Raw genomic sequence first — 60,948 nt, 5'->3', positions numbered from 1 at the left:
TTCCAAAATCACTCCAGTAGTTCTAGTGAATCAATACAAAATCATAAACTTTTTCTTTCCATTAATGTAGATTATAGCTAAAAGATTATACTCATTGGTCTAGTGGTTAGTACCCCTGACTGCGAATCCATGGGTCCCGGGTTCGATCCCCAGCTGAGACGAACATCGATGTGATGAGCATTTGGTGTTGTGCTTAGGTCTTGGGTGTTTAAATATGTATTTATATGTCTATCTATCTATAATATGTATGTATATCCGTTGCCTAGTACCCATAACACAAGCTTCACCAGCTTAGCATGGTACTAGGTCAATTGGTGTGAATTGTCTTTATAAAAAAAAAAAAAAAAAAACTATTAAGCTTATAGAATTAATGTTATTCATGAAGAAATCCATCATAATATAAATTGAAAATTTATTTTATTTACTTCGTGGGTAAAATAAAAGAGGCTGTTGAACCGCAAGAAATTCGTTTTATTTTCTTTTTATATTTATTTCAAGTTCAAAGGCTGATTCAACGTGAATAGTTTAAAATATTCTACGTAAAAGAAACATTCAAAATTTTTCTTCAGTGCCTTTTTAGTTATTTAATATTTAACCTATGTCATCATATATCAAGGATAAACGATAAAATAGTAGTTTGAGAAATTGTTTCATACTGAATTCATTTATTTTTGACTGTTTATATTTAATTACTTTTGTTAATATAAGTACATTATAATAACAATATTGGACATGCGTTATCCTAAAATTTTAATAGAAATAATTATCATAATCCTAGAAATAATAATGCGTTATATAAAGAACAAATTTCCAAAATGCGTGAGTTCCTCCTCATCAGATGCTATACTCGAATCTGGTGTACGTTCATGTACGTAGTGATAAGTAGCTTTGCCTGCAAATAATTCAGGGGCTTATTAAAAAGTTTGTAAACTATATCTATATTTATTCCAACAATTTGGCAACATTATAAGGCTTCGCATGAAAAGGAAATGCATTTTCAAGGATTCCCACAAAAAATTAATACGTTTATTTACTAGTCTTTTCGAGAGCTATGCTTGCTTTTGCTGACAAGAGAAGGGGGGGGGGGGGGGGGGAATAAATTGCAGTAAATCTGCTTACGTAATACTTGAACCCATATTTAAAATAGTTTAGGCATAAGACATTGCCTTGTAGTCCTAATTGCAGCTGCCAGAGAAAGAGAGAAGTAGCAAGAAAATATATAAGTTTTCATTTCTGGCAACTTAGATAATAAATAAAATATTTTTTTTGCAGAAATGTCCTTACTAGTTATCCAATTTGATGCAAGACGTTGTCTTCTCCAATCCACCATTGATTTCCAATGTGGTGTGGCCAGAATTGGAATAACCAGCTTAGCTGGTTTAACTGTACTCAGTGGTACATTGGTAGAAGTCACTTGTTCTTGAAGTAATGTAACCATAGGCTTTGTTACTGGAATAGCACTCGTTTTGGTTTTTCCTGTAAAATAATTTAATTAATGTGCACTTAATTCTTTATCCTGGAGGAATTTTACTTATGGAGAAAATATTGCTTCAAGCATAGAAGACTAATCAACAATAAATCCGTCTAAATGGGCTCTTTTAACTAAAGTACTCTTTGTCTGTGTCGGTCAAATTGTATTTACGATGGGAAATAAAAAAAATCTGTTTATTCATTTTAAGTACATATGAATTACAATGTGTAAGATTTGGGAACCCTTTTAAGTAAGCAATACCTGTGTCAGGGGTCCCAGCTCTTTCATAACAAACTTAAGTATAGAATCCTTAAAATATATCCCAATTATTTTATTTACTTTTCAACTGTTATCAACACGCCTGAGTACATGAGTGAGTGAGTAGGTGCAAATGTGTAAGTGGGTTAGTGAGTCAGTGAGTGAATGAAAAAAGTGTATAACTACATACTAGGTCTCAAAAGCATCTCTAAATCTTAGTTTTTCTAGAAAAGCGGTGCCGTTATCTAACGGCCGTAATGTAGCGTTGGGTGACCCATACGTTGTCTATAAATAACATCGGAGTAGGTTTCCTAGAGAACGTTGAGTGTCACCGTAACGTCAAATAGCGGTGCTATAATTTGCACGACGGTCGTCATAGCGGTGATAAACATTAGCTCAACGTTTCCGCGTGTAGCGGTGCCCATATTTAATTAAAACAATGAGTGGAAACGTGACTTGGACGAGCGAAAATGATTGTTTTTTTCATTATATTAAAAGATAAAGACGGCCGTTATTAACAACCGTAAAATGACGGATGTTAGTTAACGGCACCGCTTTTCTAGGAAACCTAAGCTTAACACTGCGCAAGGTATGCTCAGGAGCCAGTCCTTTAGTCGTATCTTTACATTGTTGACGGTGAGCGGGTAGATATGAAGCAGCCTATTTATTTTTTAATGGTGCAATTATACTAATATACTCGTAGTATTTTGTTTTATGTGTTAAACGTGGATACTACAGATAATTTGTTGCTCTATGATTATTGTTTGTATGATCAGGGCCTAGTGCCTTCAGCGTGCGACTCTCATTCCTGAGGTCGTAGGTTTGACTCCTGGTTCTGCACCAATGGACCAATGGACTGTCTATGTGCGCATATACACTCGCTCACCGTATTAAAAAAACAACGTTCAGAAACGGCATGCTTTTAATCGAAATAGTCGACGGCGGATGTCAGGCAGAAGGCTGATCACCTTTGTGCCATTCAGAAAAAATAAACGGTTACGAAACAGATACAGAAATATGAGTCCCAGACCTTAAAAGGTTGCAGTGCCACAGATTTCTATATATATAAAAAGAAAATGGTGTTCGTTTGAGGCTCTTTTACGCTTAAACCACTGATCGTATCGACATGAAACTACCACCATTCGATGCGAAATTTTTCCTAGATGGTTTATGGCTATTTATTTTAATTCCAACGTTCCTTCATTTTTTTATTTCTGTTTTACTTTTATGAAAATTTTTCCCGCTAATAAAAACAAAAGAGGCTTCCTAGAACCGCAAAACGTCAACATCTGTTAAAAACTCGATTTTCGAAATATTTCAATTTTCTTAGCGGGAAGTTAAAAAGAAGAATAATAAAAATATGAAAAAAAAATAAAATAATGAAACATAAAATTTATTTTAATTCCAGCAGTCCAGCAAAGCGGGCGCGAAACGGCTAGTTTCTGTATATAATTATTGTTTGTTACCGGGCGAAGGGGTATTTCACTGATAAAATTTTAATACCAGCCCTGCGATTCTGTAACTCACTGTTAATGCGTGAGTCCACTACGCAGTAACAGCGCTCCCTTCGTCACTGATGTAATTTTTGGAATCTCATGGTATTCTGTTAAGAAATTTTACATTACGTTTTGATAAGTGGAGGGAGGTAACCTAGTGAGTTGTTGTCTATTAATATCGTGACAATTGACTCATTTTATTTTATAAAAAGAGTTAATTGTCAAAATTTTCATCATACATAAACAAAATATTTTTAATAAAACAAAATAGAGAACAAAATGGTCGACGTTTGAAATAAAAGTAATAATATAAAAAAAAAGATAAACTGTGAAAATATCTCAAAAATGACTTATCTGATGGAAAATAATTAGCAAGAAGGGCCGCTTAAAGGTAAGTTTATTTATTAGTACATCTTAAGTTACGTATTTTGTTTATAGCATTAAGTGTTTATATTTCGTATTTAGCCGACAACTGACCAGCCGTGGTGTATATGAGCGACAGAAACTTAAAAATATTAATTATGTTTCAGCACGAAACAAGGGATACCTAACATCTGGATATATAGTACAAAATTTAAGAATATTATCTTAACAAAAAGATTATTATGTCACGCTAAAAGTGATTCTCTCAGCAAATGGTCTAAGGATTCAAACTAAACAGGATGGATAGGTATCTTAAATTTTCAAAATATTACTAAAGGTAAATGCAAATGTTTTCAATATTTTGTTGAGTAATTATAAAATAAAAGGGTACCTATCTATAAAGAAGAAAAATTTGTGTTTATATATTTATTCATTTAAGTGTAAGTGCAAGTGTTGGTACTTTTTAGATGCCACGAAACTACTATTGCAACCTTTTTAAGTGATTCAGAGGTCAAACACACAACAACAATATTACCTATGTTTTTACTAACACTCTTAAAAACTGAATTCTATTAAAACTATTTTAGAAATATAAGAACTATCATAGTAAATAAATAGGAATAAGCAGTGTCTAGAAAAATAGTTAACAAAGTTTGTTTGTTTGATGGCAAATTTGAAGTCAAATGTAATAGGTTAAATCGAAGCGACATTGTAAAGAATAATTAAATTGTTAGTTAAAAATGTCAAATATAAAAAATATTTTTAGGTTTTCTAACTTCAAATTCCATTCATGAAATATAAGAAGTATTAATTTTAATTGATCAAGTTGAATTTAATTTAATTGTTCAGATTTCAGAACACAAGTATAAATAATCATGTTAGGTATGTTGGATCAAATATATAAGCTTTCAATTGCTCAAATTCATACCATTTCAAGTGATCAACGTTAATTTTAAATGTTGGAAATGACATTGCCATAACTTATTTAATAAACATAGAAGCCATCAAAAGATAGTTAATATATTTTAGTTGTTATTATATTGTAGTCAGCACTACACTTTAGCACTAAACATACGCTTTATGGGTCTTGGATTTGTTTCATTAATAAATAATTGTATTTAAAGTACATACTTAGATTTGCTCAAGATTTTTTTTTATTCATAGTACTGAATCAATAACTGTGTGCGAAATTACTAAGCTTTGTTACCATAAAACTTTAAATAATATTTGGCTTAGTTATAATATTATCAAACATGTTTTTAAGATACTTTACTTAGAAATACAAAGATATCCCATAAAGTTTTTGTGTGTTTTATGCACGTTTTTTTATTATTTTCCTTAACTTTACAATAATTAAATTGTTATGCAATATTATTGTGTCAGTACAGTGACCTACCACATCTTCCTATTTACAATTTTAACACATAACTATTGTATTACAGCCATCAGCGGTAGTTGTCAAGAATGAGGAAGAAAATGACCAATTATTGAAATGTTAAGAAGAGATATTAAACCGAGACCACTAATCCATTTTGAATGCAGTTTGGACAACTATGATTTTTATATGAAAAATTGTATTACTTACCGTGTTTAAGATAATTGTGTACTTCATAATAATTTTTTTTGTATCTAATAATATTATATTAATAAAATGATTAATTAAATCTACCACTTATTTAATGACTGCCTATAGAAAACGTAGTAACCGAGTTAAATACATAGCTAAGCCGAAATGAAAAATATATAAGCCATGTTACTTTATAGGTGAATAAAAGAACAATATAATAACTTACACATTTAATTTAATGATTATAGTAAACTTTTAACACACTACAAAATAACTTTCAGTAAAACAAAAACTTAAGTATAATAAAATCTAATTAAAACCCAGCCTCACATAGAGCTAATCAATAACATCTACTTTATTTTGTAGATAAATATATTTATTTTAATATATTTTCTAATTAGTTTGTAAAAAGTAATAGTTATGAACGATAAATTTAAAAAAGCTTAATAAGTACTTAAACCATCATGTATGTAATGATGGTATTTCATACTTGTGTAAAGCAGAATAATGTTTTTATCCAAAACCTTAATGTTATATCAATATATTTTATAAAATTATAGGAACTGAAATTGTACTGTGTTATCATTTATTATAAATTGAAGGATAAGTAGTCGAAATTCAATAATTTGAAAATGTCTGCACTATTGTGTCTTTTTATATCCAGGGGCCTTGTCGTATGATATAAATGTAATATTCTTCTTCTTCAAAGGCAGAATGTATTTTTCTATCAGAAATTTTGAACATTTGGGGATCTCTGAAATTATTAGATTTATAATTTTAGTATAGTAGAAAAATACAAATATAGGTATAACAAAATTTACCTATCTTAACTTATTTATCGTTTTCTGTTCGACTTATCTCTGCTGGAGACAAGACATGATCAAGACTGCATCGAAAAATTGGTTCTAGGATCAAAATGATATTTTTAATGCTAAAATAATCAAAATGTTTACCTTAGATCATCTATTTACTAGACTCTTCGTTCATCTCAGCAGCATATGTTCTAGGTTTCGTCAATACCATATAATTTCTTGAGTATTGGAAAAAAGCGATAGTAACCAACGCCGAGAAACCAATTGGTCGTTTCGTGTCTACATTTTCTTCGCCATCTATAGATATTATATTAAGTATTTTTTAATGGTTTACATCATTTATTTCTTGAAATAGAGGTTTAAACTTTAAAAGTGGAAACGGACCTTCTGTAACAATAACAATGTTCAATTAATGTTTATATATATAATTTTTTTCGTAAAATAATGCTGTATTGATAAATATTATTTTATAAACTTACCCCAAGATACATATAGATTGTCCTATGTTAGAATATTTTCACATAAAACAAGTTTTAACTTCGCTAAAAATGGCTAACTCACTGGTAAATAACGATTTCAGCGAGGGAAGAGCAACTTTTAATTTGACGTACAAAATGTACATTTAAGTGAGATGAGATGTCAAATGGTATGTATCAGAATACCAAATACCAACAATTTTGGAGCGTAAGTGTAGCAGTGCCAAATTTTAGTTCCAAATGTGAACAATCTCATTTGAGCGGCGCTTTTGTCGCGGTTATTGTTTATCAGAATACCAAATTGTAACATGACACCGAAACGAACGATTTGACAGCAAAAATCAGCGCTGAGGGTGTGTGAAGCGAGTTACAGAATCGCAGGGCAGCTGCCAACCACCATACGCAAAGAAGTTAAATTATCGTTAATCATTAATTAATATTTAAAAAAATAATAACTCGATTAGATAAGGACTGATTCACCGATATAGTTCAGAGAATGCCATTTTAGTTTAAATTCATTTAGTTAGCTTTACTAAAACACCTTTTTACTAAAATTTTAAGCAAAATAGATTGTTAATTTTAAAAATCTATTGATCTATCTATAAATATTTGAGATGATGATCTATTTATGATTTCGGAATTCAAACTTAGGAAACAGTTCAAGTTACGTCGAATTAGCAGATTTTTAGATCCCACGAATTTCTAAAAGGTACTTCATGTACTTGTTATTACTTACATTACTTTTTATTTGACAGGTACATGTAGTTAATTAAATTTTAACGGAAACAGAACAACTCATAACTGTAATTCTAAAAACAAAAATTTAAAAAAATAATAGTTAAAAAAAACTAGAACACACGCTTTTAAAGCACATCAAACTAAAAAGTGAAAAATAATTCCTAATTTAGGCAGAAAATGGTAATGAACAAAAAATACTGGTATTATTGTGAAAAAGCGTGGGTTGCTCGATAGACGAAAAATATGGCACAGAACGCCATTTTCAGCCTAAATTAGGAATTCTTTTTACTTTTTAGTTTGATGTGCTTTAAAAGCGTGTGTTCTAGTTTTTTTTAACTATTATTTATTTTTTAGTTCATTTTTTTTAATTTTTTTCATTTTTTTTTCGGATTATTGCATTGACATCGATCTTTGACAGGTGCACAAAGTTTAAATCTGTCTGTTAAAAGTGGGTCAAAATCGAGTCCGAAGGAGTCGGTTACATACATACATACAGGTGAAGCTAATATAAAGCGTGTAATAACTTTCGGCCAACCCGATTTTGTATAATTGTACATTTTTGGGTTCTATACATGTTCATTGTTCAATCTTAAAATGCCAGCCTTTCTGTTAATTAAATACATAACAAACCCTTCTCATAAAAATATTTGTTATACCCTTTCACGGTTTCCACCTCATATGATACAAAATAAACAAAAGGTTTAATTAAAATTCTACAACCTTAAATGGGCCACTGAGGTTCTAAAATGGCAAGCTATATAATTAATTAGCCAATATATTATAATAATACTCTAGAGTCACGAAACAGTTACATTTTTAGATTGTTAAAAGATTTTCCCTTTTTACAAATTGGTAAAGATTATCGGAGGTCAATATTAAAGGTTTTGATATTTAAGAAATTTGTCAATTTCTTACGGGTGATTTTAAACCTTCAAAAATCCAAATTGTATATTATACTAGTAGACTCGGCCAAGCGTTGCTGTGGCTAAGATTTTTGTTATATTACATAGTAGTAAACTATTCAAGAGAAAAGGCAGGAGAACACCAATCCACCATACGTTTTTGGTGGTTATGCCATTAATTTGTAGCTTATGTACAACGTTGGTAATTATTTTGAAAAGGATCAATACCTAGGTACGAATAAAGAGCCTTTTCTAGCGATGGTATTTTAATAAAAGGACGCTTATTGTGACGTAACTATATAAGATAGAGACATGCTGTTGGGACATTTTTTAAAGATAGTGATGTGTCCTGAAAAATTTTAATGTATCATTTTGTGTGATTGAAGGAAGTTTTTTGTTTATTTTTTCACACCTTGGGTTAGATTATTCAAGTTTTAGAAAGCATCCCTAATTTTTTTTTAAATGAAACATATGCCTCTGCCTATGTCACTCGGTGAAAGAATTTTTGAAATCGGTCCAGTAGTTTCGGAACCTATTCATTTCAAACAAACAAAAAATCAAACCTTTCCTCATTATAATATTAGTATAGATTTAAAAAAACAGGGCGCTACCGCCCTTTAGCCTCAGATTTTTGTAACTCTTTCGTAATCACTGTTCTCTTAATAGGCACGTAGTTGTTCAGCCTTTCTTCAAAAAGTCCGTTTGTGCTTAGCCGTGATTAGAACGCACGACCTATCGTTGTGTATAACATTGTTTTGATGTGTGTGTGAATGAATTAAGTATCATGAAAATCATGTTCTCCGACAACTTACCAGTTCGTCCCAATCTTCGTATTCTCACTGGTCGTTTGATTGCTTTTATCATATTATTCCATGCATTGCTTACAGCATTCTGTAAAACATGTAAATTATAATTTAAATGAACTTATTTGACCCTTCAAGTCAAGATTTTTTTAATGAAAATGTTTTAATAATATAATTAACGAAGCAAATTAATGCATACAATCCAATCCTTGCTACAAGATTTTAATATCGAACAATAATAGTAAATAGTAAAGTAAAATATATCATTAAGGGGTCCCTTTAGGCAAGGTTCCGAAGATACTGGCAGTTCATTGAATTGCTAGACTAAATCTTTGTCCGAGGTAGCTGCCAGCTCTTCGGTCACTTGTGATATCGACCAACCTTTTTACTATTTCCTTAAAAAGCCTTATAGCGCTAGGACCTCACGGACCAAGGGTCTCGACACCGAATGGGACAAAATCATATTCAGAGCCTAGACCCCTGTATTTGTATGTGTGTATGATAATTATAAAATCATAGTTTGAACGTGATAATGATATTTTTCATATAATTCAAACAGCCAACATCTAACGTTATATTTAATGTACCGACTACCTTACCCCTATATCTGATGGTAAATTTGCTAAGAACTCTTGAATATCACACATCACTGTATCCGAAATTAATAACATTAATAAAAGTCTACACGTTGTTACACAATGAGAGCCCATTTCACAATCGTACGATGAGCAATAACATTGTAGGTACATTATTATTTTAAATATTTATATTTCAAAAGTATATTCTGCGAATTGGTTTTGTTTTAGAAATGCCCTTTTGCACTGAGTAATAATCAAATGAATATACAGGTTGGTCAAAAAGTCGTGGATCAAACGCAAATAGGGGATAGATGAGGTCATCAGCTGCAAAAAATTGTTCCACGTGAGGTCTCTAAGCTCAACCCCTGCTGAGTTATAATTTATTTTGCGTTTTTATAAGAAAATTAACTTTTCTTTACTAATTCTTATTAAAATTCAAAAATATCTACATCCTGTATCTTTTTCATAATATTCACTAGATTGGTACTGATGAGTAACCATAAGATGGTATTGCGTTAAACATACTATTTATAGTTGTTTATTGAGTGCATTGAAGATAATATTAAGTTATACGATATAATTTTTTTTTCAAATCATAACTTGTTTGTTTACTTCGGTGAAAAAAAATTACTCTACCGAAAAGTGACCCTGTATTACAAGTTTTGGCGCAATTAATAGGGATTCTGAAAAGGTATTTATTACACATGCCCATGAGTCGCTCTAATATCTTTCTGAGATACTCTCACGTCTAAGAGCTACATACGAATATAGCTTCATCCTATTTAATTCTGTCTTTGGAATTTTTAAATACACCATAATTTGTCAAAGTGCTTGTGCATATGCCATTCATGTATATACTCGAACAGTTCCGTGTTCCGTGTATCAAATTTTAATTACTGCGCCTATCAATATAAAATTATAGTTCCATACACATAATAGCGACCCGGTGGGGAGACACAATTGGGAAATGATACAGAGGAAGACCCCTCTTGCTAGGATGATATCATCAAAACGGCTGGCTCGAGCTGGATGCAGTTTGCCTGTGACACAGATACCTGGAGATCCTTGGAGGCGGCCTTCAAGCGGAGGTGTTCTTGCAAACTAATTAGAAATAAGATATTATATGGTACAGGTATTTTTTGTAGTGTCATTTAAAATAATAATAGGATTAAGTTTACTTTACTTTGATTTTGCGAGAAATAAAAGGCTTTTTTGTTTTTCTTATTTTACACATAATTTTAATTTTAACGGAACTTCAGCTACTTAACGGGATTAGCATTAACAATTATGTTAATATTGTTATTGCCATACAAGAAATATAACCTGATTGCTTTACAGAAGCACTTAATGCCAGACATTAGTGTGACATGATAAATATCTAGCCCGCTGTATTCGCGACATTGTTACTGATATAGAGCCACAACACACAGAAATATTTCGTATATTTAATAAAATAAATTATTATTAAATTCATACCTATATTTAGAAAAGCGTTTTCATAAATTGAACCAAACTTTCTACGTTCCAGGCAATGTGAGAAAGACGTACACAAGATTACAATTATTTAGTAAAATGAGGAATTTGCAATATTCTTTTATTCCCAAAGGTACTCTTTACTCTTTGTAAGCTGTTAATCGCATTTTAAGGTACATTTTAAGTGCCTAACGGGTGCAATATTGCGTACTCACTCCCAGAGTTCGAGCAACAGAATAAGTTTCCTACTTCCATCATAGGCCGGGATAAATCCCGGGATCATAGGAAAAAAACAAAACAGGGTTTTAAAAAATTATTATTATTAAAATCCCGTTATGATTCAAAAGGTCGTTATAATGCAATTTTCAAAAATGGAATTTTATGTCATGATGATTGTAGAACAATAATAGAAACCCGGTGGGGGTCTTCCCTGAGAGATGCGACCTCCAACTATTCAAAGTTAGATTGTACTCCTCCCTCATAGGCCGGCAACGCACCCACTAAAACTGGGTGTCCATGAGCTGCGATGAATGCCCTTTTTGGGCTCCCGTAGGCTCGTTTGCCCCCCTATTATATAAGAAAAATATATATGCAATGCAATTTATTTCACGTTTTTAATATGTATAATGTATATAATTTATGTTTCTTTAATAGATAACAAAACAACTTATATAGTATTGTCTTTAATTGATATAACTTTTATTCATTTAAATAAAACACTATTTTGACCGGATTGAAGTTATGTATGAAATAAAATAAATTAATCAAAATAAATTAATAATTAATTTATTTATTTATCAATCCGGTCAAAATAGTGTTTTATTTAAAACAACTTATAGCTCGTAGATCAGAAGTAACGTATTTACTATATTTTTAAACCTACATAGTATATTATAATAATAATCAAAATATATAATGATTTTTATTGTTTTTTATGTTTCTTTAATTATTTTCTATCTATAACTTTATTACTCTGTGCCGCTAGTTCTGAACATGCCAGCTTGACTAATGGCTTGTATAGGTAATATGTATGTTATTGTAAGTACTTTACGGCACAAGATCAGTAGATAATGTGTTTTTTACTATAAACATAATGGTTTCTTAAGACAAATCAATCCTTTCGACGGACTGGATTAGATTCAATGTTTTTTTTTGAAATAGAATATTTAATGTGACAAGCACTTATAGATAACAAACCGGAAGAGATAGAAAAAATTTAGTAATCGATATAAAAGTGTAGCATCTATGGATCACCTATCAGAATATTAAATAAAATACGTTTATAATATTTTAACCACTCATGGTTGGGGTAGTTTAGTTGTTTTTTCAGTATCCAAAAAGGGTTCAGGTTATACCTGGTTTGGTATGTAGCTAATCTTTTCTTTAGAAAAAAACGATTAAATAGAAATTTTGTTTTAAGTATTATATTTAATGTCATTATATATTTTCAATATCCGTGAAATAGACTATAATATTTACTCTATGGTACACTCCATCAAGAAGGATATGAGATTTAACACCTTACCTTTGCAATTATAAAAGTAAAAGTCACATCGCATCACCATAGATGACTGGCTAAAAGGATTGAGTTTCTGCTACATTACATCGGTGAAAAAACACAAAGTTTCCCTTCGCGAATAAAAGCTTTTTCGCTCAAGAGTATCCTTCAAAAGTGAGAGTCACCTCCCCACTAGTTAGGGGAAACTTGAAGTAAAGCGGAATACATACTGAGAACAAAGTAGCCACTAAGTTATATTGTAGAAAAATTCCAAAAGCGAGACTAGAAACAATTTATTTTCCTTATAACAACCAACATGAAAAGCAAAAATTTTCCCGGATCTAATGTTAGCCGTTACATATTAAGTAATGCCACGTAGCTCTGCCGGAAATGGGCCTTATCCCATGACTAGCACAATGCCGCTAGAAGCTCGTTCCGGCGGTCATTATAACCTCAACCTCTCGCCAAAGGGTTCTACCCAACTCACGCGCAACGGCGCACAATGTTGCCATTGTACAAAAGGTTCTTTTTTTTCTTTTTATAAATGGAAGTGACATTATTCCATTATATCATTTCCAGCATATTCCATTAAATTAATGAAATAAGTAACTCTGTGTCAATATTTCTGAATGTAACTAACATCATATTATTGTAGATATTAATAAGAGTATATATGTATAAAAAATCCTTATTTCTATAAACTCTGTAATCGATGGATACATGAAACATGACACATAAGAAACTCATTATGATAATTGCAAACTTTTTGAGCACTTAGCACGCTATGTCGTTTGAAAGGAATATCCTTGCAAGAGAGGTGCTTTAAGTAAATAAAGTTTTCTTTATTGGTTATATATTGTTGGTTCAGTTGCAATTGCTAAGTTTAATATAGGTTCTGAAATATTATGAAAAACGTTAAAAACATTATTTTATCTCGTATTTAGAAACGAACTAATGACATGACTAAAGGATAAAAAACCTTTTTAAACGGATTAAAGTTATGTATTATTATAAATTTACAATTATTTAACATAATTTTAAATTTATCCGATATTTCGCGTGCTTTACAGCGTGCGTGGTCAAGGTGACTGAAGACAAAAGGTATTGGATGTCAAAAAGTATCACAGCTGTAGAAAAAGTTGCATTATCTGTATTTATTTCCCCGGAGTTGATGTCGACTAAAAGATGGAGGGTTTTGGCAAAAATGGCTATAATGGGTAAATTAATAATAATACATAACTTTAATCCGGTTAAAAAGTTTTTGGAACGAAGTTCCTTATCGCGCGTTGTGAAAGGGGGCTAGACGGAAAAAATTCTTACGAAAAGTTGTCACGACACTTTTTTGCTATTTGCTATACACCGGTTCTCGTCCGATCACCGAAGTTAAGCAACGTCGGGCGAGGTCAGTACTTGGATGGTTGACCGCCTGTTAACACCTCGTGATGTTGGATTTTTTTTTCGTCGTAAGATTGGTGTCGAGAAAATCTATCATACTGTTATGATATCAATTAACATATAAATTAATCGAAAGGAATTTCGTTCCATCCGGGTGTCCCTTGACACCTCTAAAGTTTTTCTTTAAATGTGTTAAGGTTATGTTAATCAAAGACAATACTAAAAGCTGATTTTTTGGATTTTTTTCACATCCAAAAATTTTGTGGTTAAATTAAATAAATAATTTTGCTCCCAGTGCACCTCAATCCATAACTCAGCACTGCAACAACTTCAGAGAGTGTTGGTGACTTTTGAACTCACAAACGTCACCGCCCTGAGTGCTTGTACGCCATGTACTCAGTCTATTCGGAGTCTTGATTAAAAATACATCCTTGGCACTGTTATATAATAGATATTCAATACATAGGATGACGCCAGTTTTATGGAATTGTAGCTCTTGGAATGTTCGACAATTTGTGCATAAATACTACGCGTGCTTTTAAATGGACTACCCAGTCAATAGCCTAACGTTAACCAACATAAAAAGTAAATTGAAAAACTATTTTTTATCAGCCCTGCGATTCTGTAACTCACTTCACGAACTCACACAGCGGTTTTCGCATCGGCGGTCGCTCTCAAATCAGTCGTGAAGCAGTCATTTTATGATTTGGCATTCTGATAAACAATAAAGTTCTAGCCCCCACCTTTTCCTAAACAAGACTGCTATGATTATACAAAGCAGCGGTTTTCTGATGTAACATATTATCATCTATATATATAATAAAACTAAGTCGATAAAATGTGCGTGCCGATAAAACTTAAAAAGGAGTCCCGACACGATAAAGGGACTTATGTGGTGTGATAGCCCTTTATCCCCCCTCGAACAAGAAAGTTCCCGTTTTAATCTAAAGGGCATGTTTTTAAAGATATAAGGGACTTTCCGACCCTTCAACTTGGAAATTAAGTGCAGTGGCGCCATCTGTTATCGAATATGTGAACTTCGTTCAAGACAACTATGGAGACTATACACTCCAATAGTCATAGTGTATAGTCTCCATAGTTGTGAGCCATTGCAGCATGTGTAGTAGTGGCGCGAAATTTAAAATTCCAATTTCAATAAAATCTTAAATTTCATTTGTTACTATAATAAAGTTGTTAAATTTTGTGTATTTATACGTCATTATTTAACGAATATTTTGGAGTTAAAGCGACATAATTTTAGTTATCCAAATTAGTTCTCAAAATATTTAAAAATTTAGGTTTTTAAATTTCGCGCCTTTACTACATACGCTACCGCTACAGAAGCTAGAAAGTTCCCGTTTTAATCTAAAGGGCGTGGTTCTAAAGATATAAGGAACTTTCCAACCCTACAACTTGGAAATTAAGTATAGTGGCGCCATCTGTTATCGAATATTTGAACTTCATTCAGGACAACGATTGTTTGGGTTGCATTTCCAAAAGCGTTGCGAGCAATTGTAGCATGTGTAGTAGTGACACGAAGTTTAAAATTCCAATTTCAATAAAGTCTTAAATTTAATTTGTTGCTATAAAAAAGTTATTAAATTTTGTGTATTTATACGTCATTAGCTAACTTATATTTTGGAGTTAAAGCGAGTTTAGTTATCCAAATTAGTTCTCAAAATATTTAAAAATTTAGGTTTTTAAATTTCGCACCTTTACTACATACGCTACCGCTACAGATGCTAGAAAGTTCCCGTTTTAATCTAAAGGGCGTGTTTCTAAAGATATAAGGAACAAGAATTGCGAAAAAACTCTGAAATAATGGGAGGAGCTCTACTCATACTCTCAGGAGATTTTCGACAAACACTTCCAGTTATTCCCAAGTCAACATCAGCAGACGAGAACAATGCATGTTTGAAAAAATCACATCTCTGGCCACAAGTACAAATACTGCAATTAACAAAAAACATGAGAGTTGAATTATCAAGAGATGAAACAACAGCACAATTTGCTAAAATACTTTTACAAATCGGCGAAGGTCCTACTGACCAAACGACCGGCCTCATTGAACTTAATAGTGATTTCTGTAATATAGCCACTACTGAAGACGAACTAATCGACAAAATTTATCCAAATATTATTCAGAACTATACTAATGCAGAGTGGTTATTTCAAAGAGTAATTTTGGCCACTAAAAATAATATTGTTGACGATATCAATTTTAATATTCTAAAGAAAATACCTGGTGAAGAGAAAATATATGAATCGATCGACACGATGGTATCCATTGAAGAAAGTGTCAACTTCCCCACTGAATTTCTAAACTCTTTACAAGTACCAGCCATTACACTGCCTTCGTCTGAAAATTGGAACTCCAATCATACTACTCAGAAATCTCAACTCCCCAAAATTATGTAATGGAACTAGAATGATCGTAAAACAGCTATCGAATAATATCATTGAAGCTGAACTTATTTCTGGAAAGACCAAAGGACAGACAGTATTTATACCTACAATACCTCTGATCTCTTCTGAATTGCCATTTCAATTTAAAAGACTGCAGTTTCCAATAAAATTAGCCTTTAGTTTTACAATTAACAAAGCGCAAGGACAAACTTTAAAATATTGTGGCATTAACCTCAAAGAATCCTGCTTCTCTCACGGTCAGCTATATGTAGCTTGCTCAAGAGTAGGAAATCCGAAAAATGTATGTATATATACTCCGGACAATAAAATGAAAAATGTTGTTTATAAACAAGTATTGTAAATAATGAGAAAACGTTTTCAATAAACTTTTTTTTTACTTTTACTACTTTTATTTTTTTATTTCGACTCTACCACGTCATCTCATATCAACTCCCGGGCGAAGCCGGGTTTTTTAGCTAGTCTAATATATAAAATTCTCGTGTCACAGTTTTCGTTGCCATACTCCTCCGAAACGGCTTGACCGATTTTGATGAAATTTTTTGTGCTTATCCGGGATCTATTAGAATCGGCCAACATCTATTTTTCATCCCCCTAAATGTTAGGGGTAGTCCACCCCTAAATTTATTTTTTTATTTTTTAGACAAAATTTTTAGTTTTAATTTTTTTATGATACAGCATTAAAAAATACATACAACCACTAATTTTCACCCCTCTACGATCAACCCCTATTTTTATTGTAAATGATATACATGGCAAAACGACGTTTGCCCGGTCAGCTAGTTTTACTATATTATTCTGTAAAATAAATAAATAAGAAAAATTACGCATTCTTTAAAGTAACTTTTAATGACTCGAGACTGATTCCCTTTTATGAATTAGAGGTCATGTCTATTTATGTAAGATTAAATTTTAACATAGTGTGAACATAATACAAATGAATAGTATTTAACTGTTTGGTTAGATCAAGCCTAATTGTATTTTTGTAAGTGGTTTTTATTGTTAAGTGTAACAAAAGATCGCCGAAGATGCCGTTTTCTAGATCTAAATCTAGACTAGATCGATGCGCTATTATTATTAAAGCTATTAAAGCGCTGGAATCTACACATATAGGTTTATAGGCATAAGGAAAAATACATAACTAATTCTATTTATCTTCATTTTATAATTATTTTATACTATTTTAAAGTTGCGATCATCAATAGTCGTTATCGTATTGCCGTCCTACTCGTGGTGGCGATGTTCTGTCTTCTGCAAATAATATAAATATATATATATAAATCATTTTCTACGAGAAAATTACTTTTATTTCCACAATATCTACATATCATAAAGAGAGTCTATCAGCTTAAATTGTATATATATTGTCATATATGCGTTATAATTTACTAATTCTTCGTCCAGCTCTGTTATTATAAATTTGTTAACCGAGCTGTTTACTATATTTACATTACATCGTTTTAGTATACACATGTGACAAATAAGGCTTGAAATCGATTTTTTTATAAAATTCAAACCCAATAATCAGCTAATCCTTACACTACAACCCTAGGTCGATGGTTTATGTATGTTTATGTATGTTTCGTGCAGGTAATTAGTCTTCTTTGCGTGACATCCGCCAAAATGTTTTGGGTCTAAGGCATTTCGATTTCCTCACAATTTTCCTCCGCGGTATGAGCGAGTGTTCAATGAAAGAAACAGTCCATAGGCCAACGTTAAAATAAAAAATAAGTTTATAATAACGTGCTTGTAAAACTAAAAATAATGAAGAGTAGATAAACATACCATAATATTGAGTTCGTAGCGGTGAGCGTAGTAGCTTTTCCAGTGCGGTTACGTCCTGTGGTTGCCTTTAATATCGGAGCAAATAACGTTTTTAATTAAACACATATAAAATACATTTATGTTGGATTAAATCTGTGGCTTTATTTGATTATTGCACAATAACACTGTAACTTTAAACCAAAACGAATACAAATTAATTGAATAGTTTGGCAATGGTAATGGACAAATGAGAGCCAATAATGTCTAATAGTAACATATAATTTCTATAATTAAAATAAATAGTATAAGTTTATCTAAGTGTTTATATACGTATATTCTTAATAGTATTCAATTGTCTCACTGACCTGATATATCTATATATATAAAAATGAAACCCGTTTTCCGTTGTCACGACATAACATGAAAACGGCTTGACCGATTTGGCCAATTTTTTTTTATAATATTCTTTGAAGTACGAGGATGGTTCTTACGGAGAGAAAAAATAAAAAAATTCAGTGAAAAAGTCTAAAAACAACACTTTTCTATATTCCCATACATAATATTTGTAATAATACTTAAAAGTCAATTTGAACTTTAATGCCATATCATAAAGTTCAAGTGTTAGTGGAGGGATTCCGGGAAGGTAATTTTTTATTTTTTTGACATAATATATTTGTTGTCTTATCAACTTTATTTTTCTTATCTTAGCTAGACCGGTGTCCCGAAAAGCAGAATAAGTATTTAAAAAAAAATAATGAATTGACTGTTAGGCGGTACGATGTTCGCCAGGCCAGCTAGTATAAAATAATATTTTCTTCTGTTTTGTAAAAAACAATAATTTTATTTAATCATATTGGTAACTATTCACACTAATGAACGTCAATATTTAAAAAAAGGAAGATCTAAATTTACATTTCCTACCAATTCCCAAATTAAGGGCGTGGAGCGGGCGAGAAAAACTGTCACGAAACTCTGGCTGAGTTAGCTTTAATCGGTTTAAAGTTTTAGTGTACAAGAAAATTATCAACTGCAATAATAAAGTAACAAGCGCATCAGCGGGGAAAATAGAAGCATTTCATTTATGGCGAGAACAAAACACAGAATTCTAATGACGTAAATAATAACATGAGACTTTTATCTTAGAGCTAAACAAAAATACTTACTCATCTACTGATACAATAACTAGAGGTGAACTTCGGGTGAGATCTTCAAAGTCGGTATTATCATTAGTTCTATCTTCATCAGTCCTCGTTAGGTACTGGATCAATTTACTAATATCGTCTGATTTGGCTTCTTCATCATCAAAACTTACATTATCATCTCGACTCAATCGATCTAGATTAGTATCGATTTTTTTAAAATCATTTCGATCTTTTGAATAAATTCTATTGGAAAAAGTGTGTAGTTTATTCAAAGGTTTTACTTTTTCATTCGCGGACAGTAGCTGTATTAATCTATCAAGGCTTTTTAAATTTACTTTTTTATGAATTTTGGATATTTTTTCCATAAAATCATCTTTTCTTGTACCATCTGGGTCATAGTAGTGGATATCGACATCACGGTTTTCATTTGATTTTCTTATTTCATACACTTGGATCCTCGGTTGGGGATAGGCTTCAGTTTCTATTGATATTGTGGCTAAAAGAAAATGATGGAAAAATTATTTATTATGATAAATATTTCTACACATAGCTAATGTGTCCATTTCTGTAACTGAATAATAATACATATTTTAATATATACATGTTTATTTATTTACTTAGCCACACCAATAAGACCAACACATAAGAATAAAAAATAAATTATTTGCAAAAAGTACAAGGTGCGGCCGTCATGTGTGACTAACACAAGTTAATACTGTAATGTAACAATCTTATACAAACTAAAAATGACAGAAATTTCTTATGACAATCCTAATAAAATGCCCGTAGTCGCATGGGCGTAAAAGGCCTCATACTTGTGTATCTGATCTGTTTTATGTCCATTTGTGTTTCCTAATAGGTCAGTAGGTGCCTTCTGTGCTTAACACACGCCGCCGACATTAGGATCTAAGTCTGGTTCCTCACGATGCTTTCATTCAGTCAAAGAGTCCATTAGTGAAAAGCCGGGGTTCGAATTTACGACCACAAGGAAGAGAGTCGCACGCTAGCTTGCGACTTGGCTTGGCTTGGCTACTCCTACTTCAATAGGCGATCATAGAAAATATATTATATTTTAAAAATAAAATTCATAAAACTTACATAAGAGTAACACAATTAATCGTTTCATACTGGCCTCGTCCGTTCAAAGGCTGATATTAAAAAGGTAGATCGAATTTAATTTTCTTTATGGTTTTTTTACGACTAGAACCGGCGTTTATCTCTTTTCGCTTCGCTTAGCCATAAATTTGATATTCTATGTTTTATGAACTTTATGTAAAAATCTGTAATTGCTAAGGTTTCGATATTGCTATTGGTTTATTAAATAGAGTATATTGATTACAAATATATCCGGGTATAATGTAAATAAGTGGGTGATTTTTCTTCTCAAATCGAATTGCGGTCGAATATTGAAAAAAATCACATTTGTGCAGACAAGTTGAACTATATTCTATCAGCCCTGCGATTCTGTAACTCACTTCACGAACTCACACAGCGGTTTTCGCATCGGCGGTCTCTCTCAAATCAGTCGTGAAGCAGTAATTTTATGATTTGGCATTCTGATAAACAATAAAGTACAAGCTCCCACCTTTTCCGAATGCCAAATCATAAAGTGACTGCTTCACGAATGATTTGAGAGCGACCGCCGATGCGAAAACCGCTGTATGAGTTCGTGAAGTGAGTTACAGAATCGCAGGGCTGATCTCTTCCACAAACACAAAAATTTTCGAAGAATCGAGATAGGTCTGGAAGATTGAAATTTTGAAAGGAATAACGAATATATTACCAGACAGAAAGAAGCATAAGTTTCTATGCAATATTTTGAAATATTTAATCCCTCCTTTAGAATTCTCAAGACGGTAAAATATGGTTTACACGAGAAATCCCTTAGTTTAAAGCTAGTATAAATTTCAATATTCTCCTCTTTTCCATTGGGGGATTCTACCTACTTTCCTTTCATATGCATAACTCCTTAATGTTTGAGATATATTACATTTTTTGAGAGCCTATAAATATTAAAAATGTATGAAGATTGTACGAAGAATTAGTATTGTGTCGCAATTTAATTAGGAAATATGTTTGAGTTTGAGTATTCATGAGTTTAATAGAATCAAACTTTATAAAAATCATAGTACAATTCAAAGAACAAATACAAAATTACTCGGCCCAACTGATAACTTTATCTAAGCGATTAAGGCAACTAAAATATTATATTAATGAAACATTTATTGATGACTATTAAAATTAACAATTTAAATATTAAAATATAATTTTATTTAGTTAAAAGATTTCATAATAAATTCGCATTTCAATTTAAATTATCGCTTGTTTAATGGTTTTCCTTTTTTTTATTTATAAAAATAAATAAATCAGTGGCGCTACAACCTCTTTAGGTCTGGGCCTCAGATTTCTGAATCTGTTTCATGATCATTTTTAAATCTAATAGGCAAGAATGTGATCAGCCTCCAGTGACACACGCCGTCGACTTTTTAGGTCTAAGACATGTCGGTTTCCTCACGAAGTCTTCCTTCACCGTTCGAGCTAATGTTAAATGCGCACATAGAAAGAAAGTCCATTGGTGCACAGCCGGGGATGGAACCTACGACCTCAGTGATGAGAGTTGCACGCTGAGGCCAACACTGCTCGACCTTACCGACCGACCATTACCTTTTATTTATTTATAAGTAAATAAAGAAAGGTAATAATAATGTATTATATATATTATATGTATGAATATGTTATACGACTTTTAAAACATTCTTGGAAATATAGTAAAAAGAGCATTAAATCGTTTCCCGAAAAATTCAATATCAATATATTTGCTTTGTATTCATGTTTATTCTGCGAATTAATCTCTCCCTTGTAAATAATCCTTTAAATTAAGCAAACACACCCTACAAACATTATATTGTTGGGAACGAACACTGAACATACGTATAAGTTTATTTAGGACTCAGCCAATAAAACTTGATCTGATTTACTTGAAATTTTCACTTTATCGAAAAAAACTGGATATTGACGAACGAAATCGAATTAAACGAACGGTTAAACACCAATCTTGTATCAACCAAATGATTATACCCTTAATTAACGTTTTTTTCTGCCCTTAAATTGTATTTAAGAATGTACTTTTGAAAAGTAAAAAAAGGAAAAATCATTTAATCATATAAGTAACATAATTTACACTTATGACTCGTCAGTAAAGAAATACATATTAATGCTTCTAATTTTACATTTACTGCCAGTTCTCAAATCAAGGGCGTAGAACGGGAGAGAAGAACTGGCAATAAACTCTCCGCCACTCTTTTTAATCGCCATTTTTTTACACCACGTTTGTAAGCTGCAGCCATTTCACCATGTTCCACATGACATATCAAGTAATTAATCATAATAACATAAATTAAAAACAAAGATTTGTCCTCTATCAGCAGGAGGCATGGTGAAATAGGAGCACGCACTTACATTCTCGTGGGAACAACACGCAAACACATAGTCGAAATAACCAACATCACCGCATACACGAATTCAAGTTCGACCAGTCACCACAAGTAGCACCCGTTCACGAGCATGACGCATGGCCAGCCATCAGCCCCCTCGCCATATTTTAGGGAGAGAGACCTCCCGACGCATGATTATACAATAGTGGAAAAATATTTGTAATATAGGTTTTAGCGCTTATGTATGAATTAAATGGACCAAGCTCTGCTATACTGACTGGTATGGTGCCTATGAACGTGACCTGAAAAAGTATTTGCATTTCCTATAAAAATATTTTGATATGAATATCATCAATCCTTTTCACAAAACACGCTATGGGTTAAATAACAATAAAACAGTAAGAAAAGGTACGACTAATTTAAAAATTAATAATCTTTATTTATTTTCTTACAAAAACTTCGTAAATTACAATTAACAAGTGACAGTTATATATTATTACTAGCTGACCGGGCAAACGTCGTTTTGCCATGTATATCATGTATAATAAAAATAGGGGTTGATCGTAGAGGGGTGAAAGTTAGGGGTTGTATGTATTTTTTAATGTTGTATCATAAAAAAATTAAAATTAAAAATTTTGTCTAAAAAATAAAATAAAAATTTTAGGGGTGGACTACCCCTAACATTTAGGGGGATGAAAAATAGATGTTGGCCTATTCTCATAGATACCGAATAAGCACAAAAAATTTCATCAAAATCGGTCAAGCCGTTTCGGAGGAGTATGGCAACGAAAACTGTGACACGAGAATTTTATATATTAGATAAATAAATAATTGTCATTCTTATATTTAGAGGATATGCTAATGTGTGTGTGTCTGTGTTTGTATTATTACTTAATTGTTAATCTAATAAACCCTACACTATTATACTACAAATTATTACCTAACATTTAACATAAATTATACATAAGTAAAGAAAAATACTAAAACCGGCGATTGAATTTTCTAATAAAAACTGTTCCTAACTGGGAATTATTTTATGTCTTTTTAGAAACAAAAAAATGAACTTGGTTGTCATTCATTTAAAGATGCATTCAGACATTTGAGTTTCATAGCGTTAGTATGAGGTCCGATTTCTTTGCTCTAATTTTTTTTTTTATTAAGTGTTAACAAATAAGTAAGTGATACGAAGCTCACCAGGTCATCTCGTACTATACACTAATAATACGAGCGTAAAAACTCATGTATGTCATCCTTTATACTATTGTTCAGTATAGATAAGATTACGGCGTTGAACGTATGTCAGTACGTTACAGACGTGTGCTCGACATGCTAATGCCTAATCAAGCTGATATGTAGATCCCGGGGCTTTGAAACTGGCATTTCATCGGCAAATTGAATAAAACTTTTTTTATTACAATATTTGCGAAGATTGACATTGACATGATGAAATGTCAAGTCAATCTTCAATAAATCTTTCAAGAAAGGAGCGTGCCAATTCTTAAAAGGCCGTCAACGCACTCTCGAGCCCCCGGGGGTTTTTTGTGTCGATGGGAGGCGGATTCATTGAACATCAGATGAGCCTTCTGTATATACTATATAGCTGTCTATATAACTGTATAAGTGTGGTGTGACGAATATGTTCAATGATCAAGATTGCTGATAAACACTCGAAACATCTCAATGTACTTGTAAATTTAAAGATCATTGCTTGTTTATAAAATTATTTTAACTCATCTTCTCATTTGTAAGGTTCAGAGTCTGAACTTAGCGCTAAGCATGACTTCCGTATGTCAAATATATATTTCTATATAAGTAACTCAGTGTATTCACCGTTTATACAGTTGTCAAAAAGTGATAAAGGAAATCTTGAAAGAAACTTTATTCGCTATTTTAGTACCCCACCTAAGTCAGTTGAGTACATCACTGAATGCACTAAATGGTATCTATGAAGCCAAATGCAGCGTGACATTACGTACGAATATATAAGATATTACATAGGATTTAACCAAGCACGAGACTATTTTTTGTTAACAAGATAACTTGAACATTGTGCCGAATTCTCACACCTTTTTGACTAATTTTTGTTAGCAAAATAACTTGAACATTGTGCCGAATTCTCACACCTTTTTGACTAATTTTCGTTAGCAAAATAACTTGAACATTCTGCCGAATTCTCACACCTTTTTGACTAATTTTTGTTAGCAAACAAACTTGAACATTCTGCCGAATTCTCACACCTTTTTGACTAATTTTTGTTAGCAAAATAACTTGAACATTCTGCCGAATTCTCACACCTTTTTGACTAATTTTTGTTAGCAAAATAACTTGAACATTGTGCCGAATTCTCACACCGTTTTGACTAATTTTCGTTAGCAAAATAACTTGAACATTCTGCCGAATTCTCACACCTTTTTGACTAATTTTTGTTAGCAAAATAACTTGAACATTGTGCCGAATTCTCACACCTTTTTGACTAATTTTTGTTAGCAAAATAACTTGAACATTATGCCGAATTCTCACACCTTTTTGACTAATTTTCGTTAGCAAAATAACTGGAACATTCTGCCAAATTCTCACACCTTTTTGACTAATTTTTGTTAGCAAAATAACTTGAACATTGTGCCGAATTCTCACACCTTTTTGACTAATTTTCGTTAGCAAAATAACTTGAACATTGTGCCGAATTCTCACACCTTTTTGACTAATTTTTGTTAGCAAAATAACTTGAACATTGTGGCGAATTCTCACACCTTTTTGACTAATTTTTGTTAGCAAAATAACTTGAATATTCTGCCGAATTCTCACACCTTTTTGACTACATCGAAAAGTCAAAGAATGTAGGCAAAATCAGCAAAATAGGGCATCGGTACATCAAATGAGCCAAGATGAGCCAAATGAGAGTCAAGAGATTCTAGCACCTACGACTTGCTCCTATATATGGGGACACAAGTAAATACAGTTTATAAAACCACTGCAAATTCACACACTTAAAGACAACAGTTAATGTATTTAAAGAGAAAATACATTTATTTATTTTACATAAACGGGTTGTTGCAGTTGAGTAAAAAATCATTTTAATATTCCTAGAATAATAACAGTGATCGTATCAAAGATGTGTAAACTGCTGTCTGTAGCAATCCAAGAATAGATATCAGAATCAATAAGACCCTAGAGTAATGAAAACAGTTGGGTAAAGTGACTGTTGAATTTGCTCGACGCGTGGATTGTCACGTAGGTATATATTGTGAAGTTGTGATTTGGATTAAATTTCTGATCTTATTTACATTCGGAAGTTTGTGAGATTAATTTTGAATTGACTTTTTTAGGAGTGATACTATAATGTATATGAATTATGTATTAAAAATTATACCCATAAAAATGTGTTAATTAAGCTGTTATGTGTACCCTTAGTTATACTAAGTAGTTTTATGTATCAAATTGTGCATACTCGGCGTAATGAAAACCGTGAAATACTTTTCTATAAGTTACTTAAAAGATGTAATTTAGACTTGTAAGAAACAAAACGTGCGCAGCATTGCGCTGACACATAATTGTAACCACATTGTAAGTTTTGTTTCATTTAAATTCGTTTATAGAATATGTTTTTGAGACCTATAGCGACAACTAATATAATTAAGAGTACGGTGCGTTATAATCATCAATTAATACTTGGGGAGCGTTCAAGTATTAAGTAACGAATTTTTTGAGATTATTGACCCGCACCCACCCATGTAACTCGTCGTAACATCTGTACCCAAGTGCAGTACTGTACCCAAGTATAGTAAAACGTTTTGTGACCTTCTGGTGACTCTTTAGTTACTATTATGTGGTGTACGTCGACAAAAATATTAACAATAACGCGTAATTTAATCCCCGCCCCGCATCGTAACGTTGTACAAAAGGAACCCTCCCCCCTCCCAAAATACGTTACGTAATACTTGAACGCTCCCTTGTCCACTAAGCAAAGGATATTTTCACATACTCTAAAATGTCGCCACTGTTTAAAACAGCCTGCTAGAGTGTCGTGTAGTTGGACGCGACCAAACAAGGCCATTCCGTATCAAATATTCACACAGCCGAGTGAGATTCTATGTCGTTGTCGTTCAACAACTCTAATTGTGCGACAGGCACTTTACGGTGGTATTTATAGTTATATATGTCCTGTCCTTTTATATTTATGGTGGCTTGAAATTGAAAGACGAGAATAGCTTAACCGCTATTGTTTATAAAGTCTTACTTTTTGACGCTATACTATAAAGTATTACTTAAATTTATAGAAAATATTTTTATGACGCAATTAAATGGCAAAGCATTAATTAATTTTTGAAGAGTTTTTTTGAAGGTATTGAGATATTCTTTAAAAAAAGCAAAAATCGTAAAATGTTATATATATACTTCTAGTTAAAAGTCACCCAATTTTATTAGCAAAAACAGCAAAACAAATAAAAACAGAAAATCATATACCGTGTCGGCAAAAGTATTTACTTTATCCAAACGGTATTAGCCTTGTCAAACTTGAGCCCGTGTGGGCAAATTCAATATGGAACCGATAGCCAAAGCTGGCGCAAATCCCGGTAACAAATAGACGAGCCGAGATCACCGGGCTGCTTATTCAATTAGTTTACTACGGGTGTGTAGTTCCCGTTTGTACCGTTCACTAACCTAGATATAGTTAATATAATGCACCATAGTTCAATGGCGCAACTCTTAGAAAGAGACACATGTCTCAATGTCTAATATTGTGTTAATAGGGGATTTGCTTTCTGATCCATGAAAAAGCAGAACACTACTGATACTGGAAGGCTAATTTAAAGGAGTATAAATTTTGTTTTGGTACACGGGGCAAACGCGCAGGAGGCTCATCTGATGTCATACGGCCGCCCATGGACACTCTCAATGCCAGAGGGTTTGTAAGTGCATTACCAGCCATTTAAGAACTATTACGCACTTTTCTTGAAGCGGTCAGCTGGTTACACATAGTAGGCAAAAACTACCTTAAAAACGCTCTGTGTTGGAATGACGGATGTCAAGGTTGGCCTATGATGAAACTCAACTGCAGGTATTAATCCTAAAAACTTCTCTAAGCACTCTCCATGGAAAATGCGGTTGAAGATGCAGAGTGACCCCACATCTCTACGCAACGCTGAGGGATAAAGCCACTCGGAAAGGGGTTGGTCGTCGACGATTTGAACCGCTCTTCATTGAATACGGTCAAGTTAAAGGAGCTGGTGCTGGTGCTCCCGCCCAGAGGTGAAACAGAATTCCATGTGGAGCCAAATTTGCGCTTCATACAGTTGCAAGCGATGGCCCGGAGTGAAGTACCGACTTGCCTTGCTGAGACAATGAGACTAATTTAGTCTTTCCCTCCAAATGACCGCGAAACTGAAAGTCGTTCGATATATACACAGTTACACTGTTTTAAACAGTGTCGACATTCGACGAAACTTTAGAGTATTTGAAAATATCCTTCATTTAGTGTACAAGTATTAATTTTGTGACACCGACCCCATCATATGATACTCCATATAATTTAACAGCTGAAAAAAGAAAAGTAAACAATTGAAATTGGTCTTATTGTTGTGTTTTTATACTGAGGTATTTCGATGTGCAGTAAAATAAATAGCAGCTGCAAAAGTACCATGGTACATAACCAATAACGAAGTTCACGAACACCTAAAAATGGCAACTATCAAAGAGGAAATCTGGAGACTGGCAGCTAAATACGAAGAGCAGTTAAGCTGTAACCCGAATGAACTTGCTCGCCAACTCACCATTATACAGTATGTGAGTCGACTAAAACATCACCATATTCTAGAGCTAGAAGACCGGCAGTAGCTCTAGACTGAAGATGAGTAGATGCTTCCAATTGGAAGTCACTCCACATGACAGCACCACAGAAAAAATTCGCTCATAGCCTTAGGGCTGATTGCAAATAACCGCAGAAAAACAAAACCTTCTTCTCCGGCTGCGCAGACACATTTGACGTTTATCTTAACGTGACCCTAGCTTTATACAGCTATATAGCTTTAAACGTATTCGTAAATAAATGTGTACCCACACAACGGAAGAAGATTTCAAAATCTTTTCATGCCTAGTATATTTGAAATACTTATTGGAACCTAGTCTGTACTCAAGTGTAGAGTACACAAAACAGAATACAACATTTGTGTCTAACAATTGATTAATAGCGCGTATTAAAAATCTTCAACAAGCGTGTAATAATTTTTAAATAAAAATCGTTATTAATTAATGAACCAAACATTGCCATGGTTCCATGAATCGCACACAAATAGAACAGAGGGTTGTGCAGTTCACTGGCTTCCATCAAATCAGTTCACGCTGAATGCTCTAACATATTATCTAGATCTCAATCTCACAAAAGATAAAAAATATTGCCAGTGGTATTTTTATTGTATAAGAAAAATTATTTCGCAAGTTCTATTTAACCTAAGCGTCTATTATTTTCGGTCGGTACTTTTAACACGGAGAATATCCAAATTTAATATAAATAATATATTTTTGTTCACGTCTTTTTTTTAAAAAAGACAGTGGCGCAACAACCTATTTTTTTAGGTCTGGGCCTCAGATTTCTGTATCTGTTTTATGATCATTTGTAAATCTAATAGGCAATAGTGCCTGACTAACTGACGCCGTCGACTTTTTGGGTCTAAAACAAGCCGGTGTCATTACAATGTTTTCCTTCACCGTTCGAGCAAATGTTAAATGCGCACATAGAAAGAAAGTCCATTGGTGCACAGCCGGGGATCGAACCTTCGACCTTAGGGATGAGAATCACACGCTGAAGCCTCTAGGCCAACACTGCTCAACTCAGGTCTTTGTTTTAATCAAAACAAAAACCAGCGTGTATTTGGAACAAAGCCGGAACCAGTCATTCAAATCCGCGTAGTAAATAAATGTTTATGGTGTCCATTTATATATAGATGTAGTGATATTTTCTAAGTAACCAAATTATTGCTTTAGATTTTAGTTTATTTAATTTTTGTTATAGTTACATGTTATTTTGAGTTTTTTTAGTTAGTTAATTATGCATTTCTTGTACTTTACTCTCTGTAGGTGTTTCTTTTTTTATGTTCCATATTAGGGTTGCCTGAAAGAAATCGCGTGTAGTAACTTATGTAACCTGCTATTTTTGTTTTTTTATATGTATGATTTTGTATATTATGATAACGCAGTGTAAATAAATAAATAAAAATTATTGCGAACACAAAGAAGATTGAAGTTAGGACATAAAACAAAGGTGCACTAACTAGCGCCTAGGGGAAAAGACCTCAGCTTGTATTGTTAGTTTATTTGTTCACAGTTTAGGAACCGGATAACAATGCCATCATTTAGAAACACATGTTAACAGCGGTTACTTATTAATTACCTAGCACGTAATAAATGAAAAATATAAATTCCAATTTAAATTAGGATTTCGTATATAGTGAAACTGATAATAATCTGAGGTAAGATTTGACCATTTTGAATATTGTGTTCTTGGTAGATTATATTACTATTTTTGTCTCCTATGATATATTTATCTCCTATTTAAATGCTTTTAATTAAAATAATGAGTTTGTATGGATAGTAATATTATTGTATATTTATTGTTATTATTATAAACCTTAACATTAATATATTGAATTTATAAACAATATTTTAAAAAATCATTTCTTAGCTTAATGAAGAAAATTTATTTTCAGTTACAGATGCTTTGTATAGTCCTTCGTTTCAGCGAGTTTATTTGAGATTAAAACTCTATTAGTTCAATAAAATTCATGAAAATAGTTTTGCCAGGGTTTGATAGTTAAAATAGTTTATGTTCTGAATTTGCACTTAAATTACTTATTATTAAATTAGGCTAGTTGATGTCTCATTAAAGAGATTATTCTTAATACCACAGTCGGTGTTTAATTCTTGAGGTGATAATGAGGTTTAGTATTTACATGAACTAATAAATAAATATTCCGTCCATCTTTCAATAGAAAAAATCGGGAGTGAAGCAATGCAGTGAATGATAAACATAAAAGTCAGTTTTAACAAGGATACAAGCAATCTCATCGTATGCGAATCGGACATTGTAAAATCAATCAACCGTTCTAGGATTTCAGTTCGTTAGCCGTAATGAAATCAGACGCCGTGACCGGGATACGAGCCTTTTGTATGTAGAAACAACTGAAATTAAACTAACCAATTTTGCTCAATTTAATTGGATAAAAACAGGGATAATATAATTGGATAAATTAAACCGTACAAGGCCTTAAATTAAAGATTTTAATATGATGTCTGTAATTCTATATAAAAAAAATGTTGTGCTCACTCTCTCTGCTGGCTCTACGAGAAACTTCTTTTCTGAAGAAGCTTCTTTCTCTTAACAACTGAAATTAAACTAACCAATTTTGATCAATTTAATTGGATAAAAACAGGGATAATATAATTGGATAAATTAAACCGTACAAGGCCTTAAATTAAAGATTTTAATATGATGTCTGTAATTCTATATAAAAAAAATGTTGTGCTCACTCTCTCTGCTGGCTCTACGAGAAACTTCATTTCCTGTCCTGTGCCACCTTCCGCCAATTGCTGGCTTTTAGCTGCAGTAGGTCCTCCACTCTCCATTCGTTCTCATACTCCTCCGAAACTGCTCGACCGATTCTTATCCAATTTTTATGCATATTCAGTAAGTCTGAGAATCGAAAAAAATTTTTTTATTATTTTTTAGACAATTTTTTTTGTATTTATTTCTTTATGATACAGCATACAAAAATACATACCACCCCTAATTATCACCCCTCTACGATAAACCCCTATTTTTATTATACTCGTAGTAGATAGTTATTTTTATTGAACTAAAAAAATGTTTCCTAGAAATAATATACATGCCAAAACGTCGTTTGCCGGGTGAGCTAGTCTTCTTTTATGATTCAACGCTTTTTGATATAATTCAACAATTTATATCATTTTATATTAAACTAGCTGGCCTGGCGAACATCGTACCGCCTAACAGTCGATTCTTTATATTTTTTAATACTTATTCTGCCATTCGGAACACCGGTCTAGCTAGTAAGATAAAAAAAAGAAAGTTGATAATACAACAAATACATTATGTCAAAAAATAAAAATTTACCTTCCCGGAACCCCTCCACTAACACTTGAACTTTATGAAATGGTATTAAAGTTCAAATTGCCTTTAAATATTATTACGAATATTTTGTATGGGAATATAGAAAAGTGTTGTTTTTAGACTTTTTCACACAATTTTTTTAACGACAGCGGCGACATTTGACAACGGAAAACGGGTTTCATTTTTATATATATAGACTAGCTGACCCGGCTAACTTCGTTCCGCCTTAATAATAATATCGTTGTTACTTTAGTTAAACTTATTTTAGGATTTCATTAAGGTGATAACTTTTTTTGCAAATAGAGAAATGTTTTATTGCTTGCCATTGCAAAAGAAGAATGGCAGTTTTACACATTAGGCCTCTTCTCTCTATCGCCAATATTGCGATACTGCATGTTAAAGCACTTTCTGCTTTACAACATTTTTTGATGAGGTAACACAAGTTTTCGATCAAGATCAAAGCCTGGTTATGCATCTCCTCATTTACTTCAAGTTCGGGTTTTCTTGAAGTGACACGAATTCGACGTAAAATGATGCGTAGTTTTGTCAACAAATGTCACCACATGCCGTGTGCATTCGTAAAATTAATTAATTTATTTATTGTTATTCGATAACTTATCCGATATTTTATTACTTATTCTGCTATTCGGAGTGGAGAAAAATCCATCAAAAAAGACATAACTAACATCGGTCCAGCCGATCTCGAGTTATAAGTGTTGTAACAAACACGACTTTCTTTTATATATATAGATAATATAGTTATGATTCCACAAGCTTGGTATATATATTCAGACAACATAATATTTGGCTTTGACTGCGAAAATCAATCCTGTTGACGCAAATGTCGAGTGTCAACAGTCTCAGATGTATGTCTCCTGGTGTATGATATGATGTGAACTAACGAACCGAAAACTCCAGACGGCCACTGGAAGCTTGAATTTAACAATTATTTGTTTTACAATTATAGAAAACAGGTAATGCCTTTGGGTATAACAATTTTCTATCTTTTAAAAGCTAACCAGGAAGTGTTGGTTTTTTTATTATACCAACGATAATTACACTTTATTACTTATACTTATTATTAGTCGTTTTTAGACAGTTTGCCCATTTCTTGATTTCTTGAGCTAGGCGCAGGAGTTAATAAATAATGTGTTAATGGGACACAATTACGTTGAAATAAGAAGTCTGCTCAATGCGCAAGGACGATGAGAAACTAGTCGTGGTTGGAAAGACAAGGCAAAACGTAGCCGTTCACCAACCACATGGAACCAGTAAAAGACTCTCCTTCAACAAAATTTAGGACAGGTGCTGGACAGAAACCGCTGGAAACAGATAATCCGCTCCAGATGTTTTCTTGCTGACCACGATGATCAGACATTAGCTACCGACTTAAGAGAGAGAGATCTTCTGATATTTTTTTTAGGTCATGAACTTTTCTAGTAAATTTAAATTATATAATTTTAATTTAAATAATTGTTTGTTTGACACGTGACGTTGTTAACATAAAAATAACAAATAAAAAAAGATTTCTTAATCGAGCAAAGTTCCAACTCCTGTGAAGACATGAAAAAGTGTTTATTAATACTGAATCTTTTTGTACGATTTATTTTCCTAACTAAACCTATTCAGATAAACGATTCATAGTAATTCCATATAAAGCATATTATATTCTCCAAAGACTTCCACAATTTATAAGAAACGGCTACAAGAAATTTGACATTCCCATACTTTTTTGGTTTCTAGATTAAGCGAGCTGATAGATCGTAGCTATTATTTTTCCTTATGAACTGTATAAAGCCATTACGAGGAAGTGGAAGTAATGTATCTGAGGAAGCCGAGAGATATATTGAGACATTATGATTGTGACTGCAATCTGGCGATGAGGTTTTGATTATTGTTCGAGATTTGTATCAAAAAGGCAATACAAAAATATATATTTGTTTTATTAGTAATTAAGAGTAAGACCCCAATTTTGTTACAGTTAATTTTTTTTATGTTTGTGCTTTGTAAAATATCAAAGGCACAAAATGTACTTAATTTTTTCTACGCCATTGACACTTTATCGACTTCAAATAGGCATTTTTTAATTCCTGTCTATATTTCACACAATTTAAATACGCCGGTTTTAATGTTTAAAATACGAGGGATATATCAGCATTATTTAACTAGCAGCAACCTTTGTAATACGCTATTAGTAACACAATTCTGATTGGGTCTTTGTTACAATACATTCAACTGAACTTGTACAAAATAAGATGAAGTCAGTCTCGAGTACTATCCGAACAACGGAACATTTACTGCTGATAGTTAATTTGGGACTGTGTAAGTTATACACTTATCCCCTTATTCATAAGTCTTTGTAGATACATTTATTAAACAGTATACTATTATTACACTGTAATAACTATACTTTGTTTAATATGTTATTTATTTACAGAATATTACGCTTAAAATTATATGCTGACCTAAAAACATAAAAAAATTATTTACGTAATTAGAAAGTAATTGATTCAGTTGGATCAAATTAATTGTTCACTAAATATTTTAAATGTATAGAATGTTCATGCCTCTACTATGTTGGAAAATTTAATGAGACTGACTTGAAAAGTAGGGTCATAACTTTATTACTTCAATGTAACATACATTTAAACAAAATTGTTTTCTTAGCTGAGTAGCGAAGAAATCGAACACGGGTAGTCCTATACTTAATTTTATATAAAATTATATAAAAGTAAATCTCGATTATAATCGTCCTTTCATTGTAAGTTATTTCAGATTCAAAGTTCTGATTTTGTGCTACATTTGTCTTCAGTGTATCAAAAGTATTGGATTTGATATAGGGAAGTCAGAATTACTAAGTACTAGTCCTACACAATCAGTCGTAATCAGTCAATTTAACTTGTCTTGTATTACTTGTGGTCAAGAGTAAGTAGAGTCGTAGTGGTAGTAGAGTCGTAGTGGCAGTAGAGTCGTAGGGGTAGTTGAATGGTAGTGGTAATAGATTCGTAGGGGTAGTAGAGTTGTACTGGTAGTAGAGTCGTTGGGGTTGTAAAGTCGTAGGGGTAATAGAGTCGTAGTGGTAGTAGAGTCGTAGTGGTTGTAGAGTCGTAGTGGTAGTAGAATCGTAGTGGTAGTAGAGTCGTAGGTGTAGAAGAGTCGCAAGGTTAGTAGAGTCGTAGGGTCAGTAGAGTCGTAGGTGTAGAAGAGTCGCAAGGGTAGTAGAGTCGTAGAGGTAGTAGAGTCGTAAGGGTAGTAGAGTCGTAAGGGTAGTAGAGTCGTAGGGGTAGTAAAGCATTAGGAGGTTACCGGCTATTCTAACGTTTCCAAGATCTTGTTTTCATTATATATGAGTATAGCTTGTAACTTAGGACACACAGTAAAGGCAGATAACTAAGCTAGAACACCTACATTGCTCACGCCGCTGTGCGGTGTAATGTACAACACTACACCAATTAACATGGAAATGCCTGCCTTATCGTGCGAGATACCAACTTACAATACCCTCTCATGTATAGAAATGCAATTTAACTAACATCTGTATATATATTATTGATGTGTTTATGTTCAATTTATCGTAAAACGAATATACTGTAATAAATAGCGGTATTAATGTAAGGCAAAAGTCCTTAAAATTATTATTGTGAAATCACGATTACAACTAGGTACTAGTTACAACTAGGTAACTTTTACGTCTACCTTCATTTATTAATAGTAGTAATCGTAATCGGAGGTCGACGCACGATGAAATTATTAGTTAGTAAATAATTTGTTAGTTTAGGACATATGTATTGTTTACTTTAAAAAATTACCTAAATAAAGAAACTTAACACTAACCCGAATGATACACAACAATTTCTCTCCAAATGTCCCATCAGTCTTCGAAAATGGCCCCCAATTTCCCAATACTACCTTGAAGCACGCATAACCCTCACCAAACACACAATTTGAACCTTACACACTGCGTAATAATGCTTAGTGTTCTGAGTAAAAAATTACAACATCCCAAATAACGTCCAGTAGGTGTCACGGCCGGTAATCAATCTTGAACAGGATGAAACCCATTTCAACGTTTATTTATGTATGTATGGCCCACGAATGAAAACGATAGGAATTGTCATTGTGAATCGACAATTGGCACGGAAGTTATCTGTGGTAATTCGATATTCAATTTATGAGTGTGAATTATGGAATCGAATTTCTTTTGTTTTTTAATATTTCGTTTGTTTATTAGTGAAAAAATATTTTGTTTTTTTAGCTATTCGATAATTGAATTTCTATAATTTAAAAATCAATAGTCTCTTAAAACAATAATGTTAAAAATAATTTTCAAAAATGTTCGAGTTTTAACGTATTACACGTGCACGCTGTAGGCGCACAGAATTGTGTTGTAATCGCATGTAGGCAGTTAACGTTTTAAATTTATTTTGTTTTTTAAATGTATGTGTCACCGTAAAATTGTAAACACCGTTAGATTGTAATCTATCTCGCGAGATTGTGAACTATCGAAAGATTTTGCATGAAAAATATAAAATATTCTAGAACTATATTTGCGTCGTACTCTTGACTCACGCAAAAACAAAAACAGGTAAGAGTAACATAAAAGTAAAATTAAAGATAAAACGATGGAGCGAGCCATTTTTTTATTGTCATTTGTCAACCAGAAAGACGTATCCCGTTTCGTGTCTGGGATTCGATATGAAATGCTATTAACCAATTATAAACAAGTGAAACATTTCGACTTAGGGGCCTCATAGCCTAGCGGTCTTATTAAGTGGCAGCTAGGTGAGGGGTACCGGGATCGATTCCCGGTTCGAGGGCAAGTTTTAATTTAATTTAAATTTGTTCTCGGCCTTTGGGAGGGTTGTGCGGTACCGGGCGAGTGCCTAAACCGTACATGGAGGACATGGTCGAATTTCTAAGACAAAAAGCACGAATTATAAAAATCTCATACTTGACGCCGGCTAATGCACAAACCGTGCCAGAGCCATTAAAAAAAAATTGTTTTACAGCTCTATTCGATAATTAAATTTCTATAACTTAAAAAAAAATTTGTCTCGAAACAATTGTTAAAAATATCTATTTTAAATGTTCGAGTTTTAACGTAATACACACGTGCACGCTGTAGGTTCACAGAATTGTGTTGTATTCGCATGTAGGCAGTTAACGTTTTAAATTTGTTTAGTTTTTAAATGTATGCATGAATAATATAACATATTCTAGCACTATATTTGTGTCGTACTCTTGACTTACGCAAATACAAAACCAGGTAAGAGTAACATAAAAGTAAAATTAAAGATAAAATAATGGAGTGTGTCAATTTTTGATTGTCATTTGTCAATCAGAAAGACGTATCCTGTTGCGTGTCTGGGATTGGATATGAAATGCTATTAACCAATTATAAACAAATGAAAATTTCGCCTTTCTTTCGTTTCATTTGAAAGATCTCAAGACAATAACTGAAGTAGATATCATTCGTGCATATTCTCCATACACTTTTCAATCAAGCTTTGTTTCGTCATGTCAAGGGAAAACCGTTTATGATATCAATTATATTCTAGAAACTATTAATCTATGGAAAAAGTCGATATTGTAAACAAATCGAAAAAGGTCCTTGTAAATCGTGGACAGAATGAGGGTGGGAAGTGAAATGGGCCGTGGCTGGGTCAGTCCCAAACAAATCACCAGAGTTTGTATTAAATGCTCTTATATCGGTGCTTATATCTTAAGTGTTTACGATGTAACCTTTAGATTTAATCCTATTAATATTTAAACTTTCAATTGAATTTATTCGATAAATGTTATTCATCTTAATATATATAAATTACGTGTCACGTTGTTTGTCCGCTATGGACTCCCAAACTACCGAACCGATATCAATCAAATTTGCACACCGTGTGCAGTTTGATCTAACTTAAAAGATAGGATAGCTTACATCTCAATTTATACCCGCAATATTATTTATGCAAAATATTTGTTTTTTATTTAATAGACACAAGTCTAACAGATGGCGCTGTGTTGAAAGTACCAACGTTTCACATAAGCTACAATTTAATTGCATAACCACCATAAAGCATGGTGGTCCCCATGACTGGTGTTCTCCTACCGTTTCCCTTGAATAGTTTACTACTTTGTAATATAACAAAAACCTTAGCCACAGCAACGCTTGGCTGGTCTACTAGTAAACAAATAAATACTCAATTGTCTCTACTCGTCACAGATATAGTAATCTTATGAAGAGGAAAAGTTCGTATTTTTGTTGGTAGCCAAAGAAGATTACGCCCACAACCACCAAAAGAAAATAACTAAAAACTTCCAAAAGTATCTTCATCCTAAATTGGATTCTTAAGTGAATTGAAACGAAAACCAATAAAAATAACTTACTTATTTTATAGGTTAACAACTTCTTATTATTGAATTGTTTTTCTTTCATAGAATTGAAAACAACTAAATAAAATACAAAACATTGAATTTCAATAGTTACAGTGAATAATTTAAGTTAAACAAAATTAAGGAATCTTGTCACAGAAATATAGGCTTTCATGATATTTATATATTTTCGCAATAATATAAAATTATATTTGTCTCTGCTATTGAAGTAGATTTTCTACTTAAATTTATTTTATTTTTATGTTTGCACAATTCACACCAATTGACCTAGTCCCATGCTAAGCTGGTGAAGCTTGTGTTATGGGTTCTGGGCAACGGATATACATACATATTATAGATAAATAGACATATAAATACATATTTAAACACCCAAGACCTAAGCACAACACCAAATGCTCATCACATCGATGTTTGTCTCAGCCGGGGATCGAACCTGGGATTCATGGATTCGCAGTCAGGGGTACTAACCACTAGACCAATGAGCCGTCAAAATTAGTGTATTTTAGTGGTGTTAATTATTGCTTTATTATATTATATTGTTAACTTTGCTAAATTAGAAATGGAATTTTACTAAAAGTATGATAAGCCGTAACCTTATTATTTTCACAGTACATTCTTCGTTATAAGCAATGAGATGCTCCGTCACATGAAGATCTTTGACACTTGGAAATCATTGTATCATGTAAAAATCTCGAACCACCTTAGTAAATCCTGGCCGAGTTGGGTACTGTTCTAATCAGTATGTAATCTTCTATTAGTAATATTAAACAAAGTCTTAAACCATTTTCTACTTTACTATCAATAAAGGCAACTTTTATAGTTCTGAATATTTCCATGATGGAAAATATTTCACAAGCTAATAAATTAACAAAAAAGGTTCACTAAATAGAGATACATTTTATTTGCGTTACAGATGCAAGTCAAGAGCCTCGATGGAAAGTCCCAATTAAAAATGCAGCCTCCAATTCATTTGATATTTCATGTGTGATCTGAAAATCCCGTCAAAACAGAACTTCAATTTCTCGAGGGTAGATCATTAAAAATTTGACTGAACGAACAAAACACGCATTTATTTCCGCGAGTTTTCCTACGGAAAAATTTAATGTTTGCATGAGTTTTGTAAGCGCTGTTTATTTACAGATTTGTTTTGTTTACGCTTTAAATCTGAATGTAAAGCGGGAAGTTTTTCAAAGCAAATAGTCAGGTATCTGCTAAAATATTTGTGCATAATTAAATAAAATTAATGAAAACCTATTATTTTTTTTATAATGACGATGGCGTTTTGTTTTAGTTAAGTTAAATCCAAAGGATATTGAAAAATTTACAAAACTAATAATTTCAATAACGAATGCGAATGTAATAAAATAAATTAAATTTAAAACTAAAATAACTGCCTATAGTTTTTAACTTTGCACCTATCACCCTTCTTGGGAATTGGAGTCACGTGTGAGGTTTTCCAATGACGTATTAAAACATACTATACTTACTTAAAAATATAACCTTTAAAACAGTCTGAGCATAGTAATATTATTTACGGTATACATATGTTAGGAGTTCTGTAACTTTGCTAAGTTCAGCATCGAATCCAGACTAAGAACTCCCCAAATGTTCCCTTGTTTTCCATTTTACAATTTAGCAAGAATTTAGTAACATTCTTCACAAGGGATTTTCAATTTTATTCACTTAGCATTTAAGTTCAAGATGACTTGTATACATTTTCGATACATAATTCACTATGTTGTAAAATGTTAATTGTTTTCTCAATAAATCACGCTAAGTTCGGACTGTGTTGAAGTGAAATAGTGCTATTGTTTCTTTAAAACATTGTTTTACAATGCCTTACGGGATTGGATATGGCTTCTTGAACAGAATAGTGCTTGATCTAACGAAATATCTACATATATTTTTTGTTCATGGTTCTGTTTTTAAGCACTAATAGCTTATAGATAAAACGTGTTTTATCACTAAGGTTGCGGGTTCGAATCCCAGCCATGCACTGATAATTATTGATTTCTGTGTGTCCAATTAACAATTACTTGCAACGGAAAACATCGTTAGGAAATAATGTGAAACTATTCAATATTCATGGTAAAAGCTGGTTACATCTAAGTGTTATGTAGTTTGTTTTTCCCTTAATATAAAGGAATAGATTAATCTAAACATTTTACATAGTTTTCGTCTGTTAATTGTTATAAATAATAATAAAGTTTGTCAATTAATCAAGCGGCACGTTTAAACGCATTTAATATTCTAAACGCCAACTTATAAATCACCTAACTTAACCTAAAGAAGTGATGCTACATAACTCTCCTTCAATTTCATAGACCAAAGCTCTTTAGCCTTGGAGCTTTGACTATCATGTCCCTGTGACGTCACTTAAACGCATAAGAAAAGCGGCTTAAATCCCCGACACGATTGCATTTGCATAGAAATAATCTGGAACAAGCCTACGAAGGCTCTACAAACATATTTATGCTCCCACATGCACTAGTAGCGTTTTCCAACTGATTTAGTTCACCGCGTTGCCTATAAAATTCAACCTTCCTTGCTGGTAAGGATGAGTATAAGAGAGTGATTCATTGCCATGTGGTGTTCATATTTTATTTGATTTATAAAAAATCGTAACTTTCTAGACTCTCTTTAATCAGCAGCTCATGTCTGAGCGTTGTGGTCAGCAACGAAGCATCTAGAGCAAACTATCTGTTTCAGCGGATTCTATCCAGCGCCTCTCTTATAACAGTGTACAGTTTTGAGGACGATGAGTCTTTCACTTGATCGATCCATCTGGTTGGTGAACGGCCCCATGATAAGGCCTTGTGTTACCAACCACAATCAGTTTCTCCAAGTTCTCATCACCTCTGCGCATTTAATTTATTTAACATTACAATAACATTTTTCACAACTAGTGCGATTCAATTAATTATATAAAAAATGTATTAATTACCGGTTTCGGCACCGAAGTACGAGGCTAATCTTGCTAATTGAGGTGTCAGAAGATTGAGCTTAGCTAAGAAAATCTGATCGACGTGAGAATGAAAGGTATTTTCAGAGGTTTTATGAATTTTAACAATTATTTTATGATTTTTTCCTAAATATAACACGTCGTAGTTATTTGGATGCATAATTTATTTACTTTTTTCGAGAAACTAAATATTTATTTAATTGTCTTTTTACATTAAAGATTAATTTTTGAAAGGATTTTGATTGAAATGTGACTTGCTGAATTTTTATAAGTTCGTTTGCGTGTAGGCGTGCCAACTGCATGTATGTACTAACCCTAAAACGAAAGCTCACTTCCAAACGATTTGAGTGGAGTCGAACGTGTTCGCGTGGTTACGTCTACGTCTGTGCTTGACTTTAATGAACTGTGAATGTACAGGTTTTGTATTTATTGAATAAATACAATATTTGAATATTGAAAAATTCTATATCCTACTAATATTTTGTAAGCATGGATGGACCATTGTTACTCTTTTACGAAAAACTACTGAATGGATTTGAATGAAACTTTACAATAATATAGCTTATACATCAGAATAACACATTGGATAAAACTTATAAAGATATTGTGTGAATTGCCCAAAATATCACGTAAGTAGGAAAAAATCTACCATATGCAAACTATACTGGCGTGTGCTGCCAAAACCGCTAGACATATGTAATGTATGATGGAAATGTTTATCTTAAATAGTCATTATCTCTAGTAGTTTTTTTTACGCTACGCTAATATAATCTACCACCAGCTAGTAAACGATGTTTAAAAGTTTAAAATGAAATTCCATATGTAAGTTGTTCACTGCATTTAATAAATCATACATGAACATTACGTTTAAGTTTTTTTTTTTAAAGACAATTCACACCAATTGACCTAGTCGCATGCTAAGCTGGAGAAGCTTGTGTTATGGGTACTAGGCAACGGATATACATACATATTATAGATAGATAGACATATAAATACATATTTAAACACCCAAGACCTAAGCACAACACCAAATGCTCATCACATCGATGTTCGTCTCAGCCGGGGATCGAACCCGGGACTCATGGATTCGCAGTCAGGGGTAGTAACCACTAGACCAATGAGTCGTCTCATTGGTCAAAGTAAAAGAATAGTTTTTTAAATTTATTTCTTAATTCTTTAGGAAAATTGAAATGTGTTGAAATTATACAGAAAATAGTTATTTTTTTAATAAAATCATAATTGAACGATACACAATCTTATTTTGGTAGAACCAGTAAATAAGTATTGAAACGCCTTTTTCGCTATTTAAAAGTGCCATTCTCAAAATCAAACTTAGACAATCGCAGACCCGATTTCGTCAAATGAGTTGACGTAAAAAATGCCATCTGATTTCAGATCGAACCCATTTCTTCAGATGAATGTGAACATTGGAAAGCGGGTATCAAGAATCGAGATAGGTCTTGATCGATTTAGGTTAAGTGCCTGGGATGTTTTGCTCTCATTGGATCTACGATAATTACAGTAGTTGATAAAAGAATAATAAAATTAGCTAACTGTTTGATGTGTTTTATTATATTTCATTAAGTTAAACACATTCTTTATGAAACTATATTTTTTTCTAACACACACATATTATATATTCACAATATTCTTAACCTGCCCTGCGATTCTGTAACTCACTTTTCGAAGTCACACAACGGTTTTCACATCGGCGGTCGCTCTCAAATCAGTCGTGAAGCAGTCATTTTATGATTTGGCATTCTGATAAACAATAAACTACAAGGTCCCACCTTTTCAGAATGCCAAATCATAAAATGACTGCTTCACGACTGATTTGAGAGCGACCGCCGATGCGAAAACCGCTGTGTGAGTTCGAAAAGTGAGTTACAGAATCGCAGGGCTGTACTACTAGTCATAACAATTAAAAATTGATAAATAGAAAATTAAAACAAATTTTAAAAGTTTAATCCCAGTAGCAGTGTAACTTTAATACTGACAGTATTTCCTCGCAGTATTGCGATTCTTATTCGTGGAGCGAGGAAAGCACCAGCTCTGTGGTCACCGGTACTACCTACCAGGCGCCAACTTAAATTAATCCTTTATTATTTTAATTCGTATTTAAGTTACTGGATATAAAAAAACTGATTTTTATTACTTTTAATATTTACTTCAATTTATAAATAATAATAAACATTATTGCTAACAAAATATATTTCAAATTTGTGCCACTGTGTTGTGGGTTACATACATTACAGCTCTTCCGGGATACACGGAACGTGTTTCAAATAAAATAAATATAATTTACGTAAAAAAATTTCAGAAAAAGTAGTCTTAATGTTATATCTAATTAATCTAAAAATCGTGTAAGAACTTAAGTATGTGTGAGTGTATGAGTATATGAATGGGTGTGAATGTGTGAGTGTGTGGCTTGTAGATGTTCTAAGGGTATGCTGAATCTGGTTAAGCTTTTGGAACCTCAAAGCGCAATGTACATCAATTATGTATCAACAACAAACAGGCTTACATTAGTATTGCCTCAAAGCCTTTGTTTTGCATCAATATAATATTACGAGCGTCCAATAATTTATATCCTAAATCGTTTTCGATAGCTCTGGACTTGCGCCAGAAACTATAGAAATCTTTTTTCCTATTACCATTTTGCCATAATCATAACTTTCCTATTATTAGACCAAACACTTTTTGGAATGGAAAAATAACAAATAAACTTAGTCATATTTTTTCTGGGTTATGGGTATGTCTCGAGTAAGGTTGTTGATATTTCGTTAAAGTCAAAGTTACTATTATTTCTATTTTATTATTATTATTATTATTCTTTAGTTACTATTTGGTAAATCCGAGGCCTATTCTTTTTTTGAAAGAATTTAAAATTAAACTTAGTACTAATTATAATGACTTATAATTAATAATTATCAAATAAGTGTGTTGGTAAGTAATGGCATTTTAATAAAGAAATAGCTAAAAATAAAATTTTGTTAATAAATAAAAGATAATATATTTTTTACAATCCTTTTTCCCTAACAACGTAAACTTAAAATAATAGTTACTGGAAGTACTCAGACCTACTTTAAATTGATGTCTACTTATTAAGTATTTCAAATGTTTTGACAATGACATTTACGAATCACAGAGTGACAGAAACAGAGAGGTTGTATTATTAAGAGAAAATCCATCATAACTGTTGACTCAACTTTAATTTTGTTTAGGTTCTGCAGCGGTATTCATAAGTTACTCAGTCATCAATAGAATTACATATTTATAACTAGCTGGCCTGGCGAACATCGTACCGCCTAACAGTCGATTCTTTATTTTTTTAATACTTATTCTGCTATTCGAGACACCGGTATAGCTAGTAAGATAAAAAAAAGAAAGTTGATAATACAACAAATATATTATGTCAAAAAATAAAAATTTACCTTCCCGGAACCCCTCCACTAACACTTGAACTTTATGATATGGTATTAAAGTTCAAATTGCCTTTAAATATTATTACGAATATTTTGTATCGGAATATAGAAAAGTGTTGTTTTTAGACTTTTTCACTCAATTTTTTTAATTTTTCCGTAAGAACCATCTTCGTACTTCAAGGAATATTATAAAAAAAGAATCAGACAAATCGGTCAAGCCGCTTTCATGTTATGTCGTGACAACGGAAAACGGGTTTCTTTTTTATATATATAGATATAAAATGCACATTATTATTAATATAGTATAAAGTTCATTGCGAATTAGTTAATTCTTGATTTGAGAAAGAATAGTTCCTCAGCTAAAAATCAATAGAGTTAAAGATTTTTAGCTGCCTATTTCAATTCAGTGCAACGAAACAACTATTTCACCATTAAGATGATGATGTTAATTTATCCCCAATGGGAAGGGCATAGGACTTTAGTCCATACCGCCAGGTCTTGTTCTTGGTAATAATTGGAGAAATTTGGTAGTTTTAAAGGCCGAAGCCACGTCTTCAGTACGCCATATTGGCTGATCAATTTTTCACCATTGACAATTTACATTTTGGAATAGGCACAGCGTACGTTACGTATTCATCGTGTTTCCAGAGTATCTGCATAGATAAATTCTTTATGCAGATGATAAACGTCAAATTTATAGGTCAATTACAAGCCATTCACAAAAAACCTCACCCGAAAAATAGGTTTTGCAATTTAAATTTTAAGTCTGGATAGCACTCGGCAATAAAATATGCCACGAATTATGTTACTGTATAAATTTTCCCTTTGTTTTTTACGGTACTCCTGGGTCCTTCATAAAAAATTTCCTTGATAGAAATTTATATTTGGAACCCTATTTCGTAAGTGGAACTTCTGAATCTTGTTTGTTAAATCAAGTTCACTGTAAATTGGCCTCGATACACGTATTTAGTGCAGCTTAGTAAAAATAGTAGTTAGTAAAAATATTTTAGTACTTCTTTACTCTTATAAATAATTCTTAATAATCATTTATACTGTATTTATGTAGTAATTTAGGTAGTATAAGATTATATACCGTTACGCCTAGGCTAAATGTATATAACTAAATGTATGTTTTATGCGTGCCTTGTCCTTATAATAGCCACGGCTAAACAAATTTTATATTATTTTTAATAGTTCTGCCCTGCGATTCTGTAACTCACTTTTCGAACTCACACAGCGGTTTTCGCATCGGCGGTCGCTCTGAAATCAGTAGTGAAGCAGTCATTTTATGATTTGGCATTCTGATAAACAATAAACTACAAGCTCCCACCTTTTCAGAATGCCAAATCATATAATGACTGCTTCACGACTGATTTCAGAGCGACCGCCGATGCGAAAACCGCTGTGTGAGTTCGAAAAGTGAGTTACAGAATCGCAGGGCTGGGCTTATGTGTGATTTCAGTAGAGGTACTAAAATAGAGTTTTTACATTTGCTAAAACTTCCATTAAAATTCAATACAAGTGGAATTTACAGCCAACTTTAGAATTTAAAAAGTTTTAATGTAACTGACGCTTTTAATGTTTACACCAATAGACAACAGTTGGACCATGTTACATAGACAAAAGCTAATTCTGTAAAGTCAAAGAGAAGGTCACAGGCTAGTGATTCAATATTCGATTTCTCCGGAGAGCGGTAGTACATACAATGAGTACATGGACCTATTTGTTAGGCCCTTCCCCTATCGAGGGGCTATCCCTCAGGGTCCCTATCGTTAGCCCAACATGCTCCTACTGATTTTGTGTATGTTAATATTCATCAGTTTGTCCCTTGAAAGAAAAAGGGTGCAATTGAGATAAATGAAGGCGACTGAAAAATGAAGGAACATATTACTTATTCTAAGTTGTATGAATATTTTTTGTAGCCATTTCACAATTTTACACTAAAACTAGTGGACCCAACAGACGTCCTGCATGATATTTCAAGCGATATTAAACAAAGCATGAAAGTACAGACTGCAGTGCCATCTGCCGGGCTGTTTTGTGAATCTAAACCATCCACGGCTCCACCCAAACGTATACAAAAAAAAACATTCATATCGGTTTAGCCGTTTAAGAGGAGTTCAGTGACATACACACTCACAGAAGAATTATATATATAAAGATATGCATATTATGACTTTAAAACATAAGCACAGTTGTGTACATCTTTGCGATCTTGAAGACTGAAACTAAAATAACTTGGCATGCAACTCTCCTCCCTCAAGTCTTAGTTTCGATCCCCAGTGCACCAATGGAGTTTATGTCTAACATTTGCTCATACGCCGAAGGAAAACATCGTTAATCCGGCATGAGTTTAACGCAAAAAGTCATCGACGTGTGCACAGAGGGCTGATCCCACTTGCCTATTTAAAAAAAATATCACTAAACAGAAGCCCAGGCTTTAGTATCGCTAAAGTACTATTATCCTTTGTTTCATGTTTAAGTAATTTTTTTTAATTCCCCCCTTATAAAATATACGGATATAAACGGAAGGTTATAAATAAAACTATTCGCTCTTTAAATATGAATCATAGACAATATCACACTACACTGATATAGATTCAAGCATTTCTGAAATCAGTTCAATACAGATAATAAACATCTTTATACGTTAAATCCATAAACTACAAACAAAGTGAAGATTGCAAAATCAATAACATATTCAAGGGAGATGGACATCAAACATTAACGACGTCATTTAGACGTGGAGGCACTCGTGATGGCCCATAGGAGATAGTGGGTGCGCCCCTAATGGGAAAATTATACACTTTCCACTTTTCATAAGCCTCACGCTCGGTTTTTTGGCAGAAATATTGCCAAGATGTAAATCAGAAGGTATTTTGCTACATGAATCTTATTTTTCGTTATCTGAGCCTATGTGAATATTATGTTTCGCTCGCATTATCTTGAATCACATACAACCTTTAAAATACGCTCCTTTATATAGCAAATTTAAATTTTAAAAAGCTATCTACAGCTTCATACATAAGGTGATACATTAAGTTGTTAACTTAATTATTTTCTTAACGATTTTTTAGCCTATGTCACAATGCGTCGCTATTCCTATTTATATCGGTTTATTGCCAGTTTTTCTCTTCTACGCTCTTGATTTGAGAACTGGCAGTAAATGGAAAAATTAGAAGCATTTCATGTATATTTCTTTTTTGACGTTCATAAGTGTACCTATATGAAATGATTTTTGACTTTGACTATATCGGGACAACCTCAACACGCACACATTTTAGTTTCATTATAAATAGACAAATTTTGAGCAATATTTAAAAAGCGCAGGCGATGGTTTTATATAAAATAATATGTAACTTGTATTCCAATTAGATTTATAAAAAATATGTTGTTTAATTTATAAGATTCCAGTTTCAGTGTTTAAATAGACATAATCTTACCTCATAAATGAGCGGAATTAAGTATGAAATATTAATGCACCCGGAATAAGACGATATTCCAATTACGTTAATCTATTAAAAGTCATTTATTATTCACCCCGCCTGAATTACTCCCAGAGTGACAAGGGATATGCCTATATAACCTATTAATATCAATGTCATTAATATAAGATCTTATTAATAGACTTTTTTCCCATAAAGAATAATCCACCACCACATAAACGATGGCGGATGACAAACGTTGATTTGAGATTCTATGAAATGCCGGCTTTTACCGATTTCCACGTCATGTTTTAGGCAAATACTGGCCTAGTTTTTTTTTATAGGATAGAGGGACAAACAAGCCGCCCAAAAAGGACAGTCGTCGCAGCCCATAGGCACCCGTTTCAGTGCACCACACCACACACACAACACCACCACATGGGCACCCTTTGGGAGGAGAATGCTCTTTTTTAAAACGATTGAAAGTCGTATCCCCCAGGGAAGACCTTCACTGGAAGTCCATTCTAAAGGGAGTTTTGCAAGGCGAGACGGTACTTCACTCCGGGCCACCGTTTGCAACTATATAAAGCGCAAATTCGGCCCCACATGGAGTACTGCTCTCACCTCTGGGCGGGGGCTCCCCAGTACCAGCTCCATCCACTTGACCGTATTCAACGCAGAGCGGTTCGAATCGTCGACGACCAATCCCTCTCTGAGCGGCTTGATCCTTTGGCGTTGCGTAGAGATGTGGGGTCACTCTGCATTTCTACCGCATTTACAATGGAGAGTGTTCAGAGGAGTTGTTTGGATTATTACCTGCAGCTGAGTTTCATCATCGGACGTCGAGACAGAACACGAAATTCCACCCGTATCACCTCGACGTCCGCCGTTCCACAACTGAGCGTTTTTCAAGGCAGTTTTTGCCGCTCACCACCACTTTTTGGAACCAGCTGCCCACTGACGTATTTCCGAACCAATTCGACTTAGGGTCCTTCAAGACAAGAGCGTACTAATTATTAAAAGGCTGACAACGCACTCGCGAGTCCTTTGGCATTGAGAGTGTCCATGGGCGGCGGTATCGGTTCTATAAAAAAATTAAAAAGAAGGTCGCTAGTTCTCAAAAGAAAATTTCTTGTGAAGCGGACCGTGCTAGTCTTTCATCTATCAAGTTGTTGGGCATGAAATTTTGACTTAATACACGTTCGCACGTTGATGATACGACACAAGAGGGATCAACACAAACAACTCTTCAGAACTCGGAATCCTACAAACTGTATACTCCAAAATACTCCATTGTATAGTACACTTTATAGAATACGCATAGAGACGCAATGTCTCTGCGTAGAGAGATAAAATAGTTAAAGGTTGAGATTTCTGTGTGATGATTTTTTTCTCATAGGCGATTTGAACATTTATGTCATGCGGGTTCACGGTGTTTTATTTATAGTAAAAGTGTTAATTGTGCAGATTGACAGAAAATTACATATAAGATATGTTATTAAAATATAGAGTTTCCATTTCTGGTTTGTATTTGCGTTTATGCAGTTATAGATGACCTGATTACTGATATAAGTTATATATTTAATGTATAACCTTTATATTATCATTAATTGGCTTTTACACCTCTTTTTCTATTAACTTCGTTTATATTCACTTGTTTATTTGTGAGTGAATAAAAGAATTGTCTTTTAATAAAAATTATAATATGTCACCGGCTTATGGGACAAAGGTCGTTACAATACATAAAATTTTTGATGTAAATTTAAAAAACTTTTCTTTTTTAAAGGAAAAGTCTCCAATTATTACCGAGTATACGATTGTAAAATGAGTGGGGAAAGCTCGCTATTTGAATGAACAAACATTTAATTAACATTACATTGTTATAATGTATTATTATTTATTTTCAAAGAAATTATAATAAAAGGTTTAACTAGAAAACCTTTGTTATAATTTCCTATATAATCACTATCCTGTTTTATAATATAATATTAGCAGTTAAATAACGATATTTTTGACCCCTCGAAAACACATAAATCTCGTTGCCTATTTAAATCGCGTCTTAACGAAGGCTGGGCGTTGAAATAATTTTTCAATTAAGAAAGTAAACGTTGATGCAAAACCCATTTGGATTCGACTAATTTGAATAAAATTAATTTATTTTGTTAAAAGCAACCGAAGTGGCATGAAGTCGCTTGCAAATGAGGCTTTGGTTATCCTACTGTAATCTTTAAGGGTCTCTTTATGGGATCCCCTTATTTCACATAAAATTAATGTTTAGACTTGAAGTATGGTTAAGTTAAAATAATTAAACATTAAATAAAATGAAATATAAAAGAAACGCATTATTTATTATAAGTTATTGGTCTATTGGCTGGGAACCAGCGCGTTGCACGCGCATCGCGCTCACCACAGATAATATTGTGATCTTAAATTGAATTGAAACCTCCTTGGTCCCACATTATACATTAAAAATTTAAAAAAATATTTAAAGCATTGTTTTGTTATGTGAATAATGCTTTAATTTAATTTTTTAATTTTCTTAAAGAAGTATGTAAATAAAATATGCCAATAAAAGTCTCTATTTCATTTCATTATTATCGAATGAGATTATATAAATATAAATATTAACTTTTAACGATATTAATTTTAATATATAATTTAACCTATTATAAAGTACAAAGAAACTGAAATCACAAAAAATATTAATGCGTGATCTTGAAAATGCCAATATATTGCGACAATAAGGTCTGAGATTCATATGTATAAAACATATATTTTACCATATATAACTTCAATTTGAGCAAAGTTTCCCCAAATGTAATCTACATCCTCACAAAGGCCTATCCGTGTGGATTTCTATTAGGGTTGCTAAACTATTGAAGCTAGAATATCTGATTTCAGACGTACAATGTTGGTCTCACACGCTTTTATTACAGGTAGATAATACATTTTTAAATTTAAATTTAGAATTATGTCCTCGGCGTATCATATTAGGTTTTAAAATAATTTTAGGCTGGGAAGCGTGCAGTCGGCAAAGGCGTTCTCTAGTTCCGGGGGCTCAATTCGGCTCAAAGCTCATTCTGGGTCGCTGCGCAAGCGGAGTTTATAAGTACCCGTTGCATACACACAAGACTTTACTTATTATTACAGAAAACTATTAGTAGACGTTATTAATCAAATCTCCAATATATATCAAAATGAATTGCTGTTCGTTAGTCTCGCTAAAACTCGAGAATGGCTGGACCGATTTGGCCAATTATGGTCTTGAATTATTTGTGGAAGGCCAGAAAAGGTTTAAACAGTGGGAAACATAAATACTAAGTAAAGAAAAATACTAAAATAAAACGTGTGGCACTCGGGGACTGTCGCGGTAAAGCTATTGCATAATTTTTTTCAACTTACGCAATTATAACTATTTATTTATGCGGTATTTTTTTTCTTTGATATTAATTCAAGTTTTTTCTTTGATAAATTAATTCAATCTACCACTCTACCAGACTCAGACTAACTTGCCCATATAGTCTGTCTCACTCTAATTCGCACCGGCTGCACCGATCTCGTCAGAGAGATGTGAATACGCAGTATGCGTTCTGTCCCGCTCTAATGCTTATTGGCCGCATCTATATTACGTCATCGTGTGTTAGGTTTTTTCGTTACGGAATTTCTTGATTCGGTCGCCGCGCTCAAAGCCCGCCATAAAATCTGTGCAATAGCTTAAAAACTACAATAGAATTTTCTTAAAACTCTGTTCCTATTGTGTGTTCATATGTATTTTTAGAAATAAAGAAACATCACTTGGTTGTCATATATTTTTAGGCGCCTTCAAATGTGTGTTTCATGGCTGTAGTTTGAGGATGTATTTGGTCTCTTTTACACTTTTTTCTTTACTTTTAAATGTTGTATTACGTTGTGTCACAAAAATATGAAGGTGATACTAGTATTATATATAATATATTTTGCAATACTAACTTCGTAAGAACAGGCCACATTCATCAATTTGTTTATTATATTAAAAGTTGATAGGTAGCCCTACTAAGCTTTCATATTTCACAGCATACGCCGAATATATGTGTATTTATTTGTATAGTCGGTTAAATCGAGCGTAGTTTCCCGTATAACATAACAGTAAAAGTTTTTAAGCCTCGAACACCTCACGATACGACGGCTGAACGATTCATTTTAGATATATTTATTCTATTCTTTATGACTTTAATATTTATAAAGAGTTTAAAAAGCAAAATTTTTAATAAATTATTATAACACGCTTCTTTTTAGGCTAGGTTTGCTTAACCTACCTAGGTATCTAAGCCTGCCGTGTATTATTACAACCATAAATTTGCATGATATACCTCCAAACAAAAGAAATATGTATTAACCCATTATTCAATAGTTTCATAGATTCTAGAAGCAATGTGACCTTGTATTCCTGTTTTTATAGGATACGCAAATGAGCCTACGGAACACCCATAAAAGACAGTGATCGCAGTCTATAAACACCCGTTTTAGTGGGTGCGTTTAATACTGTTAGAATTTATATCGCAACATATGAAAAGCTTATCATATAAAGTCTGCGTAATGAGGTGTAAAACCCTTTGTTTAGTGAACTAGTTAGTGGGTTGATACACGCCGCTCAAACTCGCTTTATTTTGTCGTCTCTGACAAGATTTTACTATCACGCAACTACAAACTATAGAGATGACCCAGATTACTCTTGTTTATTTATAAATTTATTTATCCTAGTGTTTTCGGTTCAAAGGTTAGAAATTTCATGTGTTGATAGATACAAAGTCTAGAAAAATATTGAAGTTAGGTATAACTATAGGGTATAACTATAACAAAAAACAATTCAACAGTATGAAAAGTCTTTCAAAGAAAATGGAAATAGTACACTGTAGATTTGCATAACATATAATCTTGAAATGTGAACTTTCTTTTAGCTCGTCTTTAGTTTTTGACGTGATAACGTCTTTAAAATTGTTTTAGTCGGGTGACATGTTCAGAAACTTGTGTCACACCAAAACCTCACGAGCGCGATCGCAGATATAACGAGAGAGAGACGGACCGATCTCCCGTCTCATCTCGAGCGCTGCCAGTCATTCCGTGAATGTATGAAGAAAAATGTATATCATAGTCGAATAAGTAAACTTGTCATTTTACACCCGAAATTTATCATCAAAAGTGTGAATAAAACGATAGATGTAATTTAAAATTTGAAAAAATTGTTATCTTCATTAATTCCTTACTTCCCAAAAACTTATATCACCAATAAGACGTTATCACGTAAACATCTCGATCGTAAACCTACTTTACAAACAACCAATATTTTTTTTTACTACATTTAAATATTTATTTCGATGTGAACTATATGTAATGACGCTTAAATAAATAATATATATTTATATATGATGATGCCTACTAAATATAAATAAATAGTAACAATGTAAAATGTAGAAAAACACTTTTTTAACGGATTTGAAGTTATGTTTTATTATATATTTACAATTATTTTACATAATTTTAAATTTAACCGACTCCATCTTTTAGTCGATACCAACTCCGGGGAAATAAATACAGATAACACAACTTTTTCTACAGCTGTGATACTTTTTGACATTCAACACCTTTTCTCTTCAGTCACCGTGACCACGCACGCTGTAATGCACGCGAAACGTCGGTTAACTTTAAAATTATGTAAAATAATTGTAAATTTATAATAAAACATAACTTCAAATCCGTTAAAAAAGTGTTTTTCTATGTCTAAAAGTTATGTCAATAAAAGTCATTACAATTTAAAATGTATTTTATTGTAATTTCAAATCGTTATTTTGGTACAAAAAAAGAGTGAAAATAAAGTCGCTAAAAAGGAAGGGTAAAGATTTCCAACTCTTAAGCCTAAAACTTTAATCTCAGAATAATTCGCGAGTTTTCCAAACATTTTATGTAGAAAATTCGATCTCAAACGTCTTGAACTATAAACAAACACCTAAACAACAGGACAACCCAACCGACGAAAGTTTGGCAAAGTTAGTGAAAACGTTAAGCAAAAGTTGACTTTATTGCAAGGAGAATAAAGTCTACAACACCAGCGCATAATATTGTCGATCGCGTTCAATATTTCATAGAGATGTCTTCGGCAAAAGTTAGAGTTCCGTCCGATAGTTTCGCAACACAGTGACACTTTACAAGACCATTATAATAGAACTTTTTACTCCTTTCAAAGAAAAATTGTCTATTTTCTTTTCTGATATCCTCAGATTGTTATAATGATTTTGACCAGACGCCCGGTAAACGCTTTTAATACACGAAACCTTTTTTCACAAAAACAATGATGAAGAGAGGCTGGACAGACACCGATGAAATTGCAGAAAGTGTATTACCGTCTTCCCTTTTCCCCATTCATGGCTGGCCTACTACTGGTAACTGGCAGCGAACTGAATCGTTTGAGTATGTGACTCAAAAATCAAACCCAAAAATTATTTTAAGTGCAAATACGTGCAACGAAATTGTTGGACTCTAAAAATAATCTAGGACATGACAATTTTAGAGGCAAAAAGTTAAAAAACAAAAGAACAATCAAATTCTAAGATTTTCTTTTGTTTCAGAACATTAATGTTAATATTACATTGCCCAAATATGTACAGATTTACTTCACGTTGCCGTTGAAAATCTGTCTTAATGCTCACTATCATACAACCTGTGAAACTAGAATAGGTTACAGTATTAAAAACTTTTTGAAACAGCCGCGGAATGCAAAATGAAATAGAATATAACAGTCGGTTGACATCAAATATACTATTTTGCGGTTGCCACTGCATTAGTTCGCATTGAAAATACAAGCGAGAATTTACATTTTTCTGCTCTAGTTTCAATTGTGAGAAAAATCATTGTTTTGTGGTCTTGAACTTAGAGAATACAAGAAATAAAATACTAATGCATAATATTCGTTACGTACTAATAATAAGTGAGGGGTGTTCTCGCGTGTTGTCCAATAAATACATCTTCGTTGAAACTCGTCTTAATTGGGTATGTGAATCTAGATGCTGGGATTTTAATCACACGAAATCTAAATAGTTTAAAATAACTACTACTGCACAATGTCAGCCGTATTGCCTCATATTATTGTGTAGTTCTGTCTCATTACTGTTCACATAGAATGATTATTAGGAAATAAATATTTAAAGTGCCCATCTTTCTACTTCATCATTTTCCGTTGAGTGTCTACAACAACAGTGTGCGTGTAAGTCGGTCGTTTGATACCCAATGAATTAATATTTCTAGTAAAAAAGACAAGGAACGGAATATAATTGACAGAAAAACTGTTCAGGTGAATCAGTTACAAAACATCAATCAAATGCAGAAATCTGTCTGCTCCATCCCCTTTTTGGGACCCCTAACAATAATTGTTCGCCATAGTTATAGCTAAATGTGCACCAATGAACCTTCGATGTGCGCATTTAAATCTCGCTTGATGAAGGAAAACATCCTTAGATTAAAAAGTCGACGATGTGTGTAAGGCACAGAAGGCTGATCACCTACTTACGTATTAGAAAAAAACAAATGATCACGAAACAAATATCTGAGCCCATATCATTATAACTCAACCCAAGTACTAGCCTTGTACGTTAGTTGGTATGCCAAGGAAGATTGATGTTGATTAAAAAGTAGGTTTTTTAAGTTAAACAACTTTAATAATTAGGTTAAATATATAATTTATTCAACCATATTCCTAAATAACTCTTTGCACAATAATAGAGCGTTTACTAAATTATATTCGAGGTTGGCTTGTTCATCACAAATGCAGCGCTTATCTTTCCGACTCGACCCAACTTATAAATTTAATGTCCTCGGGATTTACGGCGGAATTATAACTCCGAACTTCCAACTTCGCTTAGAATATTGTATTTCTAATTTCGGTACTGGTACCCGTGTAAGATAATATGAATGAATGTTCCATTTTCAAATTATTTGTAATGATTCTTATATAACCAAGTTATTGGTTTGTATTGTGATTTAAGACGATCAGTTCGCACTACGGAATAAGGAGATATTTTTTTAAATCCTTATAAGAAAGAAAGAAAGAAAAACTTTATTCTACACAATATACACTTAGGTAAAGTAAAGTACTCTAGCCCCCACACTAGGTTTCCCTGTGTTGTGGGCAGCCAGTTACTTTTAGTATGTAAACTATATTTTACTTTATGATTTTTACATAACATAAATTTATATAAACTATTTTTGCACAATAATAATATTTTCTGTATCAGCATAGGGACTGGTTGACAAGATATTGTTTGAGATTTTAAGTAAATGTATGTAGTGTGAGTTTTGAAATGTAAGTGATAATTTTGTTTTTAAGAAAGTGGTTAAAGATGAAAGGGCCTCGGAAGGAGAAAAAGCGTTGGGCGAAGAAAGTGCGTTTTTTGGGGTATGTTTGCGTTGTGTGTGATGTGATGGGGCGGGGGTTTGTTTCCAAAAAAGTCTGCTTATTGCTATTAAGTATAATTGTCTAATAGTTAGAGCTTGAGTAGCGGATAGGTTTCCTATAGGATATCTTAAGAATGGCACCTAAAGAAAGTAATAGAAATACATTTTGGGAGAATTTAAATATAGAACCTTTATTTTCTAAAATGGATAAAAAAACATAATGTATAAGTCCAAAAATCTTGGGTTTGATGTAAACTGAAAAAACTGTTTCATACCAATCGGTCATTGATAGATGTTCAGTTGTTTATACCTAACCCGAATACGTAGAAACTAGATTGTCTCTAATGCTAATATAGAAGTTATATTGATTTTGTATTCATATCTGTTTCACTTGTATTACGTTACTTAAATATACTTCAAAGAAAGCGAGTTATTGAAGCTATTTCAAATAGTTGAACTGTTGTTTGATACTCACACACATCTCTTCATCTCAGCTAACCTCAACTTACTTGAAACAGAGCCGCGTTTTACGGCCCCAAAACTGTAGAGCCCCATTCTTAAAAGTTTTACCAACTGTCACTAGTATTATTATACATACATCATTCATAGATTCAAAAAATACTAAATTTTGAAATACCAGAGGCTTTCGTAAAAGAAAGCTTCTATACAAACTCTTTAATACTGTCTTTGGTCTGTGCGAGTACTAAATCTATACATGGAACTACTATAATGGATAATATAGTTTCTTTATGACCACGATTGCTGAAAAGTAAAGTAGCTTGTGTTGCGTTCACATTCGTTAATGATTTTTTTAAGTACGTTATGATGTAGAAAACTAATTAGATATACATACTTGGATGGTAATTGTTAGCAAAAAGTTAAAAATAAAATTTATTCAGAACTAGCTGAACTTTTCGGACCTCAATATTGCGAAACTCCGCCCCTGCCTCGTCCTAAACTTTCCTGTTTTCAACTTGAAGTGCGAAGTTAGTTGAATATACGAATTGTGAACTTAGGCAAAAGTAAGTAAAAATGTTTTAGTCTGCTCCAATATTTCAGTTAAGGGTAACAAATCAAACGAAGTGGAATATTTTCTGCATATTTCATCTTTATTTCCATGAAGATTTAAGGTAGCTCACTACTTGTTTTTATAAAAGAAATTGAATTTTATAAATGTCTCTACATAATATATTAATAGTATTGAAAGTATTGTTAGTGAAGTAAAAGTGAAGTGTTGAGCTAGATGGAGCTTATGTCGAAAAATGAAAAATTATTAACACAAACTACTCTTTTACGTTCTTGGTCGTGCTTAGAACTTTTGGATCCACCTTTGTATGCACATAATATTTATTTGTATTTGACACATTTTTACTTATTTCCAACCTTACTAAAACCAGAATAGACTAAATATAGCATGGCAAAAAAGTCATATTTTTAAACATACTGTATAGTGAAATTGCATTAGTGTGAGTACTGTGAACGCGCCAGCTTTCGATAACCTACCTATATACTTGTTACTGCTTGAAAATACGAAAAGTAATATTGTAAAAAAACACACTGTAATATATTGTTATCAACAAGATTATCAACAGCTCTTAAGAGTTTTGGTATATTTCTTATACAAATTCTCATACACTCAGCATTAAAAAATTAATAAATCAAATTTCATAAATGTTTAAGTAAAACATATTTTCACTTCAAAAGATTCATAAAGCGAAAGAAAATAGATCCACCATCTATCGAATGAAACTTTATAAGAGCGAACTCATTCACCATTCAAACCCGGCTTTGATGACATTTTCAATAAAACTACCACTGAATTTTTCGAAAATGAAGTTGAAATTATGAAAATATTGCGAAAATGCGACACGAATTTATGAAAGTCGGTTTTTTTTTTAAATCTCATTTGCCCCAGCAAAGGATTGAGTGGTTTCCAACGGATGCTTTAGAACTTGAAAAATTTATTTCACCTATTTTGAATACACTTTCAGCAAGATAATTGCGAATTCGTATTTAAGATTTAATATGAAGGATTCAATGTTTATATTAATAGTATTATAAAAGCACTTATTGTGTATTACTTAATCGTTTTAACGTTTTGAGTTTATGAAAGAACCAGAACAATTCCTTAAAAACAAAGAAAAAATTGGTTGAGACTTTGATATCTCCAATTTTCTTTTATAGCACTGAACCCTGGACAATATCTGAAAGGAAATGTGTTGTTAGAGGCGGATGCTAAGGATTCCCTGAATAGCTAAGGAAACAAAGGAGAGTTTAGTGCCAGTTCTTCTATTCCGTTCTACGCCCTTGATTTGGCACTGGCAGTAAATGTGAAATTAGAAGCATTTAATGAATGTTTCTTTTTTGACGTTCATCTAAGTGTACATTATGATACCAATATGAATGAATGATTATTGACCTTTGACTTTTGATTACGGCTCTTACCATCACCCAGGCGAAGGGGGTTGCTGAAGACAGGGAAGAGTGAAGGAAGTGGTGCAGCGCCACTAACACGACCTTCAGAAATGAAGAGTGCAACTAAAAGAAAACATGTATAAACAGTTCATCATATTCTGGAACAAAAAACCTCTTAGGTCTTGCCAAAGGCAAAAGATAGCTGCATATTATTGTTAAGTATAGCGCAATTAGCTCACGTGACAAGTCCTATACAAATGCCACGATGCAGGGTCACGCCTATCTCAAAATATATCGTCCAGACATAAAAATTAGTATGTTCTTCTAATTAATAGTGATGTGAAATATCTCTCTCTACCTGTTCTCTATACCCCTAATTAGAGTGCCGTTTAAAGCCTCCACAGTGTAACGGGAGATTATGGGCTACCATTTATAAATCCTGTAATTCATGATTCTCGTGCCTTCGGTCTGACCACAGCATGATAAATGAAGGTCCATTTGAACCCCTATTTCATTATCATTAATTATTCCTAATACATCTGTTTAAGATATTTACATAAGAAGTGGAGGTTGGAAAAACATCGTTATGTAAAGTTTTCTACATTACTTTGAATGTAGAGAAGTTTTATTTTATGTAACTTACTTGACTGTAACTTAGAATATTATGTAATACATATTTCTCTTGCGGCGTTCTAATGCAGCATATGTTTGCCTATTGAAACGATTTTCTTTTAAAACTTTGCCTACTACGAAACATTTATTGTTTCACCGGGAAGAGAACTTGGGACCTCCGAGTATGCTATATGCGTTAGCCACTAAAACACGAGGGCTGTTGCGTTTTACTTATCTATTCAATAATTTGTAATAAATTTAGGTGAAAGAAAAAAAGGGATTAAATAATAATCTGTTATTATTTTTTAATTAAAATTATCGTATTTCTTATTTCAACGAACGAACCGTGAAATGTCGCCAACGGGCACAGCCGTCTTCATCTGAGTCGATTGCTCATTTTATCAATACCACTCCTACCAAAGAAAAATTTGCCAAAGCAGATATGGTAATATTACTTTATTAATTTGAATTCTATAATTAGGTGTTAAAAGGAATTGCTTTAGCGAAATATATTTTAAATATTTAAAAAATATTCTCATTTATTATCCCTTTAAATAAAACATACTTAAAGAGTGCCCAGAAGTGTCTTAGTAATGAACCGACTCCGAACACATTGTAAAGTTCAAGAGTACTATTAATATTTTTTTTTATAGAACAGGGGGCAAACGGGCAGGAGGCTCACCAGATGTTAAGTTATACCGCCGCCCATGGACACTCTCAATGCCAGAGGATATAATAATAATAAAGCTTTATTTTATTCCATAAAAAACGTCACAAGCTATTAACAGTAACTAATAAAATTAAATGTTATATTTATATATATATGGATGAAGTCTCCTCGAAGGTATATCACAATTTTCTATTTTTTATCCAGCCAGTCCATCTGGCATAAGGCCTATTCTACAGTATTTGTGTCGTCACTGTACCTAGTTACGTGTAAAGCCCGTTTCCATTTTCTTTGAAGGGAGAAAATTCGTGCATCATGAATATTATAACGTCGTAATTATTTAAAAAGAATTGCTGGACTACATACTCAAGTGATGTAGTGTAAAACTGTCAGCAATAGTTATCCATATCTACAAAGTAATCTATGACTCCGCCGGCCGTCAATTTATTTGATGTGGAAAGCAAGTGGCCGTATCACTTACGTAAGAATCCACCCCCGCGTAGACTTATAGCCTTCGGTCACGTTGAAGCCCTCACTTATAGTGATTATTAGTAAAACTCAGGCGAGGAAATAAGTCTTGTTTTATTTAAAAAAGAATTATCGTATCTTCGATCGCTCAAGACCGACCAATGGATTAATCAGAAACCAACTGGATTCGTAATGCAGTATAATTTTGACCCATAATCTTTGTTTGGGTAATGAAACATTTATTACTCCTAATAAATTCTTAATATATTTTAAATTTTATTAAAAGTATTCGCAGATACTTGTATAGATGTTTATATAATAACTTATTGTTATTCGGTAAAAAAGCAATTAATAATTCAATTAAAATTTGAAACAAAAATATATTGTACTAACCATAGTTGCAAGCGCAAGTGGAGGTGGAAATGCAAGACAGTTACTGACCGAT

General features: G+C 32.7%; 2 protein-coding genes and 1 long non-coding RNA gene across 4 annotated transcripts; 1 reads left to right on the top strand and 2 right to left on the bottom strand.

Moving 5' to 3' along the window:
• Window positions 1–735: 735 nt before the first annotated feature.
• LOC125049652 lies at window positions 736–9,687 on the bottom strand. Its single transcript, XM_047649048.1, has 4 exons — window positions 9,486–9,687; window positions 8,896–8,974; window positions 1,285–1,476; window positions 736–892 (listed from the first exon to the last, which is right to left on the bottom strand). Exons 1-4 carry the CDS (start codon window positions 9,633–9,635, stop codon window positions 792–794), a joined length of 522 nt encoding a protein of 173 aa, XP_047505004.1. The 5' UTR covers window positions 9,636–9,687; the 3' UTR covers window positions 736–791.
• Window positions 3,349–5,060, top strand: LOC125049655. Of its 2 annotated transcripts, XR_007117041.1 has the most exons (3): window positions 3,349–3,616; window positions 3,756–3,925; window positions 5,031–5,060. It is a non-coding gene; the product is annotated as an uncharacterized LOC125049655 (long non-coding RNA). The 2 variants fall into 2 exon arrangements; XR_007117040.1 differs by lacking the exon at window positions 3,349–3,616 and having other exon boundaries at window positions 3,677–3,925.
• A 7,753-nt stretch (window positions 9,688–17,440) lies between the features above and the next one.
• Window positions 17,441–20,410, bottom strand: LOC125049651. The gene is made up of 4 exons (XM_047649047.1): window positions 20,259–20,410; window positions 19,182–19,656; window positions 18,040–18,104; window positions 17,441–17,505 (listed from the first exon to the last, which is right to left on the bottom strand). The coding sequence occupies exons 1-4, from the start codon at window positions 20,284–20,286 to the stop codon at window positions 17,453–17,455; spliced, it is 621 nt and encodes a 206-aa protein (XP_047505003.1). The 5' UTR covers window positions 20,287–20,410; the 3' UTR covers window positions 17,441–17,452.
• Window positions 20,411–60,948: the final 40,538 nt, after the last annotated feature.

Source organism: Pieris napi, chromosome 5 (genome assembly GCF_905475465.1).
Source record: "Pieris napi chromosome 5, ilPieNapi1.2, whole genome shotgun sequence".
In the NCBI taxonomy this organism is placed as follows: domain Eukaryota; kingdom Metazoa; phylum Arthropoda; class Insecta; order Lepidoptera; family Pieridae; genus Pieris; species Pieris napi.
This window is presented reverse-complemented; position numbering and strand designations above follow the sequence as displayed.

Coding starts and splice junctions, on each gene's coding strand:
- LOC125049652 (XM_047649048.1), bottom strand. CDS start 9,635: ATGTACCTACAATGTTATTGCTCATCGTACGATTGTGAAATGGGCTCT. Junction 1,477..8,895: donor ACGAAGATTGGGACGAACTG/GTAAGTTGTCGG, acceptor ATTATTTTACAG/GAAAAACCAAAACGAGTGCT. Junction 893..1,284: donor TGCATCAAATTGGATAACTA/GTAAGGACATTT, acceptor AATTATTTGCAG/GCAAAGCTACTTATCACTAC.
- LOC125049651 (XM_047649047.1), bottom strand. CDS start 20,286: ATGAAACGATTAATTGTGTTACTCTTAT. Junction 19,657..20,258: donor ATTAATTGTGTTACTCTTAT/GTAAGTTTTATG, acceptor ATTTTCTTTTAG/CCACAATATCAATAGAAACT. Junction 18,105..19,181: donor GTTATTGTATCAGTAGATGA/GTAAGTATTTTT, acceptor CCGATATTAAAG/GCAACCACAGGACGTAACCG.